The sequence below is a fragment of the Apteryx rowi genome, unplaced genomic scaffold (assembly GCF_003343035.1).
Source record: "Apteryx rowi isolate R43461 unplaced genomic scaffold, aptRow1 scaffold_8, whole genome shotgun sequence".
Taxonomy (NCBI): Eukaryota; Metazoa; Chordata; class Aves; order Apterygiformes; family Apterygidae; genus Apteryx; species Apteryx rowi.
This window is the reverse complement of record NW_020451093.1, coordinates 1,252,717-1,318,088: the sequence shown is the minus strand read 5'-3', so window position 1 is coordinate 1,318,088 and position 65,372 is coordinate 1,252,717. Positions and strand designations below refer to the sequence as shown.

Here is a 65,372-nt window from a genome sequence, read left to right as displayed (position 1 = left end):
CATTGTGTATAGCTTTGAGATTGTATCCATTTTTGTCGTGCATGCAGCATTGTCACTAGGAATAGAATTTTTAAGGCAAGCAATATTTTGAAATGTTTCCACTGTTGACTAGTTTGACCTATTAAAGTTCATGGTTTCAAAACAATTCATGCATCTTAGAAGAAACTTGGGCTCCAGATAGCTGTGATAATTGAAAAAGATACTGCACCAGCTGTTCATTGCTGTGCCCCAGCTCTGCTAGAGAGCATTCCTAATTCTGCTAGAGGGAAGGCAGCCACATTATTTAGACCATGAAAGAGGATATTTTTAGTTATCTGTCTCATTTTGTCTGAAGCAAATTAGGGAGTGCTTATTTGTGCTTCTGCCAGCAGAAGTGTGGCTGCTGTAATATCCGGCTGATCAGTAAGGCTAATACCATCTTCAGCCACCACTCTGCTTGATGCAGAAGAGGACAGTTGTCTAGGATTAAGTTCCAATTTCACCTTCCCATGTCATCATGGAGTAAATGTAAAAAGAATAATATGGCAGTATGACAATATTTGGGATTTAGTAGCATTTAACATTRTTGTCTTGTCTGCTAAAAACTAGTCTGAGGAGTCAACAGTTTGGGATTTTCTTTGTGATTTTTGAAAAACTATTCTCAGTTCATCCAGAAAAGGTGCAATACAAGTGTTTCTAAATGACCCTTCACAAGAGGATTATCTAGAACGGGAAGTGGAACATGAGCAGCAAAATCCCTTCAAAAGCTGATAAAAATGTGTTCTATGAGATGCTTGTTCTGACTTTAACAGACTTTTTTCCACTTGTTCACCTATCACAGAGTCAATTGCTTTCAGCTTTAAATATTTGAAGAGATCAAAGTGTTTGTCACAGTGTGGCTTTTGCTCAAAAATCCAAGGCACCATTGCATGTTCTATGCATCATGCTACTACTTTTGTGAAATGCCCCACTTTGATACTTTTCTGTTCAAGGCATCTATGATCTGCCACTTTTCTTGCACTTGTATTTGCCATTTTTTACGACTTTGTTTTACCCCAATGGGCTTCCTTGCTCAGCTAGATATCCAGTTGTTAACAGATACATGCAACAGCTCCTAAACCATAAGGTAGAGACCTACTGATTTGATTTAGCACATGAACAACATTCATTTTTAAATAATAGGAAAAGATCCACTAAATTAAAAATAGTGTTTTTACGTATGCTTGCAAGATATCATGGGGCTTAGTCATATGCATGGTTCCTGACATGGTGAACATGAAGGTTGAAACCAAAAGTACAAGCATGAAGCAAGTTAGATTCTTACTTACACTTAACATAACTGAGAACCTAAATCAATTGTAGCTGTATAGTATCTAGAAGATTTATTAAAAAGGTAATACAAATTTGTTCCAGCCAAGGAAGTAAATAGATACATCTCAGAACATTTAAGGATATTTGTTACACAAGAAAGCATGGGTTTTCTGATCATGACCAAGTTGTTTTTACTATGACTTGGCTCCCAGTTGCAACAGTGTCCAATGAGTGTAGTATATACACACAAGACAACGGCAAAGAACAGTATACCATTTTGCTGTTCTAGGAATACTACTGCCATCATTCTATTAATTTACTCACAAAAACTTTATAAAGGAACATGTAGTTCAGTGAGCTTTACACGGGAGTTAAGTGTTTCTCTGGACAACATGACTTACCTGGTGTAAATTCTGCCCCGTCCAGAACAGCATCAAGTTCTTATTTAAGCCATCAAGTTTTCAGTCAAATCTTCCTTTATATATTTTTTTCTTGCCGTTCTGTTGTTCCTAACAAATATAATGGATGATAGTGGTGTTGTCTAAGGATATAAACAAGTCCTCATTTATAAGTTCTTCTCCCCTTACAAACCTTGCTTCAGCATATAAAAGATGGTAGCTGGTTTTTTTCCATTCATTATTTTGAGAAATATGGTTGGACCAATTATATTTAGAAAGTTTTAGAATGTTAGAATGTTTTTGTTGATCTAAATCAGAACTCTTGGAGAGAAGCCACACGAAATGAGAACCTGGTAATTTGCCATGATCTCACCATGTGCAGCTCCATTAAATGACATGCCTCCCATATGGCTGTTGCTATAGCTATGCCAAAATCAACCAGTAATATTATAATTTTCTTGACATCCTTCTTGGAAAAATCTACATATGTCAAATATCAGGGTAGATAGAATCTTTTCTTGTTTAGCTCTGTTGTATGCAGCATTCAAACAAGTTACTTTTAATAAAAAATATTCAGAAAATGATGGGTAAATTAAGCTAGGTACTTTATAAATACTCATAATAAAACTAATGTTGTCCAGTAGATGATCTAGACCTGATTTTCCTTGGCCATTGTTCCCCTGGCTTTTATTGTCAGTTTTACTTGGACATAAGGGATGATCAATGTGATGTAGTGGAATTTTACCCATCTTTTCAATTTAATTTATACCAGTCTAAATTGCAACATGCTGACCCAGGCATTTTATTTTACTCTTTCTCTCCTGGGCATTTCCAAAATCCCTGCACCCTTGCAATTTTGACTTCTTTTTATATTTCTTGGTTGTCGCACTTTACTGTGCTTCCTGGGCCTTGATCCATATATGGATTCACAGAGTACTTTATGTGCTCACCAGCAGGCCATTAACTGCATGAAAACAATCCAGAACGAGCAGAATTCTGAAAAGCTTCCTGTGTATCTTAGCAAGTGATTTATAGCACTTTTTGTCTATGTATGCACTTCGGGCCAAAGGACTAGAGAAACTGCAATGTGTAATGTTGCCCAGAGCTAGTAAATCATACCTGCATCATGGAAAAGCTTGGGGTCCCAAAGCTATTTCTATAAAATGGCAGAATGTTGTCTGAAAACTACCCCCATCCCAGTCAAACGGGGAGACTGCTCCTGTGTTTACTTGTTGACTAATACTAACGCTTTCCTCCTGAACTTTGTTTATCCTTTTGCTCCTCATGTCTGCATCCATCTGCATTCTTGGCCTTCAGACAGTTTGCAAGGTAAATATAAAACAAGAAACAATAACATAAAGGTAATCTACCATAGTAATTACTTCTATTTTCATGGCTATTCAGAAAAAGATCACCTGCAACCCAACTTTGCTAATGAAGACTGGACTATGAGGCGGCACAGGATGATATTGTTGGATTATGTACAGGATGGTACCAGATATAGGCAGTTTGGGGTTTTATTCATTCCGATTGCACTGCAGAGATAGAAAGCATCAATTGCCCTTGCACTTTAAAGATTCAAATTCAGGTACATCCCCAAAACAGTGAAAAGCTTTGCAGGAGTTTGGGACTGATATCTGGCTAAATTATAACCTTCAGAAAAGCTTCAGAACATTAACCATGAAAAACAAGCAAAACGGTTTTCCTTAACTGCTGTACTGAAAAAATAAATGAGTTGGAAGACATTTCAATATAACAAAGTCTTAAAATATATTATTTGGCATTTGGTTGAGTTTTAACTTCATAGGCTTAATTTTGTAGTTTAAGTGCAACAGTTTTATACTAATAATATCCACCAAGATAATCCATAGCCACTGCGTGAAGCTACAAAGGACCTATAGAGGAATCGGTTGGTAATTAAAATTGTTTGATCTACTTGAGTTTTGATGAGGAGTACCCCAAACTTGCATTTATGATACAACAATGTGGGACAATATCACTTAAAGAGGAATCTTGCACCTTTACTTTATTGGATTGGAGCCTGGGTTCACAACACCTTGGAGAACTGCTTCTGGCAGGCCTAGTAAAAGTGAAACATGAGACCTCATGGCTAGCGAGTTTAGTCTTTCAACTTCTTCCCTTGCAAAACTTTAATTGACTTGGCATCTCTACATTGGGAGAAATCCTGTGTTTTCTGGATTCCTTGAATGCAAATTCTGCTGCAATTTAGTAAAACAAAATGCATCATTACTGCTCTTTTTCAGTATCAGTCTTAATAGATTGATGTCTCAGGAAGAACACAACCCGATAGGAAGAGACTACAATAGAGTTATTTACTAGATCTGTTTCACTTTCCATATGAACTGCAGTATTTTTTTCCTACTCAGTGTCCTATGAGCTCACAGAAGACACTTGGACTCACAGGGGGAAAAAAATATAAGGAATCCAGCTGTGGGATGTTTTCTGTAGAGTACATTAAAGTGCTTGCAGGTTTGATTTAATATTTTCTAGGAAATGATGCTTTGGTTAGCAAGAAGTCATCAGCACGCTTTTATAGCGGTTCTATTTCTGTCTTTTTACCTTACTATTAAGGTTTAGCTAGACTAACCATCACACCAAGCATTAGTTGGAAATATTGGGTAATAAAGAAGAGCCAGCCAGCCACAGTACACTAACGACTACTCTGTTCAAACCCGGCTACAGCTGAACATTGCTCCAATAAAGTACAAGCATTGAAGCTCTCAGCACCTCCTTTGCTTGCCCGCGTTCCCCAGCACGAGCTGGCTGCCCGCGAGAGCCGGACGGCGGCTGGACATCGGCGTTGAACCGCCCCAGGCCGCGGGCGGCCAAGCGCAGCGGCACGGCCAGCAAGGCAGGGGCCTCGGTGGCCAGGTCAAGCCAGTCTGTACCACCAGGCAGGCTCACGGTGATGAGGCAAGCCCAAGGTCAAGCCAGGAGACCAACCTGCAGATAAGGGTCAGGTCTAGCAAGGGCAGCCTGGGTCAGACATGCCTCCCAGTTGCTGGGCAGGTCAACAGGGACAAGACAGGTCTGAGGTCAGACTGGAAAGCAGTCTGTGGACCAGCAGGGCTGACCTTAACTGGGGTCCTGGGCCAAGGGCAGGGCATGTGGGGAGGCCCCAGGTGAGGCTGCTCAGGGCCTTTAAGGCCCATTAGTGCACCTGACACCCAGCTGTTTTGATGGGCTGCCAAATTTATCTTAGCTGTGATTATACCACAAGGCTCATATCCTCGTATTGCTGAAGCTGTAGCAGCAAGTAAAGGACTGAGAAGACCTGAAGGTGACCAAAACAGTTTGGGGTTGGTACCATGAGGTGTTTGGCGCTTTTCTGGTAGAACATTTTATTTACTGGAGCATGCAGCGGGTGAAACATGCTGGAGAAAGCCAGCTAAATTGCTCTGCTTTTCATCTAGAAACATCAAAAAAAACCCAGAACGAGAAGTATCTACTCCCGCATTGGTTGTGTGGTCGTGCTGTTCCTGGATAGGGCTTTTGGGGTGGCCCAGGGGTGTGGGGTGCCCGCGGGCCTCCTCATCCCGGCCTCCTCGTTGCAGCATGCTTCCTTGCGCTTGCTCCTGGGTTGTGTCCCAGATTTTCCGCGTTAAAATGTTATTTCTGCCGGGGAAATATTATTTTATTATAAAGATAAATATAGATAAAATGAAGATATCATAAAGACCTTAATCGCTGCCCTTTTTCCCCTGYGCAGGCAGGCAGCTAAAGGCGGAGAAAAAAAGCCGCCCGCCCGCCCGCTCCGCGCCCCCTCGCAGGGGCGAGGCCGCGAGATCAGGCGTCACTGGCGAATGCTGGGGTTGGCGCGCCCGCCCTCCTCGCCGCGCGCAGGGAGGGACGGGTCAGCCATCTTGGGCTCGCCGGGCCGTGCGTGCGTGCGTGCGAGCGGAGGGAGCGGGGGAGGGAGCAGCCCGGCTTGCGGAAGTGCCCTCACTCCCGCGGAGCAGACCGGAGCCGAGCCGCCGCAGCGAGCCCAGGGGCTGCCCGCCGTTCCCCAGCACCGCCGCTACGCGAGCAGCATGGCAGGGCGGCTTCCAGCCTGCGTGGTGGACTGCGGCACGGGGTGAGCGCGGCGGCCGTTGACAGCTCGGTACCGGCGCGCGGGGAGGGGGGAGGGGCTGGGCGTGTTCCTCGCAGATGGCGGCGGCGGCCGGGCAGCCGGAGCGGGGAGGGGGGGCCCTGCGGCCGCGAGGCGCGGGCCCGCGCTGCGCGCCCGGTGCCCGCGGAGGGCCGCGGCGGACCTCGGCGCGGGAGCCGGGCCGGGTAGCCGGCGAGCGGCGTGACCTCCTGCCGGCTCCGGGGTGCCGGCGGGGCAGAGCGCGGCGCCCTTCGGGGAGGCACCGCTCAATGCCGTGCTGCTCGGGGCGACCGTTAACGTGCGGGTAGTGTCATTTATTCGGTGTTACTCCTCTCCCTCTCTGTAGAGGAAGAAAAAAGAGAAAAAAAACCTCCCCCTCTAGTGAGCAAGCGCAGAGGAACTTCCTTAGTTTTGTCAAAGCCTCTTCCTGCTTTCAGGCTTTTATACCTTATAAGGCAGTTTTCGGTGTCAAACCTGAACCAAATCCTTTTTACAAACCGTTTTTTTGTGTTTAGCGGCTACCAGGTGATGAGGAGAATGAAGTCCCGGTGATATATAGCATAAAATGTGTTTCGGTAGAAGGCCGTTGGGATTTGGAATCCTTTTTTTTGTTGCTGCATGGCTTTCATAGCCCTTTGGGGACTTGGGTAGCAAACCCTTAGGTGTCTGCAGGAAGCCAACCTGGAAGGGCTACGTTGTACCGCTTACAGAAACGCACCGAGGAAGTGAAAACCTCTCCATGACCTACTGTCTGCAGTACGGTTTTAAGGATGGAATATTTTATCTTGAATATTCTGTATCGGGTTTTTGTTGGAAAGGACAGGACTGATATATTTCAAAGTTCTCTGTCTTGAGCTAGCACAGTTAATGTCCTAACTCTTGAACTTCTCTTTTTGTTTCACTTCTCATTGGTCTTGCTAAAAATAATCGAAGAAGTTTCTCAGTGAATGCAGAATAGATACGGTTATTTATAATATTCGTAGATGACTTTGGAGAGAGCCCGTTCTTTTGGAATCCAGGCGTTTGTTAGTTGAAAGGCCGTGCTTGTCTTCCCTCCAAAAGAGTCCACTTGGTCTAGGACATTAATAAGTTGGTCTTTTTTCAAATGAGCAGGTATATTTGCATCTATAATGGCTGTATGCTTAATAGTTCTGTGAAAATTTCATACCTGTAGTTACAGCAAGAACTAAAACTTTGTATTTGGTGGAACGAAGGGGAAGTTAGCGCAGTAGGAGTGTGCGTGTGTAACTGAGTGAAACAGAAGCATACCTGAGTATAACATGATGTGTATATGTGCTGTTTACATTCCTTAAAAAAAAAAAATTACTTGAAATTTGAAATGCACTCTGCTGCATGCACAAGAAGCTTTCTCCCATCCTAGAAGTTTGTGCATTGTAGGTAGTCCCAGTAAAGCTGGTGATTATGTCTTTATAGATTTGCAAAGTATAGATTCTGACCACGGCTGTAGCTCGCTCAGCGCTTTCAGTGATGCCAGGCAGAAACAACATAGTGGAATATAGCTGGATATGAAACCACTTTGTCTTTTTAATGTGAGAGGTCTACCAAGGGACCTTTGTGTTAAAATAAATGTTCCTGAAGAAGATTAGTATATGAGTGTTCCATTAATCAATTTTGGTGCCCAAGGGCATATGCTGTAATGTTCTTCCATGCGATGCTGACCAAATCTTCTTCCTTCTGTTTTCTTCAGTCTTCACAGATCTCTCTAAGATACTGTTTTATTGTGAGTCTGTGTTTCTTTTGGAAAGAATCCCAACTCTTCTGTTCTCTAGGCTTTCCTTTCTGATGCACTTGGTAGTCTGAGGGTTCTTCTTTCCTTAAGTTTTGGTTCACAAAATTGGGGACAGAATTTTTAGTGTTGGAAACAATATAGAGAATTGGGATTGTTGGAATTCATTGAAATCATCCCCCCCGGTAAACAAAGTCTTAATGTGATGAATTTACAAAGGAAAAAATCTAATACTCAAGGACACCTAGGGAACAGCTAAGCAGCAGTGTGGTGGAAGGTGATAGTGTAATTGCGTTCGTAGCTGGGTGGTGTGGTGTTTCTTTTTTTTTTTTGAGAGCAGCCTCTCCCCCCTTCACCCCTTAAATCTGATTTTGTGTGTATGAGCAAGAACACTACATATAGTTTATATAACTCCTGTGCTCTGGGCAGATCTGTTGAGGCCTCAGCCAGAGTACTGTTCTGTGTACCAAAATTTAAGAAAGCAGACAAATTGGAGGTAGCCTCTGAAGACAGGAGAAGAAAGCTAGAGGTTTAGAAAATCAGTAAGGAAAGGTTGTTTAGAATAGGCAAAACTAGAAAAGTGCACAAGTTTTCCGATAAGTATAATTTTTTAGAGGGAGAATTTTCAATATGTTGTCCATGGAGGATTAATTATCTTAATCAGCAAAAGGGAGGATGTAGGAGAGATAAGAAGGGTGTCTTCCTACGCCTCTTGCGCATGTATCCACAGGTTGAGTTGATCCAGTTTGTTGATCTGACTTTTTTTTTAATGTGTTTTTTTTTGCCAGCTGAAATTGAGGGGAAAGAGATGAATGAGAAAAGTGGCAGATGGCCTAGTTACGCTTTTAAGCGTCAGTCTGCCCTTAACCAGATTAGACAAATTTTAAGAACTTTCAAAGTATAAGGGTAACAAAGCACTCGAAAAGGCTAGGGCAGTGTAATGCTTCCTAGTTGAGGTTTTAACAACAGGTTAGTAAAATGTTTTAGGGATTGTCCAGTTCAGTGTAATACAGCTGGAGTTGGAAAATGGGCAACGTCAGTGACATGGCAATCAGATTATGGGCACAGCAAAGATTCCTCCAGTGTGACATTTGTTATTCTGAAATCTGCATTCTTGAAAAATTCTTGTTTGTTCTTTGCTTAACCAAAGCGGGTATCTAGAATGTAAGGTATTGGGTACTCCAAAAAGAACTTAAATATTTAATTGTAATTAAAAAAAAAATAGGACTATTTGTTTTTGACGTAACTTCCTCTTAATTACATAATAAAGCTATAGACATAGAAATGAAAAATCTGAAGAGTTTAGTTAGTGGAATACACTTGTTAGAAGTGGGATTATTTCTTTCTATAATTGATAATGTTGTTCAATTAATTTTGTGTCCTGCTGCTTCTTTGGGGAATTTATTTAACAGCATCAATGTTAATATTTAATTTGATTTCACTCTGCTATTGTGCTCTCCTACCCTTTCTTTCCCTTCTCCCCACAAAATTGAGACACTGTCTGCCCTCAAAATAGAAGTCTGCAATAGTAACTTTGTGCTATTTTTTATGGTGCTCACTGATTTAGTATATACACTGTGAGAGATACTTACTTCAAACCATCGAGTATTTAAGGATTGCATATACTTTAAAACCAAAATACAGAAAAAGAAAAGTAACATGGAATTATTTCCATTAAGTGTATGTATAGCACACTAAATAAAAAAAAGCCTCTTACTCATTTGTTAGCCTTAATAGGCTGCAGTCCTTTACGCTGTGCCTTTTAGGTACTTGAATAGTTCTTTTTGTCTATYCTATAGATGAACGTAGGATGGCCCTCTTCCTACACCTCAAAATTTAGCTTGATTAGCTTGACAGCTACGTTGTAGCTGAGTCTTTCTGGAATGGTTGTGAATGCATTTTTTTTCTTAGGATAAACTTGGTACAACACTGAATTAGCTTATTTGGGATGGCAGATAATCAATGTGTTCAAATTAATGGCTCTTCAGTTGAGCTGAAGCGAGTGACTGTGTATTCCTAAGCTACTGCAGTTACAAATTAAGAACTTAATTTTAACAATGAAAATGTTTCAAAGCAATGTATTTGTATTTTCTGTACCTGAGTGTTGCAATTTCTATAGGCTTGTGTGCTGTTTTTCTGTGGATATCAGCTGGATCCTTTACCTATTGATACTAGAGTGTTGTCAGTGACTTTTCTAATGTACACCAGATTTTGTCAGTAGGGTCAAATATTTTGATCAACCTTCTGTTGAATAAAATGGTTGTGTCAAAAAGTTTTTGGTCTCTCTTGTTGCTTTTTCTAGTATCTCCTCTTACATGCCAAGTTAAGTTCCTTTTTCACTTCCATTTTTGTAACCTGGGTAAGTTTATTGTTTTTCTTGTTTTTTTTGTTGTTTGTTTTTTCCCCTCCCTGACTAATAGGGAAGAATTCAAGGTTTTGGAATTGACTTGAGAAAACTTTTCTGTTCATGATGGGAGCATAAAGGCCCACAGGAACCTAATGGCAGCCCAAGGCTTTGAAGATGTCCAGATTCCCTCTGAGCTGAGAGCCTGGGAGGTTAAGGCTGCTCAGGATTTCCAAGCTTTCTTGACATGAAGTTGCAAAGTATTCTTCAGAACTAATCATATCACTGAGACTTTCCTGACGGTTCAGTTTCTGTAACCAGGTTTGCTATAAATGAAGTAAAGATAAGTTTCAAAATATTAAACCTCAGGGATGCTGAAGTTCTGTCCAGCTCTGCACTCTGAGTGCTGAAGTTCTGTGTGCAGCAGAGCAAAGGTTGCATTTGGGAGCTCCTCAACTCATCTTACTTTCTGCTTGATCTTTATGCAACATCTGAATACTTTCATGCTTTTAAGTAGAGCAAAGTATTTATAGGTTGAGTATCTTTTGGTGTGAAAAGTTATTACAGGATTATATTGTTCTGTTTCTCTTTTGGGTTTTGACCTGGTAGTGTAAATGGGTACAAAATCCATGAAAGGCTAATAATCTTCATTAGACGGCAAAGATGCACGAGATGAGAAATCCAGTGTTATAAAAACAAGGTAAGGGGAAGTAACAGCCTATATTTTGTGCGCTCTGCAACTTCTGTAGTTCTAATCTTACCTCTTTAACGTATATTTTTTTTAATTTATCTTACACTGCATCTGAAATGATTAAATGTTTTTTTTTCCCTAATTTCCCAAACATGGAATTATTCCCACCAGATTTCAAACCATTTCAGCACTGTGGTGTTTAGCAGTTAATATGTCAATCAGACTTTTTGTTATGACTTCTATTAATGGATTCTAGTCTTCATGAAAACATTCTCTTTTGGGCTGAGTCTTCTATATTTGTGTCATCCCAGAAGTAATTTTTCATTATGGAAAACATGAACAAAAATCTCCTAGGTCATTCCTTAATGGAATATGGAAAAAATACTCTTCCAGGATTTTAAAAATATCTTTTGCTTGCCAATAACTGAAATGATTGGGGAGGGATGAGGAAATAATTCATCCTTAAAATGAAAAAAGGGGTTTTGCTAGATTTGGAGTTTGGTTAAAAAGAAAAAATAATAAATTCTTTAATAATTGAAAATAAATTCTGAGGACCCATGATGACCTATAGGCATCTCTTAAATGATTCTAATACATCATAGCCGGATTGTAACACTATAAATGCACAGAGCCTACAACACGATGCTATCGGAATCAGTTAACATCTTATTCTCATGCATGTCAGAAGCCATCCAGGATCTATGCCACCTTCCTGTCCTTCTGTTTCTGCTTTTCTTTTCCCCTGCTTCCCACTTATGGTTGGTTTTTTTTCTTTCTTTTCTTTTCTATCTTTTTTTTTTTTTTTAAGGCCCTTCTGAGTAGGGGGCAAAAACACTTGCATCCATGGGTTGAGTCTTTAAAGTTAATGATGAATGAACCACCTTTTATGTACAGCAGAGCTCCTACTCAGGCACGCGTGGGAAGCTTGAACAATAACTGAGAATAGAATACGGCCCTGGGAGTGATTAAATGTTTGAGGGGAGGATATGGTTGTGTGTGGGGGTGATATAATGCATGTTTGCATCTTGTTTCTTGGTTGCTTATTATTAGTACCTGGCATGAATGTTCTACCCAGAAAGTATGCTGAATGCATGAACGTGATGCACATTTGGTCACCTGAATTAGTTGGAAATATAGCTTCTAGGAATTCAGAAGTATTGTATTAGTTCCTGAGGATCCATCCAGTATATTATTTTATAGGCGCATATAAGAAACTTCATGATTGGTCATTTAATTCATGCACTTTACCCATGAGATGGGTATTCGGGAGTGTCAAGTGGATATATATTTATAAAAATGATTCTGTAACTTACATATTTCTCCCCTTCCATCAGAATTGTAAAGATCTTGGAATTCTTAACCGAAAATCGTGTTCTTTAGAATCTACCATGAGGATTTGATATGACCATTTGCCAAGTCTATATGTTAAAACAAAGTCAGGGAGTCTGAGAATTGGAAGTAGGCAAAAAAAAAAAAAAAAAAATTGTTGGTGAGCTTGTTACGCAAGATGGAAGAGTGAAGGTAATACCATAATAATTTATGAGTTCAAGCTGAATTTTGACAGGAAGCGCCAGCATTAGAAATGTTTGAACATTCAGTTTCCTCATTTTAGACTTTCTTTAGGAAATCCTAAGAGGCTTTGTTTTGACAGTTTCAAACAACTTCTTTTAATTCATTTTTTAAAAAACATTCTTTATTTGAAGACTTTAAGGAGAAAATGTTTAATTCAAAGGTAAAAAAAACTAAAAATGCATTTTGGTTTCTCCCCAGTTAAATTCTTGAGTTCTGTTCTCAGTGGAAAAAATAACTTTTGAGTTTGCTTAAACATTTTCATTTTTTTGTATGTTTTGATCACTGAACCAATACAAATATTTTGTTGTGCAGATCTAACAAAATTATCTATAGGTAGATGCTTAAAAATACTACTTTGAGTGCAAACTTGTAAGTGTCCACGTCAGGAGTGTTTTACCGATCAGATGAAACGTGTCCTTTCAGAGTGTTAGTACTTTATATATTGCCTTCATTTTTGTTGTTTTTGAAAATTAAAAAATCAGTTGTCAAGAGGATTATATCCAAAATTGAAAAAAACCATCATTCCAGCCACCGACTTTCTGTTTGGTAGAACATCGTTCAATTTTTCCTTTTTGGTCTAAGCAGGAGTTTGCATTTTTAAGACTAGACACTGAAAAACTCTAGTTTAATGTAGTTATCCTTTTTTTCTGGGTCTTCCTTTTTCTCTTTATTATTCCCTTGAGGTCATTGCGAGTGTTTGCAGCTGTGCACAGGGTGTGTTTTGGCATGATCAGTCTGTAGAGAGCAAGATGCAGACAGGATGATGTCTGTTGAAATTCTATTTTGATTATACTCTGCTATCAATGAATGAATCCAAATTTTAATTCTCTAGTTTATGCAGTATTTCTTATTTATCCATTTTTCAGGGGATATTAGCATTTCATTTGTCATGACTTGCCTCAGATTTATTGTGCTGTTTATCATCTGCAAGAACTTTCACAATCTGACTCCTTGTATATTTACTGTCAGACTTCAGAACCTGTGTGATTTTGTTAAATGAGACCTGCTTTTTTTATTGAACAAAATTCAGTGATATGTTTCTGTCCACAGTCTAATAGGACATTTTTTTTCTACATGACAACTGATTCTAATTTGAAGCTCTTTTTTATTAGAAGTGTGGCGTAACATGGTAAATATGTAAACTGATATTTTAATGCAAGCCCATTCTTGATAGAAAACATTTGGTTACCTATTGAAATGCTAAACTGTCAATTGGTGTACTGGTTGGGCTGGAGGTGTGCCAAAAGAGTTTTCTGTTGTGCTTGCTGTTGATTCCTTGTCTCCTGATTCATCGTCTGTGTATTTGGTTTCATCTTGCCCTCTGCTTAGGTTGTAATGGGGTGGTTGGGGCGAGGGGGTCTGTTGCTGTAGCATAGTAGCCACTGATTGATGGCTGGAGCTCTCAGGTGTGAAAAGAGTATAAATAGCAAGCACAAATGCTCATCTCTTTTTTTGTGTGTATATATATCATTTTTTATGTGGAGTATCTCTTTACACTTTTAGACACTATTGCATTTGTTTGGAAAAACCTCAAGTTCAATCAGGCTAACCTTAACCTACAATTAAATAAGCTATGCCTCTTTCTGCGTCATGTGACTCAAAGCTTTTACCCAATTCATATCCATAGGCCCACTGTTGTGAGGAGCTGGTAATAAGGATTTTCAAGTGTGAGATTTTGTGTATTTGGATACTTGGTTGTATTTTTTGGTTCAGCTAAACCCTCCTTGTTTCAGCTATAGAAAATTATGTACTGCTAATCTATTCTCTTAGGATTTTTTTTCTTTCTGATAAATGTCTGAACAGTGTTCAGTTTATTTTGGGCAAATCCATGCAGAAAGTTGCCCAATTAATCTCTCCCTTATAACAACTTACAATATAAAGAATTAGTTAGGATGATTCAAACTTGTGGAGCATTGTTTCCTTATTATTTGGAAATATCACATGGAGTAGTTAGACTGCAAAAATGCTCAGAAAACTTGCATAAAAATAAAATGTGAATTTATTGTAAAAACTGGAAGTATAGCTTAGTATTGTGTGGGTGTGGTGTAACACAGGGGCACTGTTAAGACACTTGTTAAAATGARTTAGTATAAAGGTCTCAAAGGAAGTAGTAAGTAAAAAGAGAGCATTCTGCTTTTGCCAACACAAACTGCTTTCATTACACAAAGATACTGTCCAAAGCCATTTGCTTCTCTTACTTTGAGAAAGATGTATTCAAAGCAAAGGTATCTTTATTTTTTGTGTTCAAGTACAATTCATCATTAAATACCTGAAGTGGATTTCACAAATATGAGTAAAATTGATTACAGGTTAAGGTGTTGGTATCATCATAATGCATGAACTTGGATATTGTTAGTGTACCGTACTATTACATTTAAATATGGGGCATTTCCAGATGTATTTTTCATAATGACTCATTTGTAAACTAAGTTCTTTTGATAATACATAGCATATTATATTCCTCTTCACTTTTAGGAGAGGAGAACTTATTTTCCAGGGTTAAGTTATCAGTGCAATTACTACTTTTAATCTTTGATGTAAGTGAACATAAATCAGAGCAAATTTGAAGGTAGATGCTCTTCTATTCCATCTATATGCTATAAAAATTGGTAGCTTCCTGTGTTCTCCCAACTGGTGTAAAAACTGTCACCCAGGAAATTTTATTTCAGTTCATTTTACTTTATTCTGAATATTCTGTAGTATATGCCACTACTGCCTATATATTCTCGTTAGTCCCATACCTGGAGAGTTTTACTCTGGTTATTTGCAGCCATGTTGTATCTGATTTAATTACTCATTTTAGCTAAATTTTACTAGCAAGCATTACTATCATGTCTATGCTTTGAGTTGTAGATATAATAAAAAAAACAGAACTGGATAAATAATCTTTGATCAAATACAGATACTTTTAAAGGTAAGTTAACCTTTTTTTTAAAAGCTTTTTTTTTTTTTTTACTTTTTTAGGAAAGCAATGTTTTTAGAAGCATTTCTCTTTTTGAGCTGATTTTGAGCTCAGATATCAAATTGCATACCACTTCATTCTGCTTAGGTTTTTCTTTACTGTGATGATTGCAGCATATGATGAAGTATTTGTTGTCAAGGTGAAAATTTTTGTTCAAGTGAATTGTTATTTTTTCAGGTGAAATGTTTTAAGAAAATAGTTTCAGATATACGGTAATGTAGTAGATTCCAAGGCCAAGGTTGCAGACTGCAAGATTTATAAACTCTCTAGTGTCTATGGGTCCCATGTGTCTTTGAAACATCCCCTTTTATCATCCCCTGATGTGTCTAGTCTACGCCTAAGCAAGATTTTTTGTCTTAAGAGAAGTTCTAGTCTTGTGTGCTTTTTCCATTTATAGAGCTATGTCATTGTTTTTTACTACTGGCTGTGTAAAACACTTGTTGATCAAAAATGTTTTAAAAATTGATATAAGCAGTTGCTATTAAAAAAAAAAGCAAGGTAGTGATGTGTAAAAGATAAATATGTTTACTGAAGGTATAAAATAATATGAAAGATATGACCCACTTCAGTCTTTTGCTATCTCATGTTTTTTCAAGGACATTTGAGAAGAGATAATAAACTAATATATTATGCAAGTCCCACTTTCCTCATATAATCAGTTYCTTTACTTCAGGGACTTCTGATGATCTGCTGCTACTTAACCAGTTTTCGCCTGGTGTTAGAGCCCAGAACCTTTCTTAAAGGGGCAGGATGTCTTTACTCCTTTTCACCATCATTTTCCCGTTACTTCTCTTCATGGGGAATTGGAAAGTAAATGTTCCCTGGGCTTTCCAGTCTCATCTGGTTTTCAAGGATGATAGAAGAAAAGCAGCAAATAAAAATGTGAAGGTTTATGCAGGCTTTTTGGTTACATGAGAATATATGTATGAAGACTAAGGGCTAATACAGATTTAACAAGTTTTCACTTCTTTTTAAAGCAGTTATGCTGTCAAAAGACATGAGACAGTAAAACTACCATACCTATCTTACAAATTCTATCTACGTAGAATTTGTCTTGTTAATACAGGAAAGGATATTAACTCCTCTTTGCTGAAGCTGTTACCCAAATTATTTTTTTGAGGTTGTCTGATTTCTCTTCTGCTTAAGCAGAGTGTGTTTTTTTAATTTTATTTTGTTTGTTTGTTTCTGACAAAATATACAAGCATGAGATCTGTTTTATTCATCTAACAGTTACTCAAGTGATAGTAGCTTATTTGACTGAATGAACAGAATATCCTCAAGTAGGTGGGGGTTGAAGAGTAGAATCCCTTTCCATTCTGTCAAAATACTTGGAGTTCTTACAATTTGATTTATTTCATATTCTTTTGAATATGTTAGCATATATGTTTTTCCCCCTTAGAATCTTCTTCCTTTCTGAAATTTTCTATAGTGCCTTGTTCAATATGCTTATTTAATTACAGTTCTTCTAGAACTAGGTTAACTTAGCCAGAACTGGATTTTGCTGTTGTATGTGCACCTGCATCAAAGAACTTACACACGTCAACTAAGTTATAGCATCTGCACTATCTTGTATGCTTCCTATCCAGTTACATGCAGAGAACCTTACTAACATAGTGCCTTAGTAGACTGATCATGATATTCTGTATAGTGTATGAACTTTAATTCGGATCTTATTAAAAAGATTGTAAATTTCTCTGTAAAATTAGTTAAGCAGCAAAGCTTGTTTATGATGGAGAAGATCTACATAATCAAGGTTTATTTTTACCATCAGATTCATGTGCAGATGATATAATGGTCCTCACTGGTGTTTAAGTACAGAGAATTTAATTCTGTGGTGTTCTTGGAAGAGTGAGGTTGTTAGATTGGCTTTAAATACAGAAATAGTTTGTAGACCATGCTAATGAAGACAATTCACGTGTAAAGGCAACAAACTTTATAATGTTATTCACTGTTCTGTTTTGCATAATTGAGGCTTTTTTCTGTTTCTCTTTGCTCTTTGTTGAACCAAAGAAATGGCCCCGTGCAGCCTTTTTCTCAATTATATTCTCTGGGTTAGACCTGTAAGGGGACTTGTGCTGTGACACTGAGGCACCTTACCTGTGGAATGGAATGCAGGTCAGTACATTAGCCTGCTCGGCATCGGATTCAGAGAGGCTAGCGTGGTAAGTAGGAGTTGACTAGGCAGCACAGCAGAAATGCCGAGATGCATTTAAAGTTTCCTGGTGTTGGTGGGCATATGGCTTTAAACCACAGGGAAATAGTTCAATCAAATAATGATTCACAGGCCTCAAACTGCTGGGCTTAGGTATTGCATTTCAGAAAATAGCAGGGATTGTTTCTTTTAAATAGCCAATATGCTGTTGTGTGCAGTTGTTAACATGTGGTGATAATTTTGACTCCCATTGGCACTGCATTTCTTGGAAAAAATCAAAATCTCTTCCAGGAAGCAGTAGGTAGCATGCATCTCTAAGGTATGTGTATGTTTAGGTCATGGAATAAAATAATTGATCAGCCTTTGGAGTAGGGATCAAAACTCTGTTCTTTCCTCTTCTAGATGAGCATTCTGATTACTGGACAATCATCTTGCATCCTGTCTTTGGCACTATGAGTCTTCATCTTTTTCACACAGTTTCAGGAAAGAAATGCAGACATACTTGCCTCAGAAGAGTTAATAAGCAAATGGCATGAGACACTTGTGGGAAATGGGAGATGTGGGTTTGAACCCATTTGGATGGAAGAGGATGTGGAATACAGATCTCTTACCTCCTGAGCAAGTGCTTCGTATATTTGTCTGTTGCAAAAAGGCAGGATCRGCTTATTTTTGAGAATAACTATAGGTGAAGCTTGTGTAAAGCCTAAACCCCTCAGTGAATGTTAGACATGCTTGGAGCATGACTACTTGCATGGGTTTTGTGTAGGACTTTGCAGTGGTGTGTTTAGGTTGAGAATCCTTGACATGAGTGTGGTGAACAAGCACTAAGCTGTCCAACCCTGCCTCTTGGACACACAGAAGCAGAACTTTAGGGCTCATACTCACAAGCTAAAATGTGTACTGTAAGGTTTACCATACATCAGGAAGTCCATTGTATGTGCAAGCTAATGAATCTGTCTTGTGTTTTGAGATTGACTGAGAACATGCACAGTAAGATTGCTGTGGCTCAGCTGGCGGACATTAGTTCATCAAATTGTTGTCTCTTGATGATGGCTCTGAACAACAACAAAAACCCTGGAGAAACATCCTTCTATGTATATTTATTCTTTTTCTAACTTCATGCATCTTGAAGTTAATCAAGAAAGAGGCTGTTTAAATTTCAGCCTAGTCCTGGCTTTCTTTCCGGAGAGTTTCGGGTTGTTCATACCTCCTTTTTCCAACCACCAGAAAAGTCCCTTCTTCTTTTGGAGCTGCTTTGCATCTTTACTGTGTGGTCAGCCTTGGAGTTGCATCTTATTCCTCTCTGTGTGCATTTAAAAATGTCTGTTTTGAATGAGATTGCTCTTAGTTCAGATCAGGTGTAGCTGAGGAGACTTGCTCTGCAGAAGTTAATGAAGATTAGATGATGTTTGTCCTACAGTGCGCTTTTCTGCTTGTGCATGGCTAACTTGTGTCTTTGCATGGGATGGTCAGCAGAATGGATGGGATACAGTTCGGTGTCAGGCCACCCCATTTCTATTGTACTTTTTGAAGCAGCTCAACAAACAGAGTATCCAAGAAACGGTTTTCCCCCTATTCCTTACCTTTTTGTTAAAATAGCAATTTTGCTTGAATTAGGGTGCATAATTTGGGAGAATGTATACAGAATGACATTTATTGTGGACAGGAAAGAAATGGAGAAAAGGAACAGTGGTCCTGGCTTGTGGTTTGCAGACTGAGTTCTTTAATGACATTCTCATTAAAAGTTCTTGCTATAAATGCTGTTTCCTTTTGGCTTTAAAATTGTCTGTCTGACTGGTAAGTAACCTTCAAGGGAATTTATTATTGCTCTCATGTCATCACTTTAGAAACATTTATTCTAGCTGAGAGAGCATATATAAGAAATCACATTAGTGCAGTTGGAAGCATTAAGAGCCTTTTGGACATCCTTCCAGAAATCTCTTCTCATGCATATTAGTACAGAACTACTTTTTAATTTCACGGTGTGGATTTGAGATGGATGTGACTTTGTAGAGATACTACTTCATTGATAGTTAAAATTGGTTTAGTAGAGTTAACTTAGTAGCAACCTTGCTTAGCACCTTGCTTTGGGGTATGACTGTCTTAGCCAAAATCATATTCATGTTTGTCACCTCGCTATATCTGCACAAGCCGGCGGATGGACCAGTGTTGAGAACTGATTTGCCTTTTGCAGAAGTTGCAGGGAAATCCCAGGGGAATATCAGCACTTAGTTTACATACATACATACGTACATACATGCGTATGTCTGTCTCTCTCAGATCTATCAAGATGTTGTGGACTGGTTTGGATACATTGTAATTTACCTTGCAACGTAAATTCGAAGGTCGTGATTATCCAACAGAAAACACTTTTTCCCCTAGGGCTTTTTTCCCCTTTTTTACTTAAATAAGCTATTGGGGCTACAGAAACACCTTAGAGTAGCTGGACATGGAGAAATAACCAGAATGGAAAACCAGAATCAGAATGCCCAAAATTGAACGCTGTTTTTCGTCTTCGGGACTTTGTAAATCAGTTCTGTATTACAGATCTTAATAGAAATCTTATGCTTAGCTGAATTTTACGCCCGTCTGTATACAGYCTTGCTCTGCTAAGTGCCCTAAATTCTGTGTGGGTGAAGTTAAGTTTATGTCTCATTAAGCAATGTGTGCCTGCCTTTCTCTATTCAGGTCACTCCTGTGACTTTTCAGTGTAGCAAGCAAAAGATGTCATTTGCTGGCAAAATGTGATTCTGTATTGGTACAGCTGATATGATATATGATACCTTTAATATCAGAATTCTTCCCTGTGGTGACAGAAGAGACTTAATTGCTACTCTGAATAAGACTGGGTGTGTCTAATTCCCCCTATGAATCATACATTAGTCAGACACATTTTGCTATGTATGAACTGCTTTGTGGAAGTCTTTTATACTTGTAAAATCCAGCTTGCCCAAGGTATCACTTTTTTACCCAGTGATTTAAATATTGTTAACGTTATGTGGCAGTGGTTGGATAGCTTGATCAATCTGAAGAAAGCCTTGCCTTTGCAAAAGCTATTGGTTTTAAAATAAATTTCTTTTAGGCCTTTGGAGGACTGAAGATTTGTATCAGCTTTTTATTAATGTATTAGACTGTTTCTTACCTTTTTTCATTTTTTTTAAACTTCATTTTAACTCCAGAGTTTCTGTATATATGTTTAGTTATGAAAATCAAGCTTACTGTTTCTTATGTATATTACCATAGTCCCTAGCAGCCCTAGATACTGTTCTGAATCCTGTAGTGTGTGTCACTGTATAAATACCACAAAAAGATTGTCTACGCCGCAGGAACTTAAGAGTTGTAGGGAGAGGTCTGAGAAGGAGGTAACACCAGGTTATTTCCTTGACTGATGGGTAAATGGTGTTGTCATTCCTAATGTGGGAGAAAGAATGTGGCAAGGAAGTTTTGGTGTAGTAGAAAAGCGAATCCTTGCTTTGGAGACTAGTTTAGACAGTTGCTGCTACAATCCTTTAATATTCAGAGACCAAAATCCATGTGTATTTTTCTTTCTTTACCTTCTAAAAATGAGACTTCTACTCCTTCTGTGAGTCAGAAGAGTTTTGTGTGTGATTTTTCTTTTTCTTTTTTTTTTTGCTGAGTAAGCCACAGTATTTTTAGATATGCTGATTTTATGTCTGAATACAGCCTTTTTATTTAAAACGCATCTTTCATTTGACTGTGTTTTTTTTCTTTCAGTCTGCTGGATATGTGTGTGTATGCTGGACTCTTTCCCACACCACAAGCAACTAAGCAGCATGTTACCTGCAACAGTTTAGCTTTTGTTTCTTTGAAATACTGAGTTTAATAATCAAATGATTTTTACTTTTTTGCTTGTTAGGGCACTTCTGACTTATTTGGTAATATTTTCAGAATGCATTACAGCATGCATAGCCCCCACTCTATTCAAATAGATCTTTTTTTAAATTTTCTGATTTTTAGAATTGGGGTGCAGTGCTGTCTGAAGCTACCTGAGATTTACAGGAGCAGGTTGTAAGGTGTAAGTTGTTACATTAAGCAGAAGTCCATTTCTTGCAACCTAAGGAGAGTGAGACTTATTGCTTACCTTGAAACCTGTTACTTACCTTATGTGTAACTTCATTTTACGCAGGCAAAGTGGAGAACAGGTGTTAGCCCTGCAGACAATTGTATTTTTAAACTGAAATCAGAAGCCTGACTCAGAGAATCAAGACTGTTTGGTGGTAGGGAGGGGAGAGGGAAGTAAATAAAAGTGCATTATTGTTGCCAGACACAGGATGTAGTGGAATGGATTATAAGGAATACAGATGCTTAATTTTCAAGAATGACTAACTAAACTTTTACGTATGGTAGACTCCAACATGTTAGATCCTCTCCTTCGTCTGTACGAGCGAGATCTGGATTCATCTCGTTAGTCCAGGGACTGGTTTTTGGAGCCTCTCCAGTGGGTGTGTCATGTAAAAGATGTAAATAGGCGCTGTAGTAAAAATCATGTGGATTAACTATAAATATCAGAACTAGACTGAACTTGGCAAACCTAACAAAAGGGTTGAGAGATTCATGATTGCAGGTTTACGTAGCTCGCCTTCCGGTTCCAAAGTCCCACTGTAGATCTAGCTCTAAAACTCATACGTGCTGCAGTTCCTGCTTTGTATGGGAAGGTCGACAGAGCGAGTCTATAGTTACTGTTTTTCCAGTTACTTTTGTTGTGGAATTATAAACCTCTAAAAACAATACAGTTATGCTAAACAGCTTTATTCTGCAGCAACAGGTTATAGAAGTATCTAGTTGTCAAATTCATATTTGAGATTTATTTTAGGAACTAGATATTTAAGAAAAAAATTGTAAAATTGTCTTTCTCATGACCTGAGTCTGCAATGTCAGAGTTGCGTGTCCTGAATTTAGGCACATGTAGTACATGATGCTGGTCTCCTTGCCAGGTGTTATTTCTTGTGTTGAATTTTAGTCCTTTTCCAGTGTATATCATATTTTGCCTGTGAAGTTTTCTTTTTCTTTTTCATCAATATAAAAAAAGTTAGTTTTTTTTGCATGGTTCCTCTCAACTGTTACAGTGCACTATAGGCAAGATGGGTTTTACAGCCTCTTGCAAAGCATGTGTGGCATTAGATGAGGTCCTGTGCTAATTGCTTTGTAATTCAGAGAGAAATTTATCATCCTTTTCACTGAAGATAGCATTTCTCCTGGCCCAGCACTATTGTATGCAATTAATGCCAGCACCCGAAGTTGTGTAGACATTAGTGAGCAAGTGAGCGAGTTGTGAACTGCTGCATCATTAGCATCCAGCAAAACCTGCTGCAGCAGCCCGCCTGTTCTACCTAGAACAAACCAGCCTGTTACTGCATGTGTTGCCAGGCATGTTGCTGTACTACTGATACAGACTTATGGCTTTTGCTAAAGTTAGTACTACATTGTTTTGTTTAAAGCTTTCCAGGTTTATATTTGAGTGTTAAAAATTATAGAAGTGCAATGCAGTGTTTTATGCTTTTGTTGATGGTGTTAATGTAGTCACTACAACTATCTGACTGCTTAAAGAAAATGAGAACGCTGTCACATTCATGTTTGTTTAAAAACCTGTACATGGACTGTAACTCTAAAATGTAGTATGCATTTTGGTTTATATGTTTTAAAATTTGCCTTTGCTATTGTTAACTCTTAACCTTACCATGACTTTTACTATTCCATCCTCTGTGGAAGAAGAGAGACTATTCCAATTAACTCTTTTACTGAAAACATATTTTGTATGTTTGAGCTGCGACATTTCTAGCGGCTTGATAGTTTCAGTACTGTGATTTCTGTAGTCATTTTTCATGAGTACATTGGTAATTTCTTCATTTTTCTTACTTCATCCCAATAAAAGTGATATATGTATCCATAGTAAATTCTGGAAATTTGATTGGTGGAGGCGCGTAGTTCTTTTCCTCTTATTCTCTTTAGCCTTATTAAACATATTTTCTAAACTATTTTCCATTTCTTAAATAGAATTTCTGTTGCTGCAGTCTCATTAGCAGCCATCAGTAAGTGACAGCACATCTTAGGAAGTATATTTCTGAAATCGTCATTATCAGTCCTTCCTCAAGTCCAGCTGACAGCCCATAGGCAAGGGAATTTATTTTCCTATAATTAGCAGTTATAGAAACACTTCTACCACTGACTCTTACTATGTGGAAACGTTTCTATAGAACAGCTAACTACTGAGCAGGGAAGAACATCTGCTCTAACTCTAAATTTTACTCCTAAACACTGAATAATTGAATTATATGCTTCATGTGTTCTGTAGGAAAATTTTGCTTGAGTAGAAATTAGCAATGATACCTGCTTTGTAGTGGGAAGCATTGCTGTTACTTCTTAAACAGAAAAATAATAAAAAGAAGAAATTCATTTTTTTAATTTGGGAAGAGGGATACATTCATTTAAAAAAAAAGTAAGATATTTGTTATTTGTGGTATTAAATACTAACTTTTTTTGTTTTAATAGGTATACAAAGCTTGGTTATGCTGGTAATACTGAACCACAGTTCATCATTCCTTCATGTAAGTATTTGTTATTTGTATATGAGCACTGAAGTTACACTGAGTGTTTCTGTAATTTGCTATGTAAAAGAAGCAGTTAAAAATGAGTGACTTCAAAAGTCCTCTGAGTTGTGACAGAGTGGTGGCATAGCTCTATTCTGTTTTGCTATAAGTGCTGACTTTAGAAATGTAGGTTCACTAAAATAATAATAAGGAATTTCTGAAGTTTATTTCTTGAAGTTGAGACCATGTTAATATACAGTAGCATGGATATATTTACTTTTTAGAAAGCTTCTTACCCTGTGAAGTGATATACCAGATAAAACTTCAGTTGACTGTAAGTATAAAAACAAAAAAGGACGTTTTAATATCTTTAGGGCTTAAAATCTTACACTTACCAGATATTTTCAATGTTACAGCTGTTACTTAATCTACTAAGTTTTGCAAATAGAACTTTTCAATTTATTTTTCCCCCATTTAAAATCGCGTATATATTCATTTGCTGTTTTCTGAAATGTTCCTGCCACTTAAAGCAATACAGCTGTAGACTAGGGAGTAGAATTCAACCAAATTCCTTTAGAAATACCTCACCTTTTGACCTTTTACACAGCTTAGCATTTTATCAATGTTCATCTGGGCTGAAGTAATTAAGTATTATATCCTGGTAAAAAGGAATAATTAATACACCCAATTTTCCTTGTAAATACAACATGAAAAGAGAGCTATAAATAGTAGTAATTAAGCATAGTAGCTGCAAAGTAAAACTAGATAGGTCAGGCTCTGTTATTTTCTAGAAAACGTATTTCAAAAGCAATTTGCATGGAAAGCTAGGGCTAGTTCAGTTAATACATTCTCTTGTTTTTATACAACTGAATGAATCCTCTCACTCTCTTCTGTATTGACTTTTAATATATAGTTCTTTATTTGGTTTTCCAAGTGAAGTTACTTTGGTTTGCCTCTTTATTTTGCTTGTTTTATATACATGCTTTGCAGTCTTGGGCTTCACATAAAAACTCTAGCTTTGCTGTGTTAGATTAAAAAAAAAAAAAAAGTTACTGAATAGCTGGAAAAAAACTTACATTGCTTTTTATACTCATAGCCAAGTTTAATTCTAAAATAGGTAAATGGCTTATTCAGTTTCAGATAACTGATTTTTATACTTTCTTTCCACGTATTCAGGTTTGGTTTACTTTAGTTTTAAAACACTTTTTCTCCTTTTTATAATAAGAAAGTGATAATGACACTTTGAACAAATTTGGGAAATGACCTGTCAGATCATTAAGCAGAGAAATTTTTACGACAGGTGTGCTATTAAAGCTGTTTTTTTTAGCTATTTGATATAATGTGGTGTATTTAAAAAACAAAACCCAAAAAACAACCACACACAACACTCTAGTCTAAATGCTACTGCAGCTGAAATGGTCCGTGCCTGTAACGCTCTTACTTAATGAAAGGAGGCATTTTTATCATCTGTACTGTAATCCAGCTCAGACAGTTACACTAACTGCATGAATTTACATTAATCCTCTGCCTCAAATGAAATAAAATAGCACTAGTGTAATCCACACTAGAGAAATTAAGAACAGAGTACAGCAGTAGTTAGTTTCAAAGTAAAAGATGACAGAAAAAGGAGTTCTCATTAACAGTTCTGTGTCTTTAATTTTTCTTTATATTATCCACACTTCAAATTAATATTGTGGTTTCTCCTTTTATTTTCACAATGGCTGTTGAATTTTTGTCAGTCTGATTCTCTAAAAGAAGTGTTTGCTGTTAAACAGGTTCAAGCAGCATTCCTTCTCTGTTGTTCACTTGTTTCTTATCTTATTCCCTCCTGCTCTTAACAAACTTTTATCTCCCACTCCTCTTACATTTTGTTCTTGTTTTAATTCTGAATACTCTTTTGCAGAAATCACAAATGCTTGCTTGGAGAATGGAATAAATGAGAATATATAGGCCAATTTTCTCCAGAGACCGTCTCGCTTCCCCTGTCATGTTCACTGCTTTCTTTCCTGGCTGCTTTTTAGATCTCTTGGATCATTCATCTTATGTGATTTTTCATTCACTTATTTTAAACCCTTTTCTGGCTTATATTAAAACAGGAATCAATTTATTTCCAAAACATAGGCGTTTTCCTGATTTTTTCATCTATTTCAGATTATCTGCAATAGTTTAAATATTAGATGGCCTTTTCCTTACATTTAAAAAAAATGGCCCGAGTAGTGGTTAAGAACAAAAATTTGTTTGATACAAGTGTGTCCTCTTTCTTCTAAAGCCTTTTATACTTGTGTCTAGCAAACCAAAGCCAAACATTCTGTGATATTGCTGGATTGCTTCCCATCTTCAGACACCATCGTAACCTAGTTCTTGTTTTAGCAACATTTATTTTCCTGTCTGTATTTTCAGAATATGGTTCTTGATCCAGGTTGTTTCCTTTTCTTCATTTCTGACTTTCAAAAACAGCACCAAAGAGGCTCGCTTCAAATTCAGCAATATATTTAGAGCCATCATCTTATTTTAAGCTGGTAACAGCACATAATCACTTTGACTTGAAAGCCTCTAGAATAGTGTGGCAAGTGATAGTATCTTACTTGAAACTTCTTGAAGATAACACTCATCCGGGCAGCCAAATTTCCTAAAGACGTATAAGCTCCATAATGATGACTGGAAAAATACTTGGCAAGATTGACTTCTACTTGGTTTCTACTTCTCCCCCCGCTTTCAGCTTCCAGCCCTTTTGCTTCCTCTCTCATAATATGTAAGCTGCTACAGAAGTTACAGTATGATTCAGTTTTCCTCCTAAAGAGCTCAGAATAACTTCTTCTGTTTTATTCTGTTCAATCTTTCACAATATTTAACTATTTATACATTTTCTGGCTGTGCAGCTCATCTCTTGTTGCTCCTTGTGGGGAGAGAAGAAGGAAGGATGGTGATTCTAAATGAACTAATGGTGCTTTAACCTAGTATGCTATAAATTACGAAATCAGGTAGCTGTGCGCTCCCCTGCCCAGCTAACCTGAGGCTGCAAAAGCCATTTTAATAGCATTTATCTTAGTTCTAAATGAATACAACTTCTCACTTAAGGTGAGAAAGAGCAAAAGAATTCTGCCTTTGAGGAATCTTTTAGATCATGACCTTTGAATAACTAAGCCTGTGAATTTTATTATTTGTGTAATGGATGGTGCTTTAAAGGTAATTAGTAAGGTTTGAAAAAATACAGGAGATATTGCCAGCGCTATAGCTCTGATAACCTGGGATCCAGGCAGATGCAAAAGATGAGGGAAGGGAACATCTGTGTTTCTGTGATACCTAACCACTGATTTGTGTTTCCAGGATCCTATGTTTAGCCTTAGCCAGTATTTTTCTGATAAACTTTTTTCTTTATTTATGATGGATAATTATCCTGGAAGGAATAAATTACCAAGATACAAGCTCTTGAGCTTTGCCAGTTATTTCTTAAAGTGAAGGAGAGATTTATAATTTTGTTCTTTGTTCCTCCAATCTGTTCTCAACAATAAGATACAAATAGAGTTAAAAGGAGGAAATTAAACATGTATAGATTTTGTGGAAAATCTGTATTAAAGCATCCAAAGATGCATCAGGTAGCCATATAAATTTCTATTCTTTAAAAAAAGTCCTTTTATTTCCTTCCTGAAATAGTAATGCATGTCTCATATCCTCTCCTACTTCTTCCTTCTTGTCTGTGTTTTTTTTTTTCCTTATTCAGTAGCTTTTCGGTCCCTTCTCTCTATGCCATATCTCATTATAAAGTGTCCAGAAACCAAACTAGCGCAAGTGAAATGAAACATCAGTTTCTGTGGTGGCAACATGTTTTCTTTCTAGCTCTTTTTACAACTTCTACCACTCTTTTTTCAGGCATTTGCTGAATGTGCAGAAAACTAGCCCAGTTGCCAAATAAAGTGCGATCTATAGGGATATGCTACCCTAGTGATTCTTTTTGTATTTTTATCTACCTGGTTGCATATTGAGCATCTAACAAATAAACCTGTAGTTAGGTCCGTATAGTGTTACTTTGTAAATCCTAATTATGTTTACTTATGATTGGAATTCAAATTATTTGTGTTTATTAGCTTTGCTGTGTTTATGCCTGAAACAAAGGATGAATACAATTACTTTGTTTTCCTATTTTAATTGGAGGATATATAATCTACAATATTGTTTATCTGTTCTCTATTAAAGGTATTGCTATCAAAGAATCAGCAAAAGTGGTCGATCAAGCACAAAGGAGGGTTTTGAAAGGTGTTGATGATTTAGACTTCTTTATTGGGGATGAAGCAATAGAAAAACCAACTTACGCAACCAAGGTATTAAGAGAAATATTTAAAATAATTTTCTAATACTCTTTAGAAAGCATCAGCTATGCAGTAAATAGCTTCTGATGGATACTTTGTGGATAACTTTAATCTTCTTTATTGTTAACTGTATCTTATTGGAAAACAGGGTTTGTTATTATATAAGTTTGTTAACCTTCAGGAGCCTGTGAGATTTTGCAAAAAAGTATGTGAATATACATTTCTTTTGAAGTGAACTCAGAAGAGTCGGAAGTTGGAAGAGCAGGGAGGTAATCAGGTTGGTTCTTGTTCCTGGGCATCCCCTATCAGCTGTGTCAGAGCTGGGGGAACCTTTCATTTGCTTAGTACCTACACGTGGGGGGTGTTTTTGTTTGGTTGTTTTTTTTGTACTGGGTAAAATGCAATGTTGCTGTCCCTGCTATTCAAGGTCCACAAGAGAATCCGAATTTCAAACAGGTATCGGATTGGGGTAGGAAAAAAAATAACACAAGGATTTTAGATGTAGATCAGGTACTTCTACTACAGTTTAAAAAAACAAACAAACAGATTTTTCTTTTTAAGTTTATATTTCAGTTTATCTTTTGATATTTTCCTGCAACAGTGGCCCATCCGCCATGGCATAGTTGAAGACTGGGACTTGATGGAGCGCTTTATGGAACAAGTAATCTTTAAATATCTAAGGGCGGAACCCGAGGATCATTATTTTCTTTTGGTAGGTAAAAGTATGCCTTACTTATGAAATTGCTTAAGACTAGTAAGAGTAGTGTTGATTATGTAATAATTCTTAAGTATGAGCATGCTTATTTTGAAAACTGAACTAAATATAAATTACCTGAAACTTTCCTGGCCTGGCTTATCCCCTCCAGATTGTTCCTTTAACTATCTAACGATGTTAAAAGCCCAAGTGTCTGAACTGCAAACTTTTCCCTTTTTTATTATTTCCCCCCACAAATGCCTCTGTACACCTCCCTTTTTTAGTTAACCACTGAATTTAATACTGCTGTTACACATCATTATTAAAATTTCAAGTCGGTATTTCTGCATGAACAGGCACTTGTGCTTTTTTGACTTTATGTAATTGCAGGTACTTTTCTTTTAGCAATGATGCCACCTGGATGGTGTGTCTAGAGAATGAATTTTATTTCTCATTTTTCATGCAATTCAAAGGGTCTGAGTGTCATTTTTGGGCAGTTTAGATTGAATCGAGGCCAATGTTATTCTGAAGCCTCTGCTGTTCTCAGTATTTTATCTAAGATGTTGAAATAGGTGTTGTGTTTTAATGTGAAGTTTATAAAGGAAGTCTGGATTTGGAGGTCTTAGCTATTCTTATTAAAGCACACAAATAAAATCCCAAAATAGGTTGGAAGGGATCTCTGGAGGTCATCTAACATAACCCACTGCTCAAAGCAGGTTTAATTAGATCAGGTTGCTTGGCGCCTTGTTTAGCTGAGTTTTGAGTATCTCCAAGGATAGAGATTCCATAATGTGTCTGGTCCCTTTTCCAATATTTGACCACCTTCATGGTAACTTTTTTCCCTGATACCTGATTAGGACTTCCCACATTGCAATGTGTGTCCATGGCCTCTTGTCCTCTCACCTGAACGAAGAGTCTGGCTCCGTCTCCTCTGTTCCCGTCCATTACATAGTTGATGCAATGAAAGATTGATATTTTTTTTCAAATATTCTGTAATGCTATTCAAAGTGCTATTTCAGGGGAGAGTTAATAGTATGCTTGGTATTTTTATGAAAACGACAGCGTACTATTAATACACATTATATGCTGTTGCTAGCTCCTCTCAGTTAAGTAAATTTCTACAGCTGGTCGTAAGCTCTTGTTTTGTAGTAATTGCCTTCTGGAAGAAAAACTTTTTTTCTTTCTTTTTTTTTTTTTTAAATGAATGACTGAGAATTGTTTTTAAGTAATTAACATTCTTCAAATGTGGTGAACTGCAACTTTTGACTTTTTATATTGATAGTGCTTGATTCTTTCACTGAAAGCAAAAGTTATCACAAAAGAGACTATCAGGATATATTATTAAACAGTAATAGCTATTACATTTTATCTCACTTCTGTTTTTCTGTTTTCATACAAATCATCATACTTTTGCAGTGTGGTTTGCATAAATTCTGTTATTGTCAGAGGAGTTGTTAGATTTTCTGAATTGCATGATTTGCTATTTGCCTTTAAAAGCACCCTTTGCACATTACTGCTTTTACACAGCCTAGTCACTAAATGACTCATTTTTCAGAATTTATTTCTTGGTAATTTTTGAGAAATGTCAAATGTTTGGTTTGAATGTGAGCAAAGTTTTGTTTTTTGTCTGACAGACTGAACCTCCATTAAATACCCCAGAAAATAGGGAATATACTGCTGAAATCATGTTCGAGTCTTTCAATGTTCCAGGGCTGTATATTGCTGTTCAGGTAAGAGTAGGACTGTTGAAAGTAGGGCTACATGTTGAGCTAAAACTCAAGGGAGAAAAATTTCAGTATGAAAACTATGTTTACTCATACACTCATATGCTCAAACATCACTATGTTCGGAATACTTTTATGAATTTTCAGTCAGCAGTTTCACCACTAGATGATTGATGTGTGTTACCTTGATAGCGTGTTATCTAACTTCTGTTCTTCAGCTGTGTATATAAAAGAACACTAAACGGTAGTGTATAAAATCTGTGGCCTTATGAATACAAAACACTGCAATAATGGTGCTAGGCCAGGAACTGAATTCCTCTCACTATGAAGTAAGACAAGAGATGGTTGGTTGAACAGGGCTAGAAAGCATCAGGAACCAGAAGCTACGTTTATGTAGCCTTTTTTGTAAGCTGTTGTATGCATACATGTAATACTACTCAATCAGTTTCCATGCCATAAATTACCACGAGTGAATTGCAAATGCTTTTCATAAGCAACCTTTAAGAGGATAATTCTGACAACAGGTGTTTTTCAACAGGTAACGAAATTGGAAGCAAATTTAAACTTTTTTGTAAACAGGATTTAAGAAAAAGGTATTTCTTGTGATACGCTTAAATCTTTTTAGTTTAAGAAAACATTTGTTTTCATGGAACTCTAGTTTTAAGAGTATAATATACTTTGTGATAATATTTATTCATAATTTCCAGAATAGCCCAGAATCAGATTTCCACGGGAAATTTGTTGTGATTTGGATAAAAGGTGAAAGTATTAATGCAAAATAAAATACTAACCAATACCTAGAATACTGATTTGCTGGAGCCCATGAGAGAATGCCCTCAGATTTCTCTTAAGATTTTTCTTATTTGGTGATAGTGTTTCCCCCTGCCCTTCCCTCTGCAAATGCAGCCCCCTCATCCTTACCTAATTTCTGCAGGGAAAGAATATTCTTCAAGGTAACTTGTGTATGTGTCTTATTTCCAATCTGTTTACCAAGGTTTAATAAAAAATGTATACTATGTCCAAAAGGTGATATTTGTCGTAATGTCTTTTTTTCCTCTATTGTTACATGGGAAGTGCCAAAGAGTGGGGTTTTTTTTAGCTTTTTTTTTTTCCCCCTCAGTATGAAAATAGGTTTAATGCTAATCCTTCATAGAACTTTCATGTTGGTCTTTCCTTTGTAATTTGATGCTATCAAACTGTCAGAACAGCTTGCAATTCAGTTTTATTTCTGATGCTGGAAGAATGCTTGGATGGCAGCCGAGTTTTGCATTGGGTAAAAGGTGTAGCGCTTGTATCCTCAGCTAATGTACTTAGCGATTGCTTTTACAGCACTGTCAGGTTACAGGATGTTCTGCTTAGTTTTTATAACTGGATTTTATCTGTAAAAGGAGATTGAATGCTAGTAAGCTCCAGTGGTTTTGGTATCTTTACTTGTAACAATAATCTGTTGTAGTTAATAATTCTGTTATCAATATAATAGCAATATCAATTAAATAATCCTCTTGTCAGTACATTTGTATAATAAGTATAATCTATTGTGCATGGTAGTGTTTTTTTCTTTTTACACTGAACTTTGCTTTTTTTCTGATTAGGAAAAGAGCATTCCGTTCATGACGTATTAATTTCTGTGTGTATACAGTTTAAAAAAGTCCAGATGTTGGGATTATATTTGAATTTAGTTGGACTTAAAATGTTGTCTGTTCAGATGCTGTTGGGGGTGGTAGTGGAAGGTGGGATGTGCAGTCCAGTGCTGCTGGTAAGACTCTTCTTTGCGTGTGTTCTTTTGCAAGGCCGTCCTTGCCTTAGCCGCCTCTTGGACGTCAAGACAGGTAGGAGAACGGACACTGACTGGCACAGTTATAGACAGTGGAGATGGTGTCACTCACGTTATTCCTGTGGTAAGTACACATCAAAACTACAGAAACACCTTAACTGGAGGACAGTTTGTCCTGTAACTTCTCTGAAGTTTACGTTTCTGTGGAGGTATGGTTGCTTTGTATGAGGGTATTCTCTGACTGAATATAGCTAGGAATCACCAAAAATGTCGGGTAGTTTTCAGGGTTGGGTGTGTGGTTGCTCTCTGTTTGTTTCGTAGGACAGAGACTCTTGATGAACTCCTCTGCATGCTGAGGTTGGCATATTGTCTTCCCGTGATTCTTAAAAGACATGATTTGCAAGGCCAAGCTAAGTAATCCAGGAAATTATATTGCCTTATAGTGTTTTCAGTTTGTTTTGCCAAGAAGAGTGGATATGCTCTTTATAACGGTCAGCCCCAAAAGTTTGGGAATTACTGTTTAATTCATGTATAAAATAAAATACATCTGCCCTCAGACACTTGCGTTGTTTAGGGTTTCCTTCTATCTGTGCTCAATGTTTAGTAGTAGACTATCGTGCATCAGTGATGCAAGCAAAAAAAAATTTCTACCTGACTCAAAAAAAAAAACGTTAATAATGTTGAATATCTGTTCCAATATAACAGGAGCCTGAAAGCAAAAAGTACACTATTAAATAATTCACATTTACATTTGCATTTTAATTATAAAATTACTGTTTTCTCTGTATTTAAGAGTTCCCATTTACAAAGCTATATAGTTAAAATCTTACAAATGAAACATTTAATAGTGTTCTTATTCCGAGTAGTTGGAAATATGTCTTTCTGTCCATCCTTCCTTGATGAAAATAATGCACAGCTAGGGACCAGATGCATTTTTCTCCTCAAAGACCCAAGTTAGACTGCAGTTTTTACAGATTAAAAACTATATAAAGCTTTATTATGCCACAGTGACCTCAATTTTTTATTGATTTATTATACCAAATAGTAGCATTGATGATCAAAACTATGTTATAATGTGGCAGTTTCCTGCTAATCTTGGTGAAACATAGTGGCTGTTCATCTGAGATGGCTTTTTTCTTTTTAATTAAGACTTGGTAAAAGGTTGAAATTTTGAACCTTGTAAAATTAAACTATGGGGTTTTTCTAGTTGTACTTAGTGGTTCAAATTGCTATTTAAAACAATCGAACTTTTCCTGTATGTGTAATTTTTTAAAATTGAGTAACGAGTGTTTATTTTATATCACTTGAAGCATTAAGCTCATCTGTTAGAGTAACATTCCCTTGATTTTTTTTTTTTTTTTTGGAGGTTTTTCTACATGTTGAACAAGTTAACCACAATAGTATGCCACTTTAATTCTTATAAAGTAGATAAAGAGGAATTAACAAACACTTATCTCTATAATGAAACTGACTATAGTAATTTTTTATGACTTTGTGAACTATTTTCTATGTTAGGAAAAAAACTACTTTATACATATGTAAGGTACATAGGGAATTTTAAGCATTAGTGCAGTATCTGGATTCATCTGTTTGGATGTCATAGCTGATCTGGTGAGGTTGGATGCCAGTCTTGAACACTCTTGGTTTCTGCATTTAGAGCAGATGCTTTTAGTTGCCCAGATTCTGGCCGCTGAGATGAGTATGACTTACAAGACCGACAGATGAGTATGGGCCAGTCTGATGTTCTAAGCCGTTTTGGTTTATGTGCTGAARTAATGCATTTTCTCCCGGCTTTCAGAAAATAAATTTTGGTTCATATGGATTGTAAAGTCATAAGTGGCTGTTACTGTGGAACCACATCATTTATTCTAAAATAATATTGCATGATACAAAGTTCCTTGACCATTTTGTTAGGAGTAACCTCATTTAAAAAAGAAAATAAGGTCCAAAGACTAGTGAGCTGGCTCTTTGTCTGCGTTACGTACTAGTGACCTTTCTGGTCTTTTTAACCTTGTAAGAATCGTGAACCGAATGCAAGGCCACAAAAAAGAAGGGTGGAAGAAAGTAACAGCAGGAACAGCCTTATAGTTGTACTAGCAGACATACTACTGAGAAACACTTTAACAAGTAGAATAAGACTATTGATGAATTGGAGTTGTGGCAGTTCAATGAGCCAGTCCTCAAACGCTTCAACCTCGCAGTCATGGGTAGTGGGTAAGAGTTTACAGGCTCTGGGTCTTTCTCTTCCTCCCTTCTGAGTTGTGCTGAATGAAATTCCTGCCAATGTCTTTCTCCCAATTACTTTTACTTACAGGCTGAAGGATACGTGATTGGCAGCTGTATCAAACACATTCCAATTGCAGGGCGAGATATAACATACTTCATTCAGCAGTTGCTGAGAGAGCGAGAAGTAGGAATTCCTCCTGAGCAATCCTTGGAAACAGCTAAAGCAGTGAAGGTAACATGAATGTTGCAAATGTTTAGGTTGTCTTAGAGTAGAACTTTGTTTCTAAAATACAGTAATCTCTTAAAATCGTTACCTTTCTAAGTAATGTTGTTTTGTTTCTAAATAATATAAAAATGTTGACATTTATATTTTTAAGCTATACTGTTGGGTTACGCTTATATTAGCCTAGAATTTCAACCTTCCCTTATTTCCTCCCCCACCCCTCGCCACATTATTATTATTTTCATTATATTTGGTAGGAAACATTCTTGGTGGGATGTGTAATGTAAAGAGTTATAATTACTCTTTTATTTTTTCTGAATGTTGCTACTTTTTTTTTTTTGTAGTACAAAGCTATTCTAAAAGGTATTCAGCTTAAAGTACGCTTAAACCCTGTTTCTATGGCAATTCTTCAATATACTTTAGAACTCATTTCTCATTACCATAGAACCTTAGAGGAAAAAACAGAAGAAAAACAATTTAGCCCAGCAAGATGTGCTGCTTTCAATGCTGCACAGAAATGACGTGTAGTAGCAGAGCCATTATTTAACAGTATATGGTAAATGTCAGCTCAACCATTTTTGAGGCCTATTCTGTATCTGCCAATTTCAAACTTTTATTCTTAAAGATTCAAATTACTACACAGTTTTAAAGTTCATACCATGTTTTCTGCTATACTTAAGAAGATACTTATAACTACACATATTTAATTTTCAGGAACGCTTTAGTTATGTTTGCCCTGACTTAGTAAAAGAATTTAACAAGTATGACACAGATGGTACGAAGTGGATTAAACAGTATACTGGAATTAATGCTATCTCAAAGAAAGAATTTACCATTGATGTTGGCTATGAGAGATTCCTGGGGCCAGAGATTTTCTTTCATCCTGAGGTAAGTTGATTTGAATGTTTTCACTTTTTGTTTTAGGTACATTTTAATGGTAACAAATTGTATTTGTAACTTGCTGAAGAAATAGCTATCCTGATTTAAATTTCTCTCTGTTTACAAATAAATGCCAGCTATTGTTATAAGTCAGTGTGTTTTCAATTCTTGATTGTTGATAATATGCATACAAATTTATAACTAAACACAGCATGATATTTGGAACTCTTAAATGGATTACTTAAAGCATATTTTCTTCTTGCCTTTTTTTTTAAATAAATTTCTAGGTCTCACCAAATTATTTCCTGTTTCTACTTGTCTGTTTAAATGTCAAGTTTCTAAATATGCTGTCCTCTTGCCTCTTTGTACAGTTGGTCTTACTCTTGTCTTCAATGTTGAGAAAAAGTAAATGGGATTTTTTTTTTTTTTAATATGACTCCTGGAGTGTAATTTGATTGTGAAGCAGGAGTCCATAATTTGACCCTGAAGTTATTTGTGCAGAGGGTTTAACTGAGGTAGTACCTTGGGCTTTTTTTTTTTGGAATCCCTCTACATTCTGCTGTCACACCTTTTCCTTTATGTTATGTTAGACTGTTTTGCTGCAGTGCTCAGCATCTGAATAGGGTGTGTATTCTTTGATCCGTTACAGTTAACGAAGCCTATAAGAATAGCTGGCAAAATAGATACTTTAGGTGTATTATCCTTTCAAACTTTTCTAAATGGCAGCAAAAATATCTAACATATCTATTTCCATTATTACTTTTTGCTACATCTCTAGCACAATAGGAAAGTTCCTTCTCTTCCCCCTCTCTTTTTTGTCCCAGCATTTTGACTTTTCTGTTTTTGTTCTTGATTTTAGTTTGCTAATCCTGACTTTACGCAACCAATCTCAGAAGTAGTAGATGAAGTTATTCAGAATTGTCCCATTGATGTTAGACGTCCTCTGTATAAGGTCAGTAGTTATAATGTTATATATTTTTTAAATACTTGTTTTAGAAGGATTCTGCTTTATTTTGAAATAGATATTGGAAATTCAGTTTAAAAAACAAAAGAACTTTAAAAGCAGAAGCCTTCACCAGCTGTTTTTCTGGAAATGCGTCCAATATGCAAAAGGCTTTATGTTGTTCATGTATGTTTTTTTCAGAATGTGGTGTTTCATTACTCGGATTCTATTTAAAAGAAAGAAAAGGAAAAGGGATAAATCTGAGTGAAAGGAGGGGGATGTAGTAAGATGTAAATGGTTTTTAAAGCACAGTCAATTTTAATGTGACAACTTCTTTGTGAATTCATAATCTGTCACTTCTAGATAATTTAAAACTTACAGTAAAAACATACCTGTTAACTGTAATTTTAAGATTTATATTTAGAATTTAAGAACTGGATAAGGTTGGAAACCTACATTTCCAGAAATGATTAATAATTTTTGTAACTGCCTTGATGTCTTTTAAAGAGGCATGGTATTGGGAGCAATAAATGTGTGTCCTGGACTATTTTAAAATTGGAAGGTGCCATCATGCTGCTACTGATATGAGTAGCTATTGCCTTTGACAGTAGCTGTCAACAAGAATTGACTGGTAATTAATTTTAACTTTTTTTTAATATATGTACATATTCAAAACAGAATATTGTCCTCTCTGGAGGCTCAACCATGTTCAGGGACTTTGGTCGCCGTTTACAGCGAGACTTAAAAAGGACTGTTGATGCCAGACTGAAACTTAGTGAAGAACTTAGTGGTGGCAGACTGAAGGTGAGTTCTTGTAGCCAATGCACTTAATAAGCATTATTCCCTGCCTTATTAATTGGAAAATGTGAAAATAACATATTGCAGTGACATTGTTTTTTAAATGAAAATGAAGTTTCAAACAAAGTTCTAGAAGCTTTACAGAGATTCATATATTGTGGTGAACTGAAGACTAGTTGTGGAAGACGTTATATAGTGCTTTCATTGTAGGATGCTACCATACTCTGTCCCCAAATATGCTCTTGTGCTGCTGATCCACTATTATTGATATGAACCACAAAAATCTTACCTAATAAAAGGATAGGACTTACACTTATGATGTAAAAACAGTTGGTGAATCTCTATTTTTTTTTCTTTTATGGGGGGAGAAAAAAAGAAAGAATTAGTTGCAAATCATCAGTTTCAGGGGGATTTTTTGTTTGTTTTTTGTTTTTTCCTTCAAAAAGATGTTGGTAAGTTAGAACAAGTTCAGTATTGAGCCACCAAATAGGCAGGGGATGGGAGCACTTGCCCTGTAAGGAGAGGCTGAGGGAACTGGGCTTGTTTAGAGAAGAGAAGGCTTTGGGGGGATCTAATAACAGCCCTGCTACCTCGGGGGAGGTTTTTGAGAAGATGGAACCAGACCCTTCACTGTGTGCGTAGTGGAGCATGAGAATCAGTGGATATAAATTGAAACAAGAGAGATTCAGCCTGGATATAAGGAAAAACATTTCACCATGGGAATTATCAAGCATTTGAACAGGTTGCCCAGAGAGGTTGTGCAGTCTCCATCCTTGGAGGTTTTAAAGACCTAGCTGGATATAAAACTGAATAATGTGAATTATCCTATGAAATCACTTCAGATTTTCACTGAACTGCATGATCGTTATGTTCTTTCTACTTTTGACCTCTGATCTAATTTTTGTGGATTTTTTTTTTTTTTGAGACTGTATGTGTAACATCTCTGCTGATGTCTTTCATGTTGTGGTTTTCTTTTAAGGCAAGACTGAAGTGATTTCCTCATTTATTTTTACATGATAATCTAGGTAGCTCAAACAATTCTCATAGTATGTCATGCTGATAACTCTGAAATTTCAAAGTTGTATACAGTTCCCTGGTTCAAATAATGTTGTTTAGTCTCAGTTCTCCTTACTAGATAGTCCCTTACCATTTAATAAGAAAATAAGGTATGAATAAGGAAATCTGTGATTCTTCCTTCTTAAGAGTACTAGATACTGGAAGTAATCACTGTCTTGAATTTTGCAGATGTAATGTAAGTGATTGATTCAAATTATTTAATATGTTTGAGCAGGCTGTACTGCACAGATGAATTATTTCTTGCTGAAACTCCGTTATATACCCTGCCACTTTTGATAAGCACAAGTTAGGATATAGCCTTTTGTAACCACTCCGGTTGGTAGGAATGAAGGCTTGTGTGGATAAAGAAGGAAAGGGGCTAACTAGAATGAACATTGTAGTTTGGAAAAGCAAAACTGTGGCTGTATTGATTCTAGCTAAATTCTCAATTGATCTGCAACTAATGCTTTATTGTGAAATTTAAAAACATGTTAAATTTGGAAAGGGCTAAGTGTGCGTCTGTTCTTACAGTTATGTAAACAGTTCCTCAAGAAACTCAGCAGAAAATTGAAGGTGGATAATTGGAAAATAGGGTAGGGGAGCTCTTGGGAGAAAAGTGACTTGAATGCAAGTTTATCCTTTTAATACCTGCTCAAATAGGTAGCTCTTACTTGCTGATTAATCACTTATTTCTCAGTCTGCCCTGTACAAGTAAAAATTTGGTAGTAAAAGTGTGTATTTGCGTATCTGACATTTAAGAAAATATTAAATTATGAAAATAAGGCTTGGAATATACACTTAATGTCACCAGCAAAAGTGAATTTTAATGTATTCTTCTCTCTCTCTTTCTCTTTCTCTCTCTCTCTTTTTTTTTTAATAGCCTAAGCCTATTGATGTTCAAGTCATTACACACCATATGCAAAGATACGCTGTTTGGTTTGGAGGATCAATGCTGGCTTCCACAGTAAGTTGGCTATAAAGTTGAATGTGTTTTAGTCCTTCTGAGTATGCTTTTGGAGTTTTCTTCTCTCCTTTGCTTTAAATGCAGTTGGAGAATCTCCGACAGCCCTCAGACATAAAATATATCCCCCCGCTTTGAGTTTTTTCCATTAGACTTTAAAAACTTAAATAGGCAAATGAAAGTGGAATTACACTTTTCTGTGTGAGAATCTTCAAATGTAGCATTTTGGTTTTGTGGCAATATATGTTGTTTGCATCAGTGTTTAGCTATGATGTAATACTGATTTCAGGGTTTCCGAATTATCTATTTATCTTTTTTTTTCCCTGTTTGCAACAGAAATGTTTATATTGTTAAAACAAGGTACGCACAGCACTGACTAACTTATTTTCTCTTTCCTTTTACAGCCTGAGTTCTACCAAGTATGCCATACCAAAAAAGATTATGAAGAGATTGGTCCTAGCATCTGTCGTCACAACCCTGTGTTTGGGGTCATGTCTTAAAGCTGACCTTGGAGGGGTCAGGGTTAGGGAGGTGGGGAGAAGAAGGAATCTTTCTGATTACTTGTTTGTCTGATGGCCGGTATTAAGATAACAAACATGACTTGACAATAAGAAAAAGACCAAACACAATTAAACAGGATTATTTTAATAAGTGTCTCAACATGCGGATGTAGTGGAAAGCCAAAATGATTGTTTTTTCTTTAGATTGGTTATTTGAACCTGTGCGTAACAAAACAAAAAAGTGGATTTTAGTTCTTTCTGTGCCCTGATATTTTGTATATTAATGAATTATCCAAGATTTGATGGGATTTGGCGATGTGTAGATAGTCAGCTCTCTAACGCTTCAGTTGCACCCTTTCATGGGTGCAATGCAGGAGCTTGTTTATATTTCATACTTTTTTATACTTTGAGGAAAAATATGAATTAAAGAAACTAATATTTGAGGAAAAAAAATTACCAGTCACCAACTTAAAAGTAAATTTAAAAACAAGTCATATGACTCATGCAACTAGTTCTTGCAAATTGTGACCAATCTAAATCCTGGGTTCCATACAATACGAGTGCTTTTGGAACTGAGAAGCTAGTATCTTGGATTAACCAATGCCTGCTAGTGCTTTCTGATTACTCGGTGCATTTTCATTCTATCTCTTGCTTTAAAAAAAAAAAAAAGTAAAGACAAGACTGTTGGACCAGTATTGCAGTTCTGTAGTGTCATTTCTAATTAAAACCAAATGATCAGGTTATCAAAATTGGTGTATTTAAAGCCTAACACCATTCCAATAAAGGCACAAAATTTCTTTTTATATTTGTGTCAGACTTGTTAATCTCATTACATTGGAAGTTCCTACATATCCGCTATGGTTTTTGAACAGTAAGATTGGTTGGTAAGATAGATATTGTTATGTGCATTGTATAAACTGAAGTGTGAGATGTTTAGAACTGCAGTTTATATGTTCATCTAGATAGCACTATAGTACTTATGTAGATAAACCTGCCAACATCTCAATTGTTAGGTTTCTTCATCTACTACTTCCTTCTGTAACTTTGGGTTTTTTTTCCACTTTCTTTTCAAGTGGTGGTATAGAGGAGACAGCATTGCATTTTAAATCTTTGTTTTTTTTCTGCAAGAAAATACCATGTAGATAAAAAGTAAAGTGAAAATGTTCCTTTGCATTCTTTCTAGAAAGAAAGCTTCGTGTATTGAATGGAATTATTTGCAATTTCTGTTAATATTTGATGATAGCAATCTCTTCTTCAGACTTTTCTTCTGAGCTCACAAATGTAGTTAAATTTCTTTACATAGAAGACTACAAGAGGGAAATCTCTTGGCTTCTTCTCCTGAGTTGAAAACAGATTCCTCAGGTTTTTTTATGAAGGGAAGCTTATTAATTGCCAGAGCTTTCAGTTACTTCAAAGCATGATAAATGAGACTCCAAAACAAGGATAAATACGGAAAGTTATTTTTACAGCAAGCATTATAAAACTTCATGCTGGAATTGAATAAAACCTTGGTGCAAACAAGAAAATGTTAAATAATTTTATTATTGAATTATGTTATTGATCTCTCCTGACCGATGGTGTATATATTTATATTTTGTGTACCTAGCTTTGAGAGTTTTCCAAATAGTGGCTTTCTGAGTTGTAAGTAAGGCTGACTGATTCATGTGATGAGACCTATAGGCAAATAGGTGTAAAATACAGAGGTTAATTTAAGCTGTGCTTTTCCAAGAATCCTCCAGTTCTGCAGCTGTATCGTGCTCTAGTAACTGGATTTCCTGATATACTTCAATGGCCTGAATGTAAGGCAAGGATTTTTTTAATTTTTTTTTTTTCCTGGAAATTAGGGTCTTAAAAATGTGATTGAAAAATTCATTCCTGGTACATAGTTCATAGCTTAAATGGAGCATGTGGCAAATTCTCAGGGTACTACTGCAGGAGAATCCCAGCCAAGGACAGTTTGAGGTGCTTCTGCAGGGCATCATCTCCCTCCTCTGGTAACGTTATGCTTCAAACAGCAGGTAAGAGTGTGTCTTCTCCATTAGCTCCCACATATGCAGAAAATGCTGTTGGGTACTCCTTGGTGCCTTGCATTTTGTGACTGAACTTTCAGAAAATGACATGACTGGCAAATGAGCCACTTCGCATGCCATCTGGCAATATCTCTTTGGAGTTTGGAGAGTGAGTACCCTGTGGGGCTGAGTAGATGACTAAGGAGTGGTACACGAACATACATTTTTAATATATGCTCTGCCTGTCTTTCCTGGTCTTTCAGAAGTGAAGTAAATACAGAATGTTTTGTAATTGACCTGTATGATAACTTCTGCAATATGTGTAAGATGTTGCTCTGGTAATGCGCTTAATTTTCTTTAAGACAAGGATTAGCATTTATATATTATTATATTTCCTAGGCTATCACTTTTTTCCATTAAAAAGCAGATGAGAAACTTCCTCAGAAGTTTTCTGTATTGTCTTTTCTCCTCTGCTAATACTGAGTGCATGGATTGAAGCAAAAATACCAACTTTCTACTTTGTGCTAGATTAACCGTGTTTAGCTAGATTAACCAATTTTAGCAATTGTGGCATCCCTTCCATATTCGGCTGTTTAAACCAGCTCCTTTCAAATAGTTTATTTTTTGATTGTTCTTTTTAGCTTTTCCTAAATGAAGAAAGACCTCTTCAAAGACACAGTTTGTTGCTGAAGTGTTCTGAATTAACTTAAATGCTTTTTTTTACAGCTGCTGCCTTTGTACCCTGTAGATATTACCTACTGCATTGCTACATATTAACTTGCAGTCAATTAGCAAGAGAATATGTTTTCATTGTAGCTAAAACTTCCTCCATCTTTTCTGGGAATGCTTTATAATCGTGGTTTGGAGGTGCTATTTTCATTAACGTTCGGCATAGTCCTTCCAATAGAGAGGCACAAGGATATTTGGCAATGAATAGTTTTAATAGTGTTCTGTACTTAAACCTGAGCTCAAATGCATGAGCTCCTGAAAGCACTACAGTGTAAAACATGTCCGCATAAAAGCGCAACTTAAGTGAATTGAATTAGCACTTTGATTTGGTAATGAGAAAGTATGAAGAAGAAGCAAGTAAATGCCAATTGCTGTCACACAGAGAAAGCGTTATATGTATACCTCTAGGATTATGTACAGAGAAACAATGTATAGGTATGAATGTATCCTTGTAGCTGAAGAACAGACTTGTCTATAAATTAGCTGATAGTTATATTGCAGTTAGTCTTGTATGTAACTATAAATCTAATTTGCAGATCATTCAGCATACAGATCTTTCATGTTTTATTGATAAAAGTTATCTCACTTCCTAGCACACGGGTGCCTCACTAGAGTAGCATCCTGATGTTAATTAAAAATGAGGTGTGGCATAAAAGGCTTTGGGCTGGTCTTGGCACTGCCCTGTTTGCTGCTATTTCTTCCTCAATTGCTCCGTTTTCCCCTCTTCTCTCGGCTGTTACATTTGGGCCTCCGTCGTTGCCTCTTTGAGGGGCTGAGACAGTGTATGAAAAGGCGGCAGCAGCAGAAGAAAGTTGGTCGTGTGCAAGGAGTTTGAGGGACAAGAGTTGCAGTGCAGCAGTTGAGGAAGAGGTCACAGATGATTTGAGGAAAATTTGAAAAGCAGTAGAAGTGAGACTCTCGAGGTAAAATTGATTTTATACGGATACTTTACAGGCTGTAAGTTGTATTGTAAATGGTGAGTGGCTTGGAAGTAATATATGGACAGCCTTGGTTGCTGCTTCATTTGTACTGATTTGTTGAAATATTAGTAGTAAATGGGAGAAAGCATCCATAATCAGGAGGTTTTTGACTTGACCCTATGAATTAAAATGCACCAGAGGGACATGCCCTGACACTTACAACAGGTATTTGTTTGCTCAGTAACTGTGTAATAGATGAGTGCAACCTGTATTTTAAAGCAGAACCTACAGACTATATATTCAAATCTTAATAGGATGTTATGTCCTGCTGCTGCTTACTTATGTCAGCCATACATACACACACACAGACTCTAAAGTGCAAGTGAAAGACTCCTCTGATATAACACTAGCTAGTTTAAGTGTCGAAAGAGAAGAGATGCTACTTGTCCTACTTCAGGCAGTTGAACTATCCTTCAGCCAGACAGCAAAGCCTTTAGGCCAGTTGTTCATTTTGCAAACAGCTGTGCTGGTGGTTGCAAGCATTTCCTGCTGGTGGAAAAAGTGATTTGAGCACTTCACTGGAGCATTTAAGGCAACGTTAGCTGCAGAACCAGAAACAGACAGCAGGATCCTGCAGGCTTGGAGCACCTCTAATGGGCCCAGATCTGGGCTGGCTTCTGCCTCATGTTCCTAGAATGAGGTTTTGCTAGGTCTGGCTCCTACTCTTATTGCTGGAGTGAGGTGAGTTCTTGCTGAGCCTCTTGAACCCTGTAGCGTGCTCCCGAGCAAGTTCTGGGACACATGATTGCATCAAGCAAAGCATCACATCACACGCAGCCAGCTGGGGTTGGATACTGGCTGAGCTGATAGGTAGCTGTTACATGGATCTGGTCTGTAAACAGCTGCCTGGATTAGAAAGCAGCGGCATCCAAATATTCAGAATTTGGCTGTTCTTGGCTATGATGGGTAACGAGGAGAGAAGGGGAATTCTTACATAATGTGTTACATCACCTGAGATTTCACAGAAGCTGGGAGGGGGAGAATAAGAAAGAAGAGCCCGCATCAAGAGATGATAATGTCTCTGACAGGCACAAATAGATTCGTTGCTTCCAGCAGTTCTCTTAGATTGATGTTTTATAAAAATACACACTCCTAAGTAGTAGGGAGCCCTCTAGAGGTGGATTATGTATCTGGCACAATAAAAACTAGATTAAGAAATAACTTTTATATCTGATAGTTTTAACAAGCCAATTCTTATATGAGCTTTTTTTTGACAGAACAGGTTTACATCTGAACTTCAAAGCTTTCGGGCTGAGAATGGGCATGCCTGCCAAATGTAAAAATAGAATGTATAGAATGAATTTTGCATTCCGGTAGTATTTTCGGGGGGGGAATGCAGGTACTGTTGAGTTTTTAATCATGAATTTGGTATGTGCAAGAGTAAGGCCAAGAGAGCTTTTTGGTTTTTTTCCCCCTAAACTGAGGGATGCCTATTGCCAAAGCTGAATAAAAATAGCTGAAGCACAGGACAATGTGGTTTTAGACGCTTCCTGCACCAAACTCTTATTCCTGTGTACAGAACTAGGAATCTCATGCCCCAAAGAGAAGCTACGTGATTTCACTGTCACTGATGGTGTTCAGCTCTGAGAAATGAAGGTACCGCATGTGCCCTAAGTATTGCTTAGCAACCCACATATTGCCTGACTTGGTGGTGGCAAAAGTGTACAATTTTATCTGGCTGCATGCACATTAATTACAAAATCAGCCACATAGCAGTTTAGTCTTTTGCTATACTTGTTTGGTCCAATATGTTTACATCTTTCCATGGGTCCAAGAAAGGTGCTTTAAACTTTTGTTATTAATGTGGAAGAAGAGGGAAAAGAGGAAAGTACTCTTATACACCCTTATACAACAATCATTTTTTTATAACTGTAATTGGAAAGAATGTTAAGCATCTCATAGAATGGAGTAAATGTGAGATGTATTTTCTAATTTTTATACTGTGGATGTTAACTCAGAGAAGGCAAACAGACATTTCTGGAATTTGCTACCCTGGTGAACTAAAAATCTTTGAACAGCTTTCATTAATGACTTGGACTGAACATAGATGGTCATCAATACTTAAACATGCTGGACATAATACTTGATTACAGTGTTCTAACCTGGGAATAACTCCTTGAAAGCAGTTTACATCAGTGTTCTGCCACCGTAACGCTGAATCAGAAACTGGCTATCRTTGCTAGTAAGGTAATTGAAGGTTTCAGTAGCCTGTGAGTAAGTAATCCCTAAGATCATGTTGAACAGATACTGTACAACTTGAATAAAAAGCAATTTAAAAAAAAGAAAAAGAAAAAAGCTCTACTGTTCTTAAACTTGTACCTTCCCTTGTTCTGTGCTGGGTTAAGTTTAAGGCATCCAAAAGGTTAATTGCAAGAGCAAATGTTTTAAAAAGTTAGAATGAATTAACATTTTCCCTCCCCTACGATTTGCTGTCAGGAGAGATTACATAGAGAAGTCAATTATAATTTGCACCTTTGTACGGATTTTAGCTTTTATTCCTGGTCTCAAAATCCTACTGTGTTGGTAATTAACATCCCAAGAGTAGACAAAATTCTTGACCTAATCCCACCACTTGACGTTTCTCAGGTAAAGTAAAAATGGGTAACCTCGCTGTGCACGGACTTGGTTTTAATTTACCCTTTCAGCTACGTAAGGGGAGCGTCGCGTGCCGACTGGGGGAGCGGCATGGCCGTGGCACGCAGCGGGCTGCTCTTCCGCCCCGAGCAGTGGCCTCCGGCGGCAAGCATTCAAAACGGCTTCCTCGCAAGCCAATAGATCCGAGTGGAAATGTGAGACCGCAAAAACTCTAAGTCAATGTTTTTCCGTAATCATCAAATGTATCACAAAGATGATATGCTTATTGTATTATCAAGGATTTACCTGGACTGTCATGTTACGAAGGAGAATCATACCTTTATTATTTTAGTGACTGATCAATAGTCTGGGACAGTCATTTTGCACACAGAAAATTCCATGGGAAGTTTTAGGATTGGACTACCTGAACTTGGTACACTTCCCTAATCTCTGAGATTCTGATTTATTCTGCTGGAAGAAGCAGAAAGCCAGGTTTAATTGGCACTGTGTGATTAAAAGCTTTTATTTACATGCAGCTGGATTTAGAGGAAATGACAGGTCACTGCCAAGTCAGTCTAGCTCATTTTACCTTCTGTGAAAAATTTTGCTTTTCTTCTGAAATCCTTGGATGTTTGAAAGGTTTTCATTAAAATTGTGTCTGAAGGTATCTTCATGAAAACCCAAGTGTTTAGCCTGAAACGTTCTTCCTTTGAACATTCGGGATCCAAACATTAAAGTATTGTTAAGATGAATAATTTATTATTTGAAGACCTGACAGTGAATAATCAATGTAATCTGCAGAAAAGGTAGTTTTGAAAATTGTTTTGATATAATAATTTTCCTCTAATGACTTAAAGTTTCAAAATGACCCAACATAATTATTTAAGGAATGAAAAAATAAGTCTGGCAATTAAATGTATCTATTACTGTCTTACCAAAAGCACAAGTATACAAACCATGCCAAAAGTGTAATAATTCTCTGGAGGTTTGAATGCCTGAAGTGTCTCCTGAAATAGAACTTTTTTATGGAATGAAGCTAAACTGACCACAGGCAACTGCTGCATGTAGTGAGCTGAGTGTATTATTGTTGCCAGCTGGCGGGAAAGTACATTTTGAGCTTGCTTGTGATAGCCATTTTGTTACTTGGGCATGATAAAAATCTGTTGCAAAAATTTTTTGGTGGTAAAATTAAGGGAAATATGTCAGGTGTTATCATCAACCAGTCACTTTTTTTTCCTGAAGAAGCAAATGATGTGCAGTATATAGGCCAGATCTTACTTCTGATTTAACTATTGAAAAAAAAAATGGAATAACTGAGTGCCAGTAACCCTCCCCGTTCTGATATATGCCCCTGAGTTTCATGTTTCTAATGGAAGCTGGGCAATCCAAAATAGCTCTGTACTCTGTGTATATTGCAGATGTCTCTTCACTCTCAAATTTTTTTTTCAAAAATTTGCTTACCAAGGGAAGGGATGGGCTGACATTTGCTTGCTGTGAGTGCACTTGCGTACTATGCAGCGCACCATATGTATGAGACTACTGCTCAGTGAGGAATTCCCATCCTCCTGTCTGAACTGCAATTTCTAGAACTTTGCTCTCGGCACCGCAGCTGCTTTTGCTCGTGTTAGAGGGATGAACTGGTTGCACAGGTTCTCTGGCAATGCTGGTGAAACATTTCTGAATAGTTCGCATGTGCAGTGTTGCTCAAATTGGTGGACATCTGCATCTTTTCTGAAGCTGAACTAGAGGAAGAACTGTGAATAGTGTTTTGGATTAGGATTCAAGATGTTTGTTGGGTTTTCTGTTACTACAGCATTTCCCTGTAGTTTGGGAAAGCTGTCTCATCTGCTCTGATTCATGGTCATGTACAGAACAGCTACAGTATTTTTTCCAACCTTACAAGGTTATAAGTGTAAATGCATTTAGTGCTGGAGAGAGACCCAAAGAATAGAACAGTAACTGTTTGGTAAGAACCTAGAATGAGTGGTGCTTAATACGAAACAAGTGACACTGATGTTGCTCAGGAAAGAAAGAGTCAAGTATTTACACTTTTCTTGGTTTCAGGAACTGAAATAAGTAACTAGAAAGGTAAGGTCTGTCATGTGAAAGACCAGCATGGAAGAAACAATTTTCAGTTCTCCAAAGCCCAGGAGACTCCCTGTTTCATGGGCATACGGGGGCAAAGTTGGGGGGTTTTTTTGTTTGTTTGTTTTGGTTTTTTTTTTTTTTTAACATCTCGTGCTGAAGGTGTGCCAGTTTTGGTAAGTAAACATTAACTGGAGCAGGGGCTTAAATAAATTTTTCCTTCCTCCCAGCTATATGCCCTGACTGCTAAGCTATATATTTTTAGTGTTTTTTTTTTTTTTTTTTTTTTCTTCTTTCCAGGTCCTTGTTGTTTGGGTGAATAATGCTGGGAGAAAGTTTGCACCTCAGAATTCAGAGCCCAGGCTTGCATTCTCCCTCTGTTCCGAGTTAGGCTTTTAACCCCTTTTCACTGTCCGCTTGGAGGACTGGTGGCTCCTTTGGCGCTTTTTTTGGCGCGGGTGGTGGCGGTGGCTCCCCGCTGGGCTCGCTGGCCTGTCGGGACTCTCCTTTCTAGGCCCCGAGCTGGTGCCCGATGTGCAATGGACCCGGGCAGGTACCTGGAGATCCAAACCCCCCTGAGCAGCAGCGTCTAAAAACCAGGTAGTGCAAAGGCACTGCAGCACCACCCTCCTGAGCGCTGTAGGTCCTGCCTGAGGAGCCATTAAAGCGCTCACGTGAGTAACTCATCTTTAAACGAGGCAAAACTGCCGTCCTGTTTCTGGGACGTATGTTAACCCTCCGTAACGGTTGGTAGTAGGAAGAAATACCCTTTGTTTTCCAGTTAGCCACAGTCAATCTTTTTGGTACCCTCCTCAGATACGTGTGGAATTGGATTTCATGGAAAGAGGTGGCAGTGGCTTAGTGGCTGCAGTGGCAGGTCTGAGGGTCCCGGGGGGAACAAATGGAACATTTTAAGCAAAAAGAATAGATTTATCTGTAAAACAAAGGAGGCAAAAACACTGACACAAGACCTTCTGGGGCATGTGAGTGTGTTTTACTTCTCAAGCTTTCCGTTCCTGGAGAACGGAGCTTTAAGCAGGATAATTTCTTGGCTGCTTGGCCTAACTCTTTATTCTGAAACTTTACTATCTCTCCTTGACAAAATGGTCTCCAGATAGAGCAGTTAGGCAATTTAAACATTTTGTGTGCTCATATACAGAGCCTCCTAAATGTCAGTGGTTATATGTATTTGTGTTTGCCATAACGGGTAATAAGTGCTGCGAAAGACTCGTGTACGTGGTCACTACCAGTGAAACTGGAATAGAAGTGATGGGTGGAAATAGGGTTCCGTTCAGTCCTTTCTCATTTTGAAAAAAGCAAATACATGAACTTGCTGCRTCAGATGTGCAGGCAAAGGCTGTTGCTGTGGTTTGCTCCAGCCACTGGAAGTGCAGAGATGAGGTTTCTGGGCGCTGCCCCATGACAACCCCCATTACAGCTGTGCGTGTGCACGTAGGAAGCGATCGCTGCTACTGCTGTAGTCACTCGATTGCTTGAAATGGGGAGACGAGTGGAGCCACCCTGCGCCCTCCTCCCTTGGGCAGCCGGCCCTTTCCAGCACCCCTTCCTGGTCTTGGCTTCCGTTCCTCGGCTCCAGGGCACCACAGAAACCTTTCCTGCTTTTACAGCAATACCACTCCTGACCTGCGCCCTCTCCTTGCGTCGAGCCGCCGTCCCAGCTGCCTTCGTTACAGCTCCGTGCCTCTTGCTCCCAGCCTCCTCCGGTGAGGCTGGAAATGCACCTTTTCTCAGCGTATTGCTGTCTCTCCGCTCTTGAGCGCTGCTGGAAACCCAGTGCTCTAGCGAGTCCTGCCTGCCTTTGATATGGACCTTGCCAAACATTTGTTTTGCTTGTGCTGTTTGGTGTTACTGGTTCAGTTCAGTACGTTTTACTTGTTGAAATGTTTCAAGCACAGATAGTTGCAAGATTTAAAGAAACTTGGAGGTCAGATTAATCTAAGATATGCTCTTGATCTCCCCTGGGCTACTTTCCAGTGGAAATCCCATAGACACTGGATTAATACGCTGCAGCAGTGTAAAGGTATCATGTTTTATGAGTGTTTTTTTTTTTTCCTATATGATGTACTGCTGTCTGGAATTTAGGGGCTCAAGGTGATGGCAGTTTGGCTTTGGCACGCTCTCTCTCCTGAAGCTGACTTACACGTGGGGTTTGCTGAGCTATGGATGGCGTCTGGGAGAGAATGAGTTTGTGTTGGCGCTGCTGTACATGACCAGCGGGAACACTGATTATTTATAATCTCGGGAGAACAGAGTGCTGGATGTACTTTCTGATCTAACAGAACCAGGTTCACCAGAGAGGTATTAATAGTGAGGTAAAAGCAGAGAAAAAGCCACAACACAGTGCATTTACTTACTGAAAGAGAAAACATGGATTTGTGCATTAAAGAGGAAAAAAAAAAAAAAAGTACTGTCAACTAGACATATCTAACAGCTCCTTCACAGCATGGGCACTTTGCAAATTAATGAAGTATTAGCCAAGGCGAGACCATGTTGCAGAGTGGATGTCCTTCCCCATGGCCCAGAGATGTCCTTCCCTGTGGCTGGGCCTGGTCCCAAGCCCAGCCTGGAGCCAGCGACGGGCACATTTCTGATGTTTTCTGCCGTGGATAAAATCCCACCCTGGATAAAATCCTGCCCTGGCTGGGAGTCACTGGACGAAAGCCCAGGAAGGGGCAGCTCTGAATGACGGGCGACCTGCGCTTTAATGCCATGTTATGCTTGCACCTAAGGATGACTAGGGCTCGTTGCGGCATGACTCACGACAGTGTGTTTTCCGCAGGGTTTTCTTCCAAGTCCCAGTGTCTGGGATTTAGGCCTGACCCTGTTAACCATGCAAAATCCCAAGGGCCGTCCCCTGCAGAATACTAACGAGTGGATAAATACTAATAAATACCATGAATAATAAACACCACGTGTCCGTATAAAGCTACGAGGAAGCCAGAAGCGAGGAAGAGGCAGGAGGCGCCGGGCGGGCAGGAGCAGGCCGGCGAGGGGCGTTTTTTTGGGGGGGCTCGGAGGCGCCGCCGGGCCGCTCTGCGCGCCCCGAGCGCGGCCGCCGGGTGGCGCGTGGCGCCCGCGATGCTGCTGCTGCGGCTGCCGGAAGCAGCGCGGAATGACCGGAAGCGCGCGGCGGGGACCCGCGGCGGGAGAGCGGCGCCGTGCCGGGGGGGGCCCGCGGAGCGCGGCCGCGGCGAGGCGCCGCCAGCGCGTTTTCCTGGCGTCGGCCGCGGAGCGCAGGCGACGGCGATGTTATCCTAAAGCGGCGCCGCTGCCTGCGTGGATGTCGCCAGCGTAGCTGGTCAGGCTTTTCCGAGCAAAACGTGTTTTTACCTGGCTGCTGGTTTGGAAAAGCAGAATGATTTTGCAGATATTTCCCGCTACCGTGTTACTTTTGTCAGGAAGGTTTCTCTGGCCTCTGAAGTTTTGCCAATAAAACTTGCCTGTGCTAAGTTTTCCCTCTCCAGCCACTTTCTGCCCATTGCATTCAGGGCTCTTTGGCAGGGCAAGGAAAATGCTTTTGAAATAGCTACTTCAGCTATATGGACAGCAGGTACCGACTATCCCAAGGAAGAAATAAGACTAAGCAGCTCTAAGCTGTTGCTTTTAAGGAAGATTTTGGGCAAGCTGGGCCTCGAGAATTTCTAGTAACATAAGTCAGTGTGTTGCAGAGAAAAACATGCACCAAATCCAACACCTAAACAGTAAGTAAAACATGTGCAAGGATGATTTAGTTATGCCAGGCGATAACTAGCCATAAACTGGTCATTCTCTCTTTGTGCTTCCATTAATGAAAATCATAAAGTTTATAGTGTAAATGGAGGAGAGGGAGAAAGTCATTTGTTCTCCACCTGGAAAATCCAAGTGTTTTATTTGCGTATTATACTTCAGTTCCAGAGTAGAAAGCCATCAAGAAATTTTGCAGCTTAGGAGACTTTGTTTTGAGCTGATTTTAAAAATCGGGCAAAAACCGGCCTGGAGATAGTCCTGCAGAGCCTGTGCTGGGGCCGGGGCTGCGGTAACGTGTGCCTCCCTTCGCTTTAATGGATTTAGGAGGCTCTTTAGAAGAATATCTGTAATTACTGCCTATTGCACTTTGATTTTATCATAGTTGAGACCTTACAACTCTCCTACCTCCATTATCTCATCGGACCTATAAAACGTCAAACATGGTTTATTTACCAAACGGTACAAACTACTAGCAACGTCCAAAACCATAAAATACATGTTCCCGCAGCTATAAAGCACCGAGAAGCAGCTGTAGGATTTAGCTGCACCTGTGTGACCGCACCTAACCCAGAGGCTTCCCGAGCCCTTCTCCCTGCTTGCCCCATGCTCTGCCTGTGAAGTTTGATGCCTGAATCTTGTTCTCAACTCATTTTGAGCACGGCCGTAAATGCATAAACTGCATTAATGGCCACATCTTCTCTCTGTTAGTTTTTGCAGGAGCGCAGCTCGCCGTGCCGTGGCGGCAGCAGCTGCAGTCTGCCCAAGCCAGGAGAGCAGGGCCGGTCGGGAGGACAGAGGTGGGCTTGGGGTTCATCTATCTGGTACCGGATAGCTGAGGGGGGGGCTGCACGCTGCTCAGAAAAACAGGGAATTACGGAGCGGATGAGAGGGAAGCGTGGGAACACGGTGCTGGAGCAAGTCAGTGCCCTGCGGAGCAGCTGACACCACGGGGTCCCCCCTCCCGGTCCGCGTTTTGGCCTCCGAACCCAGCTTTGGGGGGCAGCTCCCAGCCCGGCTTCCCGCCGGCAAACCAGGCACGCAGCCGGGCTCGGAGACAGCTGGGCAGCTTGGATCTCGCCCTGAAGGTTAATTACCCTTTAAACGACAAATCTGCTCGGCCCCAGTGGTGTTTGCGCAGAGGCTTTGGCCAGGTTGAGAAGTTGCGAGAAATGACAGCGTGGGGTCGGCAGCATAAGCTGATGGATTTAGGAGGGCTTCCGGGGGGCCGGCCCCGAAGAAGGGGCCAGCTTTGCCCGCGCGCCCCTCGGCTCGCCCGAACCGCTCGTCTGCCAGCTTCCCCGGCACAGCAAATGCTCCCTGCTCGTTGCTCGGGCCGCCTGCTGCTTCTGGGGAGCTGAGATGAGTTTTGCTACACAAATACCCTGCTACCAATTCATTAAGTTTCAAGCGGTTTTCATCTTTTTAGGAGGGGTTGGTATGAGTCGCTTAAGCACGTTGGGTGTCCGATAAAATAAAAAAGCTGGGGGGATTTCATTGAAAAGTTGGCTGTTAAAAACGTCATCTGAATTGTACTTGAAATCTGAAATGTTGCTGGGAGAAAACCCGAGCGGCCGTTTCCTCGCATCCGTGTGCTTTCTCCGCCCGTCCGCGGCTAGCCCTGCCCGGCGCGGCCGGAGTCGCCCGGGCGAAGGGCAGGAGGCATGTGGCCGCAGGGCTGCGGGCTGCACCCGCGGCCGTGGAGCCCCGAGCCCTCCGCGGTCCTGCCTGTGTGGAACAGGCGTGGACACGCGGGACTTCTTTTATTCCCCTCCGTAGTGAAATCCTTCCGTGGGGATGGAAATTGTTTGAAAGCAGAGACTTTCCTTCTGTGAGGTCAATGCTTGCGCACGCGTGTGCGTGTCTGGCAGGGCTTCCAGAAAGGCAAGTGCCTTTGCAACCTGAGAGCCAAGAAAAGGGAGTTTAAAATGCCAGGGCTTTAAATAAGTTTTGGTTATTTTGGTTTCTGCTGTTCACCCAGGGGTGACTTAACACGTTTTGCCTTGGCTGTGTTGGAGCAGCAGAGGAGGAGAAAGGGGGCCAAAATTCCCCAGGAACTGTCCTGACGGAGCAAACCAATGTCTAGACGTAGAGGAAGACCCCAACAGCAAGGTGGCTCCTGCTGATCCTGACCGGGATGGAGGATCAAGAAAGGCAGTTTTCCAATACCTGGAAATCTATCAGTGTCCACTGAGGGAAACACAAAGTGCTTTTCGGTCATAAACGTCCCAACGAAGGTTTTGGACAGGACACCAGGATGGCGTCTGCCAACCTGTGACCGATGCTTTGGCCTTTGGTCACCTCTGTCAGCAATGGTTCTCTAATATCTACATGCGCAGCCTATATTGTGGGGTTTTGCCTTTTCTGCTGCAATCACCATTATAACTGAAAGGGTCTGTATTCCAGCAGAGGAATAGGTGCTTGATACTTCGCACGGTGAATAAAAAGGAACAAGGGAATACAAAAAAGAGGCAACTGCAAAGATATAAAAACCAAATTAAGTTTTTTATATAGCGCTTGCATTTATCTTAATAACACCTTCGGATTGCCAGTGAAATCGCACGCTGACTTAAGTGAGCATATAAAATGCTCTTGTTAACTAGGTAAACAGAATTGACTTTTTAATGTTTTTGTACTGATACGAAAACAAAATTGTATGCAGGTGGTACTGAAGTGAAAAGACGCTTGACTTGTTTGTGGCTGGATCACACACCATGAAAACAGATAGTGTACAGCAGAGTATAGGTAGCAGTGACTCTGATAACTGTATACCGGTCCTTTTTAAGTTAAAAACCTGAAGATGTAGCAGCAGAAGCTGTTAAACAGCCAGCTCTGAATAACAGCATAAGTCTTCTGTCTTGCTGCATAATACATTTATTTATGTGGCACCTCTCTACTGTGCTTTTTCAGGTGTTACTTGGAAATAAAGTGACAATTAAAATCAGGTGCAGTTTTTGAAGCAGTCATAGGTCACTTAGGGCACTATCAGGTGCCTGAGCTGCTCTTATGTGAGCGGTGATCCTAACCTGGGGCAGGGCAAAATCCCACGCTGGTGACTCAAATCCTCGCTGCGGGGCCGGGCACCGATAAGCCGGTGCCTGTGTCGGGGGAAACGACCCAGCACTGAACGGGAATCGGTCCAGACATTAGAGGTACAAGGATTTGGGGTTGGCTTTTTCCTTTTTTTGTCTATTTTACTTTTTGGTGGCTTAATGTAAAGGTTAGGTGGTGATGCTGCGTTTCTTCCGGCGTTCCAAGAAATGCCTCTTTCTCCAATAGTAACGTGCTGCTTCTGCGTCGCAGCGATGTTGATGGTAATTTCCGTAAGACAACTTACACAGCATCACAACCAGGTTCGGGATTTTTGCCCAGAAACCCCAGGGAAGGTCTGTCCAACTGGAGTGCGTTGTTGGCGCCAGCACTTCTTACGGTTTCATGTTATCTCTTTAGTTTATGAAAATTTTCATGAAAAGACCAGGGTAAGTTGCTGGCGGTGTGCGCTGGGGCTGCAGCAGGGCTGACGTGGATCCTCCTTGTGTTGCCCCCCTTCTCCTGCCGGCGCGAGGCCCCCATGAAGGGGATGAGTAGCCACATGCCTTATGGGAACCTAACTTCTGTCCTCTATTTCTATAAAATATCTCGCGATACACCTGTATTCTTACCTTGCAAGAGCATGGACCGTTTTACCTGTCGGATGTGGATCCCAACATACGTTTGGGTCAGTGACTTCCTATTGCTCGGGTCATTTGTCTCTGTGCGTTCGTCCTGCAGCACCGTTTTGGGGAAGTCCACAACGTTTTAAGGATGTGATGTGCTACAGGGGCAAAACTTCCTTATTATTTCCTCGGCTCACCTGAGTTTCAGGTATAATTTTCTCTTAAAACACACAAACTCGTAAACAGCAGGGTGTAAGTCATCCCACGGCTTGTACTCCCATAATTCAAAGGAGATCGATTTATAGAGCAGGAGCCTATAACTAATGCGCTGCAGCCGCTGGCTTCCTGAGGGGGCACCGGCAAACACAGCGGCCTGAAACAAATCACCGGACAGTGCTGGGCCGCAGACGTGACAGGTGCCTTCTCTCTGGAGGTGTCTAACGCAGCTTATAAGCATTTACCGTAACTGCCTAATTTGGCAGGAATTATTACCTGCTGAATGCTTTAATAGATTTCTAGTCCCTGTATGCTTAATTTACTCTAGTCCCCAAATAAAAGCTATACAATGCTTATCACATATGTTCTTAGAATTGTAATGTACTTTGAACTTCATAAACTGCTCCAGGCTGTGTCCCGTTATGCGTCTCGTGAGGCTGCAGCTACCCTGAGCTCTTCTGGGGGCGGTGACCGGTGTTGGCTATAAAACTTTACAAAGCAGGGCCTTAACCTGGCTGGCCTCTCTTCGTCCCTGCAGTAGAATGCATGACGTTGTTAGGTCAGTCCAAATAACTCTTGGACAGCTTCGAAATACGTTTAGCATTTTTGTTTGTGTTTTTTTTTTTTTTTAAGGTTTATACTTTTAGATAAAGCAGGACTGAAAAATCAGTTAGTAGTCTTGGAGAGGTGGGCTTTTTCAACGGCTTTTAAAAACACTGTGTTTAAATAAACAATGTGGTCACGTATTTAGGTAGCCTACTTTAAAGTAAAATAATTCTCTACCTCAGATTCTAGTTCAAGAAAGTAATAAGTTCTAGGAGGTTTTTGTAGAAATAATAAATTATCATCTGACAGGCTGCCGTATACTTCGGTTCCCGTAATAAAAGAGGACTGGTGTGATGTGGGTGTGAAATGCGAAATGAAGAGAAGGACCCAGTCGTTGAGCAAGGAGGGATCCTGCTCACATTCATTAATCAAGACGAAATACTTGATTAAAAGGACGCAGAAAAACAGGCGTTGAGGAAAACGTGCTGGTGTTTGGCTGCAGCGTTGGGGAAGGGAATAACCCCGTAACTGCGGAGCAACAAGCGGGTGAAAACTCTGCAGCGTGCCCACCGAAGGGGCCGGCGCAAGGAAGGGCACGGGCGAAAGGCTCCTCGAAGGCTGGACGGAGCTCTCCTCGGCGGCTCGCGTTTGAAGCGCTCCTTCAGCCAAGGTTTGCCTCCTGCAACTGCTTTTCAGCCGCCGTTTTAATTGCAATAACGATTTGCCCATCTAGGGGTGCTTTGGATCCGGGGAGCTCGACGAGCTTTCCGCCTGGTTAACCAGCCCCACGCAGCACCCCGCCGGGGCCGGTGGGATCAGCGCGAGGCTGCCGAGGGACCCGTCGCCTTCGGGGGCCGGGAGCTTATCCGGGGCGGCTGCCGGCACGGCGGCGCTCGTGGGCAATGGATTGCCCCGACCGAAGCTGGCGCTCGCGGCCCTCGGAGGCTGCGGGGTCTCGTGGGCGAATCGACCTTGCTGTCGGGACTTCTTTGTGCAATTCCAGCTGACTCTCTATTTTGAATTCCTGTTTTAAATGGCCCGTTCGGAACCCTGCTGGCTGTTCTTCGCTAGATATTCCTGCTTTTCAAAATTTTCGAAGATGTAGCCGCTGTGCCTCGCGCGTGGCCCCTTGAAGGGCGTTCTCCCCCGCCCCGAACAGTTACCGTCATCCTCCTCCGCAGCCGCCCCGGTCCCTCCAGGCGCTTTTGGGGCTTTCTCATCGCAATCCTCCTGGTGTAGCAGAGCCTGCAGCTTTTCCAGGGAACAGACACTTTTGGTGACACTTCTTGGTGACGTCTGTCAGATCTTACTCGTGACTAATCTGTTGCCTGTTCTTGTTCTTGGGCTTCTTCTGCATTATGGCATTCCAAGTGTCACCTTTTTTTCCTGAATAAAAATCCCACATTTTGGATTATATTTCCTAGACATACAAGCCTGTGTTTTTCCACTCTCATTTAGCTTGTAACCATCTAACTTTATTATCTTTTCTGATATCTCATCTTCTGATATAGTCTCTTCTGCAAATGCCATGAACCTGCTCTTTACTCCCCTAGCCTCATCACTAGGGAAAGTATTAAATAATCCTGGCTTGAAAAAGCTCCCTTTGGTACCCCACTAATGCTTTATCTGGTATTACTGCATTAAATAAGAAGCAATGAAACAACCTGGGGGGGTCTTGCCCTCAGTGGGAGCTCAGTGGGTTTTGGAGGTTGGATGAGAGCATCAGTTCCTGCTTTTTTGGGGCTGGGCAAGGAGGCAGCAGAGCTGACACAAGTCCTGGCTCCTGCCTAAATCGGCGGAAGGGGTTGGTGTCCCTGCAGGGTGACCAAGTGCCCCCGCCCCTGCCAGGAGAAAAAGGCTGTGAAGGGTATATTAGAGCATTAAGCTAAGGTTAAGAGCTGGGGTACCTGAGAAACCCATGGCAGGGTGGGTTGCTCTTCACTGTTTGCATCTGTTAACTGAATTTCATATGCAGTTGAGCTACAAGAGAAACCTTGGGTCTAAACAATAATAATAATAATAATAAAATAATCATTCAACAGGGAATACAAATCATGGGAACGTGAGTAAAGTGTAAAGCCTTTTGCTAGATAGACTGCAGAGCCTCGGTGTATCCCGGAGAATTTCATAAATCTAATGAAGCTTTCACGCCTTCGGAGACAGGGCCTAAGCTGCAGGGCTTCCTATCCATCTTGGGATCAATAGTGCAGTTAAGTAAAAATCACCTGCAAATAAAGAACACAGAGCTGGTAGTGCACCTCATCTCTCAAAGAGGAAATAGAATAATAATAAAAAAGCCTAGGCCAGCAATTTTCAAACTCGTGGCTGCGTCTGCGATGGTGCTTTTTCTGGGATGACTCAACAGTAAATCAGCAAAATGATAGCGGAGGCGCAGATAACTTCACATGCAGTGGGACCCTCTACTCACATGTGAAAAAGCTGCGTGCGGACTTGTGCGAGATGCAAAGGCAGTTTGCAAAGCCCCCTCGGTTGCCCTTCCCGGCCTCCTGGCTGCAGGGCGCAATCCCTCAGCCCTCTCCGTGCAGCCGTTTGCGGGGCTGCCTTGTAAACCGGATCCTGAAATTGCTTCAGCGAAGAGCAACCCTGGCTTTCTTATTTTGGGGATTTGAGCAGTCAGCCCTCAGCCTCCCTCTTGCCCAGCAAGGACTGAGCTTGTGAGCTGCAGCTCCCATCCCTGGGGCAGAGCGGAAGAACAACGCACGAAGGTTTTGGGTCGTGGAAACCCTCTGAGACAGGACTTGGCAGAGGATGGATTTCCAGCTTGTGCTTGATAGCAACAGTTTTCTTCCCCTCTTTGGTTTCCCTGTTGGCAGCCTGACTTTGGGAACTGCGGCTTCAAGGAACACGTCAAGAGCAAGATCTTGGAGAGGGTCGTGAAGCCCGTCAGCAGCAGGCTGGCCAGGGAGAGGTATGGGCTTGTGGTTGTTGGTACCTCAGTAGGTGTCGTGTGACCCTTAGTGGTGTGTCACACACAGGAATGTGTAATAAAGCTGGGATATAAAATTATTCTTTTTTCATTGAGGTATGATTCATCCTTCCATTCTAACCGAACACAAAAATAACTCAGATTAATTACCTAATGACTGAGGTACCTTACCATGCAAATTATTTTATTTGCGTTTGACTCTGAAATAGCTTTTCTTTCTTTTGTGCATTGCAGTATGGACCTGCCAATGGTTAAGATAACATGATGGAGTGGGGAGAGTCCTGCTTTAGTAAGGCAAATTAAATTTTTGCTTTTGCCTTTGCAGGGACAAGAGAGCTAGAAATTTACTTGCCTCTAACAGGTCATCTCATGGCAATGCTGTGCCTTCCGTTTTAAAGAAAAATAAAAGGGAAGTTATATCCCAGAAGGTGGAGAGTAAGGGAGCTGACTGTAGTGATTAAGTACATCGCACATCCCTGGCTTGTCTAGTTGATGTTAGTCTGCCTGAGCGGCAGCACTGAAATCAGAAGATCCTGGTAAGGCTGAAATCAACAGAGAAAGAGCCGATAAAGTAGAGGACAGGGCACGAGGGGTGGGCGGCTTCAAGGGAGCTCGGATAACCGTGGGCAGGACATCAGCGGAAAGTAGTTATCTGCTGGCTCCCTCCAGGCTGGCTGGTTTTCTCCTCCCGGCTGACAGCCTGGAATGAAAGGGGATGTTAAACTTTAATATCGCTGATGACAGGGAAGAGGGACGCCAAGCGGGTTGTCAGCACGCCCACGCTGGCTTTTGGGGAGAGGGGGATGCACTGCCAGACGGAGGATTGTGTTTCTCCCGGCCCGCGGTAGCAGCCAGCCAGGCTTGATGTTCACCTGATGTTCGTCAGCCCTTGATGTCAATGAACCGTGCCCTCTGCACGCTTTAGACCTTGGAGGGAACGAATACCCGCAGCTTCGGTCCCGAGTACTATTTGTGCGTTGCTCTAATTGTCTCTCAGGTCCTGAATCTCTGTAGGAAAAAAACGGATGGGTAGAAACTCAGCTTTGGCTATTTTGCGTTACTGCTGGCAGGGGGATAGGGTGGCTGGTTCCCCAAGCCCCTGTGCCAGATGTCCTGCTTTACACAGGCTGATGCAYCCCGGTTAAAGCCTTTCCCTGAGCCACGCTCTCAGGACAGGAGATGTGATACAGTGGGCCACGGAAAGCACCCGCTTCGTCAGAAACGCCGGGCTCTGCCCCAAGTACACACAAAATGAAGCGAAACTAGGGGGGAAGAGCTCCAGCATCCCCCATGCCGTGCTGGGCTCATGGCAAGGGTTGCTTTTACGCTTACCTTGGTAATGTTGATTTCTAGTTCAAGGTTACGTACAAAATCAATAGTTCACAAATGAAAACCTGTTAACCTCTCTTAAGTGATTTATTTGGCATGCTGGATCCTGGAAGAGGAATGGACTCCCTGAACCTGGCTCAAATTTAAAGCTGAGGAGAACAGTCCTCGCCCAGACCGTCTGAGGGGAGCAGCTCAGGCGTGCGGCAGGCGCTGACAGCCATGTCAGCAGGGATGACCCCTTGGCGTGTCTGGGCTTGGAGACTTTATTCTTTGAGAAACTCTGGATTTCTGCATCCAGTATCTTTGCTTTGATATAGGACTTTTTATAGAGGTCATAGGCTTGTGGGCCTGAAATCACTTTTAAGACGCATGCGTAGACTATAAGACAACCTAGTTCAAAAAGTGACTAAATCTGAGCTAAACCCGTAGTCCTTCAAGAATATAGCAGCTGTCGGAGTCACCCGGTAAGCAGTTACGGCCTGAAGTCGCTATGGTAAACAAGAGCTGTCTGTAAAGGCAGAGACCTGTTTGGTTCAAATGGGTTAAGTACTGTCTTTTGGGTGGCAAGTAAGTAAAACAATATTGTGCCTTACTGCAAGACAACCTCTTCGTTCCCTTGCACTTACCAAAGTAAATGGAAGAACAACTGAAAGGAATAATTTTATAGTTGACTCTGCCATCTTTCTTTATAAATGAAGTGGAAGTTTACTTATTTCTTCCTTAATAAATGTTTTTTGACCAAATTGTTCATGTGCAAAAAATGCAGGGCAGTATGTTTTATACAAACGTTTTGCAGATGGTTTCCTTGTTCCTCTGAGCCGTTGATATGCGTGCTTGACGTCCACGGCAAGCGACTGGTCACCTGAATGTCGCGGCTTTGACTCTATTCCCTAACTGCAAGACCTGTCCTTTATGAATTACGTCTGTCTGGAACTCACTGCTTTGGATTGAAGCATGGGAAATTAAATGTACCATTGATGCAAACCCAAATTTCATGGACCGTCAGTGTCCCTTGGTGCGTGGGTCTGCGTGCCTAGGGCTGTCGGGGAACTGGCTGTTCGCAGGAGGAGACGGGGCTTCGCTGCCACTCCGCCTGCCAGGCTGGGCCTGCCTCCAGGCGAGAAATTGTCTTAAAGACACAAAGATTTAAAGACAACTTTTCCATCCCACTTTTTTTTTCTTTTGCTTCGGTTTTCAGCCTGGCACCAAAGCTGGAACGTCTATGGCTTGTCACAGCATACAAGGGCAGCTTGTAGAAGATGAATGGCCGATCTGCTGGTAACTGCTTAATAACAGAGTGTTTTTAAATGCTTCTCTGACACTTCCATTTTTTATTTATAGAATGGAAAGTACATGCAAATATAGTGTCTTTGGGATTGCACGCTGAGCCCCGGAGCGTTCGCCGATCCGAGCTATAAATCTGGAATAAAGCAATGTATGCTGTGATATCGTTACTGTTGTAATAAACACGATGTGTTTGCTCTTTCCATTCTTTTCCTCATTCATGATACCGCAGATTCCTGCCGCCCCGTCAGCTAGCACCGCCTCTGAGAGACATCGGGGCTCCCCAGCTGGCTGACGGGCGCGCAGCCTCCCCTTGGAATYGGTGGAAACGAGGGCCCACGTTCTCACGGGTCTGTAGGCACCTAGCCCAGCTCCACAGTGGTAGCTGTGGAATCACTTGGGATTTTGACACTAAAACCCTGTGTGCAAAATAAGTTGCAACGTTGACAAGCGTAAGGTCTAGAGAAAGTGCGAGGTGAAACGTAATCGATGAGATGGTCACGTAGTTGAGACAGGAGGACAATGTAAAACAAAGGGTCTAGCAGAGATAGTAACTGCCTGGAAATACAGAATAAATGATGTGAAAGCAAATGATGGGATAGCACGAGCGAAGGTGCGTAGAAGAGTGCAAGGCATGATGAAGTCGGGCCTAGCAAGCTTAAAGAGACAATAACCTGTAGGCTGGTGTGGACCAGATAGAGAAGAGTGGCAGGGGGAGGATTTAAAGAGCGGCTCTCGGACTCCAGGGATCATGAAGAGCGATGCTGCGCCTGGCAGCATGAGACAGAAAAATGACATTGTGCAGAATTATATGAAAAGCAGTATATTATTCTGCCCTCTCCCAGATATGAAACAGACTCAAACTTCACATCTGATCATCTCCAGACTTTGGAAAAGCTGTCTCTGAGCTCCTCTCGCTACAGCCAGCTGAAACAATATTCCGAAAATCCCAGGGAAAGGCTATAGCTTTTGATGCCGCTGCTTGTGAAGTGGGCTGACTCCCTTGCCGGTATAAGTGACAGACTGGATGTTTCATGGTGGCATTTTTAGTAATTCCTATTCTGCCTCCAGGTTTTTCTCTATGCAGTTTTGTTGGTCTTCCCACTTATTTGAGAAGGCGGGTTGGAAAGTCGGGCACGGAGAGAAATCCATGCCCAGGGAAAGCCTCGGACTGGAACCGGGTGTCTCAGCATAAGTCCCCTTTTCCTTATCATCTGACTCCCAGCTCTGCACTGACCAGTTGCAATGCCAGTGGTTACTTTTGACTTTCATTCCCTTAGACATATCCTCTTATGGGTATCTCTTTATCCTTAAAGAAGTGAGTTGGTAGGTGTTATAAAGAAGTTGCATGTATTTTATAGCAGTAGGGAACAGTTCCTCAAGACATTGGCGACATTTATCCATGCTAAGCAAATGGGTATCATGAAAGTTAATAGTAAAGTTTATCTGGAGTTTAAATAACTAGGAAATAATAACAGTTCAACATGCAGTTTTTCTTATATAGTGAAAATGATTCCAGCTAATAAAAAAGCTTCAGCAGAAAGAATAAGCTCAGGAATCTATTTAAACAATATGTCTAAAATTAATAGCAATTAAAAATATATCGCATTATAGTTCTTGCTGTTTTTCCTTTAGAAATAAGCAAACTGCCACCATTTCAGAAGAAGAGGAGGGTTGTGTCTCCTATTAGGTTACGGCTCACGTCTTCGCAAGGAGGCTCGGCTCACCCAGGAATGCCTCAGCTTAGAAAAAAGTGTCAAGAAACGTCACTTGATGGGGTAACTTGTTTTTGTGTCTGAAGCCCTACTTCAAGTCCAATATTTGGTGCTTACTTGCGTTTCTCTAAATCTCGGTGTGCTGCGTGAGAGGCATCAGCCTGCTAATTTGTAACTGAAGTCTATGGGGTGAATTAAATATGCCACGTGTAGGTTGGTATTCTTGCTGAAAGAAAAAGCAGGAAAACACAGAGAAGATAAAGAATGATCCGGGCTTGGTATTTTAAACAATTAACATTTGGAGGCCTTTTGAAATGGAAGAGAACGTCAGTTAATAAAAGAAGAAAATGAGAAAACCAACCCCCCTAAAAACAATTACGTGAATCACAGGCTCAGATCTGTCATATGTTACTTCTAATTTTCTAGTAACTTCGAAAATCCTGAGTGCGGAGCCACAGGTGGATTTCTTTGCATCCGAAGCAATTTCCGAAGGGCGGAAGGTGGCCGGCATGCGCAGAGACAGAAGAGCGAATGAAAGCTAGGCGGGAAAACGCAGGCAGCGCTGCGGAGAGGCAGCCTCCTGGCCGCGTTGTAACCAGCAAAAGGGAAACCCCGAGTTCGTCGGTTAGGGGAGCGGCAGGGAGCTGCTCTCGGTAGCTGCAAAATGAGAAAATACGCTCCGGGCTGGAGAAGGCAGAAACGGAGCGGCTGCCCCTCGCGAGCTGGCAGCGTGACCTCGAAGCGGAGCAGTTTGAATTAAAAGTCATTTCCAGTAAGTACCGGGCAGAGGAAGAGTCCTCGTCCAGGAAAAAAGAATAAAACCAGAAAGAGCTTTAGAAGTTTCCAAACTCTCACCGGTATTTGAAAGAATAAAATGCGTCTCAGCGGTATTTGAAAGAATAAAACTGCCCAGGCCTTTAGTGCAAAGTGATAGGGAAAAGGAAAATAAAATAAGGAAAATAAAAACCAGTGAAATTGTTGCAGATGTGTGGTTGGCAGTGGAGGGAGGGAAAGTGAAGGAAAATGCATTAATGCTCTCCAGGCCTTCAGGGTGTAAAACTGCAGGCTGAGGTGGCTGTTTTGGGTATTGCCCTGGGGCTGTGTTGGTGCTTTACTGGTGCTGGGGGATGCCGGCCCCGTATCCCGCTGTGCGGAGCTGCACACAGTGCTGCCAAAGAGGCTGGGGAGAAAACCCTTCGTCTGGCTACTGTTTCCCCCAAATTAAACTAGCCTCCAAAAAAAAAAAAAATATATATATATATATATATTAGCCACCTCCCTTCCAGAGCTTTAAAGGGCAGCTGAAGCTCTTCCCTTGTCTTTGGATATAGGGAAAAAAGGAAACATTGCTGAAGGCATCTAGTGGCTGCCTTGACTTAAGCCACGGTGCGGAGCCAGGAGCCGCCGAGCTGGCAGCCGGCGCCGGGAGCTGGTTGCTGGCCGGGGGGACGTGGGAAGGTTCATCCTGCAAGCATCCCCAAGCACAAGGGGAGCCGTCCCGGGCACACCGGAAATGCAAACAGAGCTTCCACTRTAATCCCGTTTTCCCTAATTCCCCCACCCAAATGCCACTGAATTATGAATACGAATCCCCCCGCCACTGCGGCTGAAGGCCCAGAGGCAGCCGAGCGCCAGATCCACGTTTCCCTTTTCTCAGT

General features: G+C 40.2%; 1 protein-coding gene across 1 annotated transcript; it reads left to right on the top strand.

Moving 5' to 3' along the window:
* Positions 1–5,563: 5,563 nt before the first annotated feature.
* On the top strand, positions 5,564–40,703 carry ACTR3 (ARP3 actin related protein 3 homolog). Its single transcript, XM_026089014.1, has 12 exons — positions 5,564–5,784; positions 23,778–23,833; positions 28,010–28,134; positions 28,724–28,834; positions 30,451–30,546; positions 32,331–32,438; positions 34,629–34,772; positions 35,478–35,651; positions 36,502–36,594; positions 37,264–37,389; positions 39,320–39,403; positions 39,805–40,703. The coding sequence occupies exons 1-12, from the start codon at positions 5,741–5,743 to the stop codon at positions 39,898–39,900; spliced, it is 1,257 nt and encodes a 418-aa protein (XP_025944799.1). The 5' UTR covers positions 5,564–5,740; the 3' UTR covers positions 39,901–40,703.
* The last annotated feature ends 24,669 nt before the right edge of the window (positions 40,704–65,372 follow it).

What these genes read in the sequence shown, in the direction of transcription:
- ACTR3 (XM_026089014.1), top strand. Translation starts at nt 5,741, where the DNA reads ATGGCAGGGCGGCTTCCAGCCTGCGTGGTGGACTGCGGCACGGG. An exon ending in TTAGTGGTGGCAGACTGAAG is followed by an intron (nt 37,390 to 39,319) that starts GTGAGTTCTTGT and finishes TTTTTTTAATAG; the next exon opens with CCTAAGCCTATTGATGTTCA. An exon ending in GATCAATGCTGGCTTCCACA is followed by an intron (nt 39,404 to 39,804) that starts GTAAGTTGGCTA and finishes TTCCTTTTACAG; the next exon opens with CCTGAGTTCTACCAAGTATG.